Source organism: Salvelinus sp. IW2-2015, linkage group LG20 (genome assembly GCF_002910315.2).
Source record: "Salvelinus sp. IW2-2015 linkage group LG20, ASM291031v2, whole genome shotgun sequence".
Lineage (NCBI taxonomy): Eukaryota > Metazoa > Chordata > Actinopteri > Salmoniformes > Salmonidae > Salvelinus > Salvelinus sp. IW2-2015.
In genome coordinates, this window is record NC_036860.1 from 47,874,063 (window position 1) to 47,945,972 (window position 71,910).

At 42.2% G+C, this 71,910-nt stretch overlaps 3 protein-coding genes across 6 annotated transcripts; all 3 read left to right on the forward strand.

Moving 5' to 3' along the window:
* Positions 1-3,748: 3,748 nt before the first annotated feature.
* LOC111981113 (sestrin-3) lies at positions 3,749-17,596 on the forward strand. Of its 2 annotated transcripts, XM_024012262.2 has the most exons (10): positions 3,749-4,050; positions 10,436-10,501; positions 10,783-10,983; positions 12,973-13,155; positions 13,304-13,537; positions 13,646-13,793; positions 13,890-14,008; positions 14,100-14,290; positions 14,475-14,619; positions 15,366-17,596. In XM_024012262.2, exons 1-10 carry the CDS (start codon positions 3,973-3,975, stop codon positions 15,450-15,452), a joined length of 1,452 nt encoding a protein of 483 aa, XP_023868030.1. In that variant the 5' UTR covers positions 3,749-3,972; the 3' UTR covers positions 15,453-17,596. The 2 variants fall into 2 exon arrangements, with proteins under 2 accessions (XP_023868030.1, XP_023868031.1); XM_024012263.2 differs by lacking the exon at positions 14,475-14,619 and having other exon boundaries at positions 3,750-4,050; positions 15,366-15,459.
* A 5,728-nt stretch (positions 17,597-23,324) lies between these two features.
* Positions 23,325-27,375, forward strand: cwc15 (CWC15 spliceosome associated protein homolog). The gene is made up of 7 exons (XM_024013306.2): positions 23,325-23,433; positions 24,040-24,181; positions 24,350-24,462; positions 24,677-24,768; positions 24,876-24,986; positions 26,702-26,844; positions 26,929-27,375. Exons 2-7 carry the CDS (start codon positions 24,051-24,053, stop codon positions 27,056-27,058), a joined length of 720 nt encoding a protein of 239 aa, XP_023869074.1. The 5' UTR covers positions 23,325-23,433; positions 24,040-24,050; the 3' UTR covers positions 27,059-27,375.
* Positions 27,376-47,442: 20,067 nt separating this feature from the next.
* On the forward strand, positions 47,443-68,623 carry LOC111980249 (UDP-glucuronosyltransferase-like). Of its 3 annotated transcripts, none has more exons than XM_024010938.2 (6): positions 47,443-48,193; positions 51,595-51,762; positions 56,079-56,210; positions 62,467-62,554; positions 62,732-62,951; positions 64,847-68,623. In XM_024010938.2, exons 1-6 carry the CDS (start codon positions 47,501-47,503, stop codon positions 65,130-65,132), a joined length of 1,587 nt encoding a protein of 528 aa, XP_023866706.1. In that variant the 5' UTR covers positions 47,443-47,500; the 3' UTR covers positions 65,133-68,623. The 3 variants fall into 3 exon arrangements, with proteins under 3 accessions (XP_023866706.1, XP_023866705.1, XP_023866704.1); XM_024010937.2 differs by lacking the exon at positions 51,595-51,762 and adding an exon at positions 48,569-48,761 and having other exon boundaries at positions 47,443-48,177; XM_024010936.2 differs by lacking the exon at positions 47,443-48,193 and having other exon boundaries at positions 50,732-51,762.
* Positions 68,624-71,910: the final 3,287 nt, after the last annotated feature.

A 71,910-nucleotide genomic window follows, 5' to 3' on the forward strand; every position in this document is an offset into this window, starting at 1 on the left:
AAGGAGACCTGGAGAGCCGTCCAGGAATCCCTTAAACGGGCCGGTGGGCGACAGAAGGTGAGCGCTGACCACCACCGTAGTGAGGCCCCCGTGTTCGCACCGGGGGACAGGGTCTGGCTCTCGACCCGAAACCTGCCTCTCCGCCTGCCCTGCCGGAAGCTGGGTCCGCGGTTTGTGGGGCCATTTAAAGTCCTGAGGAGAATAAACAAGGTGTGTTATAGGTTACAGCTCCCCTCTTACTATCGTATTAACCCCTCGTTTCATGTGTCTCTCCTCAGGCCGGTGGTAGCTGGTCCACTACAGGACGTTGAGGTGCGGCACTGTCCCGTCTCTATGATACCAAGGAGCGGCCGCACCTCAACATAGCATTACAAACAGTAAATAATAATCTAAATGTCACTCTTCTTAGAAAAAGGACGACGGCGACAACAACAATAGTAGGGATTAAAAGTTGTTGTTGTTGAATGACCTTTGATCAAGACGTTGAATGACCTTTGATACATACTTGATGGAGCACATTTCAGTTTCATGGCTAATGATTAGTAATTGTTTTTTTATAGGGAGATTTAAAGAATTTTACTTTACAAATATAAGTGGGAAAGCCAAACTCAAAGCCTAATGCAGAGGGATAATGAGTAGAAGAGCACCTAAGCCAGAGTCACCTGGTATCGCCTGCTGAGACTCCCTGGCAATGAGGTGGAGGAGATTGTCCCTAACTACCTTTTGACCTGTCACCTTTTTAATCAGTTAAGTAAAAAACAATGTAGATTGTTCCAAAAGAGATAATTCCAAAAGAGAATGTAAGGGAGAAACTGATTGCATCAGTGGCACTCATTATAAGATTACCAGTGTTGGGGAGTAGTTTACTACGTATAGTTCAACTAGAAATTATTCTACAGTTTGCAGTAGCTTGGTTTAAATCTACATCGTGTTTTCAGTAGTTAATTACTTTTTTGCTAAAATAAAATAAAATATGGGTGAAGTAGTGTCATGAGAATTATGTTCTCAATGTTCATAACCCAATTCAATTAACTACTCAGTCTGCAACCCAGGATTTGTAAGATACTGGTTGAATGAAACAGATGGAGGCCCCAGCTATGATAGTCAAAATGTTTATTCACGGGCGCGCAAGTTCGTTGTACAAAACCATTCATTTTATACTAGCTCCTTACGCACATACTTTTGCATACAAACAGAATCCATATGCACATACATTTGCACACAAACAGTAGGTATCCTACGCACATACTGTCCCACTACCCAGCCGACAAAGATTAGGGACCATGAGAAGCACTCCCTGTCCTTTCCCAAATTTCTCAGTGGCCCCTAGCCAAGGTCACCACCGAATCTTGCTCAGACAGTCTGTGTTTAAGACACCATAGAGACATATTGTTTTACCCTAATTCTGACTAAAACTACACACATCATTTATTATAATTTTACTGACTAACACTACACACATCATTAATTATAATTTTATGATTCTGATCAATTTCACTGTCCTTTATATGGTTTCAGGGTGGAATATTCTAATCATTCATTTAAACATATAAATTCCATCCACATGTAGGCAAGAATGTCCTTTATTTTCAGGCATCKGACCTGCCTAATTCTCCATTGAAACATTGTTTTTGTGTTTAATAGCATAAATTACACATTATGTTATTGCATTTTGTATTCTATGACATTTCAGATTTAGATATGAGAATTTCACGAAGTAGTCAAAGTAGCTTTCGTTAAGTAAACAGTTTTTCTTAAAGGTAGCTTTAGTGTAGCTTAACTTTTTCCAGTGTGTAGGAATTTGTAGCTTGGTAAACTATATTTTCAGAGTAGCTTTCCCAACACCCATATTTAGGGGTTCACAGCGAGGCTGTCAAACCTATTTTTATTCTTAGATTTTTTTAAATCTTGACATGGTCAAATAACTCAAGTATAGATTGGTTACTTTTTTCTAATTTGGCACACAGAAACTAGAGGCCTTGAGTAACTTGGTAAAAACAAAATGGCACGATTTGCCTATAGGTGGGTCAGTTATAAGTGGTCTCACTTAAACCCTCCACCACTATCACTAGCAGGCCCGCTAGTTTCTCGAAMCTCCGCTACAGCTAGCTTCATAGTTGTGTGCASAGTTCYCATATGCCGGTGTCGGTTGTGCGTAGAACCGGCTTTATATGAGATTTTGTTTTGGCAAATTCTACACTGTGCTCTAACATTGTCTACATTCTTAAAATGCATCCACATGCTACTGTGCATCCGACTCATTTTCCAGCTGTTGTTTTCACAGCTGTCCTTCCTCTCTCTCCTCGCTGCTAAGTGTGTGACTGTGAGTGAGTTGCCTCGGCCCTCCCTCACGCATCTTTGGTTCATTGGTTGACACTGCGTGTCTGATTGACAGGAACAACAGGTGAGGCTGTTAGTCTGAGCAGACAGTCTGAACGAATGTGTGTGCACTTGAGCATTTAGGCCTATATATTATTTATTTTTTTGTTCTTTGAATCAGTTAATTCTATTCATTTAAATCTTTTGATTATTCATATCTTAATGTTTTAATATTTTTATAAATAGATTCGGCTCTTCTGATATGCGAGCCGGCTCCCAACGTTCACCACAAGAGTGGCTCTTAGAGCCGACTCGTTCGCGAACGACCCATCACTACCACTCTTGGCTGCACCCCTACACAGTCATGTAAAATCCATAGATTAGGGCCTAAGTTATTTATTTCAATTGACTGATTTCCTTATATGAACTGTAACGCAATAAAATCTTCCAAATTGTTGCATTTTGCGTTTATATTTTTGTTTAGCATAGTTCACTACTCCCCAGCCCTGGGTGAGAGACTTGAAAGGCAGAAGAGAGAGGAGGTGAAAGATGATGAGACATGTCTTTGCATGTCTGTGGGGCTGGATAAGTCAAGATTTCTGCTGAGTGGTTTTGTTACCACTGATGCTCTCTTTGTTTGCTGACTCAATGTTGTACTTGTATGCAATATTTTTTGCTTCCTCAACTAAAAATGCATTTCAAATTAAAGAGAATTTACAGCATACCCGCAGAAAGTAGGGTGACTCACGTCAGACTTACCAGTACTACCATGGCCACATATACAAAAAACAAAGGCAGGATCCTTCCTTTATGTCTGTATTTATAGTTTTTAGTATAAAGATGAAAATAATGGTTTTATTCTTGAAGATCTACCTGGCTGTAGGCCTGTGTTGCTTTGCTCTGCAAATTACTGAGCCTTCGTTTTTCATCTTGTTTGTTTACACACACACACACACACACACACACACACACACACACACACACACACACACACACACACACACACACACACACACAACACACACCACACAACACAACACACACACACACACACATACATACACACACACACCCACACCTACGTAAAACTTTATTGCCTATTACTAAAACAAACCTTGTAGACCAGAGTATGTTGTACCCTGGTTCTATCCATGCTCTTCTATCCAAATGAAATTACTTATGACAAACACATTGTAATTTATCTATACAGGGTAACACAAAGAAAAGTCATCAAAGTTGATTATTTTGCTGAAGGTTGTTTTTTCCTTTATTTGGTAAGGATTCAAGTTGCTTTTTAGTTGTCTTGGGTCTAATAAAAGGATGCGGGTTGTGGAAAGTTATCGCTTTAATAGCTAACTAAAGACAGCAGGCGCATGTTGTTTCGCAAACACACCCCTCTAGCTGTTGTGCGTCGCTATTGGCTCGCACATCCGGCAGAGCAAAGTCAGAAGTTTGCTCACGGAACTGCCTGGCTTTGTGTGGTGAGTGAGACTGGGGAAGACAGAGCCTCCGTATACCTCTCTCGAAAAACGGCTTCGTGATCTAACAACTCTTCGGTCTCCCCAACCCACCACTACCACACCTGCAAGAGAGTGACATAGGCCTACAGTTATTTAAAGTACAGTTTATACGACGGTTACAGTGGCGGCCAGCATGAGCTTCAGTGCGGACTCCACCTCCCCCAACCCATTTCACATGTGTAACATCTGTCAAAAGGTGATAAGGAAAAAGGTATGGTGTTTTCAGATTAATTTCTCCAAATGTTATTTTTACTAGTCGAGCAATAGCATTTTTTTTCAAGGTGATTAGTCATTCCTTCCAATTTAGATAAAAAAATCATTGCACCCTATTAAGTTTTCAATTAGAATCTGCAGGAGTACAGTAAGTAGCCTATAGGCTCTAGAAGGCTTTGATTAGATCTACTGAATCAGACAGCAAACACATTTCTTTTGGGTCTGATCCTTCCCTTACTGATATTTTTGTATTACATTCTGTATTTCAACATCATCTATATAATTGCTTCAGGATCTAAATTGCTTTAGATTTAGGCCTATTTTAAATCATCTCAAATCTAATAATTTAGTCATTGATCATGGGCTTTTTTTGCAGTCCAAGAACAACATGAAAGTTAATAACAGATTTGATGACAGTCAGGCTGTTTTTCCATTCAGACAACAATCTGCAAAGATTGTTCCATTTGCATTGATTTAATTCTCAGGATGGTCATCAATCAGTATGATAGCAATAGAGTTGGGGGGGAATTGATAAGAGTCTCACTCACTGCATGTAAATGTTAGACTCATTAGAAATGTATCTGCATTTCGCACACAGATGGCACATATCCATTACATAATTAATGTACTCAAAAACATTTAGCAGAACAAATAGAGACTGCCTTTGATATTAGTTTAGCATTGTGATCATATTTCCACTGCATCACTTCCCTTTTCTCTGCAGATTCACTGTGAAGTACCATTTGTATTTACATTTAGTGGTAATATTTGTATAGGCATGTGAGTGTATAGATTTGGGCAACTATACCATTAACCTATATACTAAAATGATTGTAATCTTTCATAGAGTACTTAAAAAACAATTATTATTGACTTCAAGTGTAATATTCATTTCAAGTACATTTCTAAAAATGTTTTGGTATATTTCTAGTTAATCCCTACTTTTATCTAAATCCACCTCTTAATTCCTACTTCTTTCTAAATCTCTACTTCGGTCTAAATCCACAGAAAAACAACATTCTGTTGAAGAACTTCAAAAGCAGCTCTCAGTCAATGAATGCATCAATACTCTGTCCTGTCCCTGTTGCCACAGTTATCGGTTTAACAACAAAACATGAGGACATACAGATTACAATGCCTAGAGACAGCTTTGTCTGTATGCACAACAGAGTCAGCCCTTTCATGACAAACATCACTGACAGAAAAAAAAAAACTTTAATGTCTGCCTTCTACATTTACCAATAGATACTGGTAAATAATCTATGCCTCAATCAGATATACATATACTGGTAAAGGCAGAAACTATACATATTTTATTTTGTAGGTTAAAACCCAAAAGGTTTCATACAGGTTGTTCTCAACAGACAACCTATTGGTTGGAAATTAGAGTTTACTGAGAGATAAAACTTACACTTGACATTTTACTTAATTTATCTTTAATTATGATTAAGATTCTTGTTTTTGATTACTTTATTACTTATTTAACAAATACTTATCCCACAATTACAACTGTCTATTTGTTTTTTGTGTGATGGAGACAGACGGGTCCAGGCTCTTTTTTAGATCTGCACAGGCCAGGATATATAGGAGCACTTGAGCCACATCTCTCTGTATCATCTCAGGTAGTTGCATCAGCCACGCTGCCCCAGCAACAGACACACATCACACACAAAGGGCCAGAGGGCAGAGAGAATAGGAGAATAGAGGGGGATAGGGAGAAAGAGGGAGGGATTACTACCAGGTTGCACCTGTCTGCAGCACACMGCATTTCTGTCTGTCTGTGTGTGTCACCGGTGGCGGTGGGAGACACAGGGCTTCAACCCAATTAGCTAAATTCACGGGAAATTGCCTGTCTGTTGACAGAAGGCACATTCAAAGGTCTGTTATGTAATAAGACATATGCCACTGGAACAGAGAGGGGTCTCTCTGACTCGTTCTCCTCCACCCACATATGTATTGAGCATACACTGTCGTTAGCTTGTGTGACATCATTTTACAGTTCTTGTTTACAATGTCCTTCATAAATAGTATACCCTTCATGTACATTTAAAAAAAWATATATWTWTTTTTTCTCTATCGGTATATTGGACTTTAGCTATATTATTTGCTGTAATATTATATCTGCCTTTTCTGGAGGATGAAATTGAAATTGTAGCCAACTCTGTATGACTTCATTTAAAAAGGAGGATACTTTAAACAGGCATCCATTGTCAATCCACTGAAAATGTAAGGTTTTAGTCTGCAAAAAGGCAAAGATACCACTCTTAAAACATAGGATAGGCCTCTCTTAGTAGCTTACTAGAAATCCTATTTGGATTTACAGTAGATACAATTTTGGTACAATGGAGGCTTTAAGAGAGGTTTAATGTCTTAATATTTAATAGTTTTAATGCTCATGTTCGTTATATAAATATGCTCGTTTAACTTTATCTGGTTTGTCATTCCAAATAAAGTGAGAAAAAAAACGTCTTGCATTGTTTGAAAAAAGGATTCTCCTGGAGTCGGTAGAACATGACTAAATATGTCAACTGTGATATCACTAGAGAAACTGGTACATTTTCCAATTATCAAACAATTGATTCACATTCAAAATCCTGTGTTCCCTAAACCTAATCCCTAAATCTAAAATAGTATTTTTTCTTGAGGGGTTAGGGTTAGTCATGTCCCCAATTTGTTTTACTATCCTTCTGAACAAAAATATAAAATGCAACATGCAACAATTTCAAAGATTTTACTGAGTTACAGTTCCTATAAGGAAATAAGTCAATTGAAATAAATGCATTAGGCCATAATCTATGGAATTCACATGACTGGGAATACAGATATCCACCTGTTGGTCACAGATACCTTTAAAAAAAAAAGTTAGAGGGCCTCCCAAGTGGCGCAGTAGTCTAGAGATCCTGGTTCGAGTCCAGGCCCTGTCCTAGCGACTCCTGTGGTGGGCCAGGCGCAGTGCACACTGACACGGTCACCCGGTGTACAGTGTTTCCTCCGACACATTGGTGCGGCTGGCTTCCGGGTTAAACGGGCATTGTGTCAAGAAGCAAGAAGCTGGGTTGTGTTTCAGAGGACGCACGGCACGACCTTCACCTCTCTCTCTCTCTCTCTCTCTCGAGTCCGTACGGGAGTTGCAGTTGGATACCAATTGGATACCACAAAATTGTGGAGAAAAAATAAATAAAATGTATAAAATAAATATATATAAGTTAGCGTTGTGGATCAGAAAATCCATCAGTATCTAGTGTGACCACCATTTGCATCTCCTTCACAGAGTTGATCAGGCTGATGATTCTGGGCTGTGGAATGTTGTCTCACTCCTCTTCAATGGCTGTGCGAAGTTGCTGGATATTGGTGKAAACTGGAACATGCAATCCAGAGCATCCCAAACACGCTCAATGGGTGACATGTCTCTTGAGCATGGAAAAACTGGGACATTTTCAGTTTCCAGGAATTGTGTATAGATGTGTATAGATGGCACAYCAATGGGCCTCAGGATCTCGTCACTGTATCTCTGTGCAATCAGTTGCCATCGCTAAAATGCAACTGTGTTAGTTGTCCGTAGCGTATGCCTGCCCATACCATAACCCCACCACCACCATGGGGCACTCTGTTCACAACGCTGACCTCAGCAAACCACTCTCCCACATGACGCCAGTTGAAGCCGTGATTCATCTGTGAAGATCACACTTCTCCAGTGTACCAGTGACCATCGAAGGTGAACATTTGCTCACTGAAGTCGGTTACGACGTCAAACTCTTGTCAGGTCAAGACCCTGGTGAGAAGGGTGAGCACGCGGGGCTAAGATGGTTTCTGACAGTTTGTGCAGAAATTCTTCGGTTGTGCAAACCCAGAGTTTCATCAGCTGTCTGGGTGGCTGGTCTCAGACGATCCCGCAGGTGAAGAAGCCAGATGTGGAAGTCCTGGGCTGGCGTGGTTACACGTGGGGTCTGCGGTTGTGGTGCTAGTTGGACGTGTGTACGAAACTAATTTGTCTGCAGTTGTGGGGCTAGTGTACGAAACTAATTTGTTCACAAAATTTGAGAGAAATACACTTTTTGTGCATATGGACAATTTCTGGGATCTTTTATTTCAGCTCATGAAACATGGCACCAACACTTTACATGTTGCGTTTCTATTTTTGTTCAGTGTAGTATTTAAAAGTATTTTTACTTAGTTACTTTACACCACTGCCTCTGGGAAGAGATCTCTTTAACCTCCCTCTCTCCTCAGAGCTCTCAGTACATTAAGTTCAATAGATGTACAGGTGTGACATACACAACCTAACATAAATCCACACTTTAACATGCCAGACTCAAACGCACACGCATGCACACACACACACGATGTGAACCATAAAGCTGCCGTTCTTTCCTCTGCCCAGGACTTGATCCCAATGTTCCATGGCTAATGTGTGTGCACACAGGCTGTTTGCTTATCTCAAAAGGTTACAAGAGGAGGGGGTTACTTTACCTCTGAGCAAACGGATTGATGCACAAAGGCCTGGCTGTTACATTTTAGTCACTTWGCAGACATTCTTATCCAGAGCGACTTACAGGAGCAATTAGGGTTAGATGCCTTGTTCAAGGGCACATCGTTAGATCTTTCACTTAGTCGGCTCAGCGATTTGAGCCAGTGTACTTTCGGTTACTGGCTCAATGCTCTTACCCGCTGGGTTTACCTGCTCTCCATTTACATATCAAATCTCACTTCTATAAAGTGCATTCGGAAAGTATTCAGACCATTTCCCTTTTTCCACATTTTGTTACATTACAGCCTAATTCTAAAATTGCTTCAATTAAATGTTTTTCTCAGCAATCTACACGCAATAGCCCATAATGACAAAGCGAAAACAGGTTAGACATTTTTGCACATTTACAAAATAACAATAAATACCTTATTTACATAAGCATTCAGATCCTTTGACATGAGACTTGAAATTGAGCTCAGGTGCATCCTGTTTCCATTGATCATCCTTGATGTTTCTCCAACTTGATTGGATTCCACCTGTAGTAATTTCTATTGATTGGACATGATTTGGAATATATAAGGTCCCACAGTTGACAGTGCATGTCAGAGCAAAAACAAAGCCATGAGGTCGAAGGAATTGTCCTAGCTCAGAAACAGGATTGTGTCGAGGCACAAATCTGGGGAAGAGTACCAAAACATTTCTGCAGCATTTAAGGTCCCCAAGAACAGTGGCCTCCATCATTCTTAAATGGAAGAAGTTTGGAACCATCAAGACTCTTCCTGGGGCCAAAACTGAGCAATCGGGGAAGAAGGGCCTTGGTCAGGGACGTGACCAAGAAGCCGATGGTCACTCTGACAGCGCTTCAGAGTTCCTCTGTGGAGATGGGAGAACCTTCCAGAAGGACAACCATCTCTGCAGCACTCCACCAATTAGGTATTTATGGTAGAATGGCCAGACAAAAGGCACATGATGGCTTGCTTGGAGTTTGCCAAAAAGCACCTAAAGGACTCCCARGAGAAACAAGATTCTCTCGTCTGATGAAACCAAGATTGAACTCTTTGGCGTCACGTCTGGAGGAAACCTGGCACCATCCCTACAGTGAAGCATGGTGCTGGCAGCATCATGCTGTAGGGATGTTTTTCATTCAGCGGCAGGAACTGGGAGACTAGTCAGGATCGAGGGAAAGAAGTACAGAGATCCTTGATGACAACCTGCTCCAGAGCGCTCAGGACCTCAGATTGGGGCGAAGGTTCACCTTCCAACAGGACAATGGCCCTAAGCACACAGCCAAGACAACGCGGTAGTGGTTTCGGGACAAGTCTCAATGTCCTTGAGTGGCCCAGCCAGAGCACGGATTTGAACCCGATCGAACATATCTGGAGAGACCTGAAAATAMCTGTGCAGRGACGSTCCCCAMCCAACCTGACAGAGCTTGAGAGGATCTGCAGAGAAGAATGSGAGAAACTCCCCAAATACAGGTGTGCCAAGCTTGTAGCATCCTATCCAAGAAGACTTGAGGTTGTAATCGCTGCCAAAGATGCTTCAACAAACTACTGAGTAAAGGGTCTGAATACTTTTGTCAATGCAATATTTCAGTTTTGTTATTTTGAATTAATTTGCAAAAATTTCTAAACCCATTTTTTCTTTGTCATTATGGGGTATTGTGTGTAGATTGAAGGGGGGAAAAACAATTGTATCAATTTTAGAATATGGGCTAATGTAACAATGTGGAAAAAGTCAAGGGGTCTGAATACTTTCCCGAATTTCACTTAATTTTTTTTTTCTTCTTTGTTTCCCAACATGGCTGAGTTCATTTAGGTTGTGCTTAAAGTGGGGTTGTACATCTAAGTTCCTTGTGTACTATGGTTCCTTAGCTAACCCAGTTTCCTTATCTACCGCTCTTGTCTCATCTCAGGAAAAAGGAGTCAGAGTGCCGCGACCCTTCTCCAGTGGACCCAGTGCCTTCATTCCAAAGGAAGAGGTGAGAAAATGCTTTCGTTCTGTCTTGAAGCTAAATTTCCCCCTGTCCTGCTTACACTCTCGTTTTCTGTCACCTTTGTTTAATCTCTAGACCTTTTTCCCCTTTGTCTTTCTTTCCACCTTTATCTTCTCCTAGCCTCGAATTTAGGTGTAAACCATATTTTAGATTACAGCAGCAGCATTTTTACTGTAACACGATTTCAATACACACTGCCTAACTGAAACCTCTCTCTTCCCTGTCCTGCCGGACCCCTTCCCCCTATCCCTCCTTCCTGGTTCCAGATTGTGGAGGCGTCCCAAGTGGACCCCCTCACAGAGCAGCTCCTAGCCGAGGCCTACTCTCCGTCGGGCCATGTGGACCACCTGACCCAGGTGATGGGACTGCACCCCCACTACCTGGAGTCCTTCCTGCACAGCCAGTTCTACCTGCTGAGGATGGACGGCCCCTTGCCTCTCCACTGCCGACACTTCATCGCCATCATGGTAAACACTGGAGTAGGATGAACAAGAGATTATCATTGGGTGTGTCTAAAATTGCATCATAGTTCCCTATATAGAGCACTACTTTTGACCAGAGCCCTGGGAACTCGTCAAAAGAAGTGTACTGTATATAGTGTGCCATTTCAGACGCAGCCATTGTTCCCTGCAATGGTTGAGGTTAGTATATAGGTAAGGTAAGCTGATCCTACAGGCAACTTCTACCTGAAGCTGCATGATACAGGATAGGTCAAAGGTCAAGCTAAGCCGAGGGGGATGTCTCCTGCATAGACACGTCCTCTCTCCCTGCTCAGGAGACCTACCTAACACATCTTCTACTGATTTTATATCATCTCCATATTCACCCATTTCCCTAACATCCAATGGCTGTCCCGACGTGACGGATTATATTTTTCTTTATGGTGTTTAAACTTTCGTCTCAGTGCTGAGATTCCCCGGAGGGAGGGAGGGAGGGAGGGAGAGGGAGAGGTGTGCGCGCGCTTAGGCACTCAACACCTCCATCTGTGGAGCTTTGTTATGCAGCCATCTCAGAGGGTCCTCCCAGCCCACCTCCAACTCACCCAGTTCCTGATGTGGCCCACAACTAGGCCAAAGTCTGCCCCCTCACTCTTAACGACACAGCATGTTATGTCAGGAGGAACAGCTGAATGCAATGCATTGTTAAAGAACCATGTGGAAACAATCAATGTGCAGTTTAAAATAAGTCATGCTTAGAATTGACAGTATATAACATGCATATAAAATATTAATTTAGTATAGATCATGCATATACAGGCAATATGTATGCTTTATATTAGTCTGCCATGCTAGCTACATGGTGAATGCCAACTGAAACAGGACTGTTAAATACAGTACTACCCAGAATATTTATTTTATTTTTATTTCACCTTTATTTTACCAGGTAGGCTAGTTGAGAGCAAGTTCTCATTTACAACTGCGACCTGGCCAAGATAAAGCAAAGCAGTTTGACACATACAACAACAGAGTTACACATGGAATAAACAAACATACAGTAGAAAAAGTCAATATACAGTGTGTGCAAATGAGGTAAGATAAGGGGGAGGTAAGGCAATAAATAGGCCATGGTGGCGAAGCAATTACAATATACCAATTAAACACTGGAGTGATAGATGTGCAGAAGATGAATGTGCAAGTAGAGATACTGGGGTGCAAAGGAGCAAGATAAATAAATAAATACAGTATGGGGATGAGGTAGTTGGATGGGCTATTTAGAGATGGGCTATGTGCAGTGATCTGTGAGCTGCTCTGACAGCTGGTGCTTAAAGCTAGTGAGGGAGATATGAGTCTCCAGCTTCAATGATATTTGCAATTCGTTCCAGTCATTGGCAGCAGAGAACTGGAAGGAAAAGCAGCCAAAGGAGGAATTGGCTTTGGGGATGACCAGTGAGATATACCTCCTTGAGCGCGTGCTACGGGTGGGTGTTGTTATGGTGACCAGTGAGCTGAGATAAGGCGGAGCTTTACCTAGCAAAGACTTGTAGATGACCTGGAGCCAGTGGGTTTGGCGACGAGTACGAAGCGAGGGCCAGCCAACGAGAGCGTACAAGTCGCAGTGGTGGGTAGTATATGGGGCTTTGGGGACAAAACGGATGGCACTGTGATAGACTGCATCCAATTTGTTGAGTAGAGTGTTGGAGGCTATTTTGTAAATGACATCGCCGAAGTCAAGGATAGTCAGGATAGTCAGTTTTACGAGGGTATGTTTAGCAGCATGAGTGAAGGATGCTTTGTTGCGAAATAGGAAGCCGATTCTCAATTTAATTTTAGATTGGACATGCTTAATGTGAGTCTGGAAGGAGAGTTTACAGTCTAGCCAGACACCTATAGTATATAGAACAAGAATATAAATAGTTTAGACAGTGAAAACAATATAGTATATGCAGTAAGGGAAGAGTTTTCCCAGTAGGCTATAAATAATAGAAATATGAAAGCCTCCCCTCTTTCTCTCTCCAGGCTGCAGCGCGTCATCAGTGTTCCTTCCTGGTGTCTCTGCATGTGCGTGAGTTCTACAGGATGGGGGTGTGTCTGGACTGGCTGAAGGGCCTGCAGTACGTCCCTCAGAGACTGAGGAACCTCAACGAGATCAACAAGCTCCTAGCACACAGACCGTGGCTCATCACCAAGGAGCACATTCAGGTTAGAATACAGACATGCATAAAACATACACATATTCAAGTACATTATCCACATATGCACATACTGTATCTATTCAAAAACACGACTTTTATCCACATACGCACACAAAGTAACTCGCACCAAACCTTTTTCTTCCCCTCTACTTTAGAACTTGGTGAAGACAGGGGAGCACAGTTGGTCTTTGGCAGAGCTGGTCCATGCTGTGGTCATATTGGCCCATTTCCATGCCCTGGCCAGCTTTGTGTTTGGCAGTGGCATCAACCCCCAGGTTGACACACAAAACACCAACGGCTTCCAGGCCGTCTACATCAGCAACTACTGTACATGTGACCTGGCCAGCGACCATCACCTGGACCGAGATCTCAGCAGTACCAGCCCTGAGGTGAGATTTAATTATGTGTGTTTGTAGGGATTGTGTTGGAAATGTATCTAAGTATGTGTAACTCTATTGTCATAATAATAGAGTTCTGGTTTGTTGTGTGTGTTTCAGACCACAGACTCGGTCAGTGAGTTGGAGGCGCTGATGGACAGAATGAAGAGGCTGCAGGAGGAGAGAGAGGAGGATGAGGCCTCGCAGGAGGAGATGGCCACACGCTTCGAGAAGGAGAAGAAAGAGAGCCTACTGGTGGGCTCTGGAGGTACTGCAACCACACCTGTTCCTGTTGTCTCTTTCTCACTGAGTAAAGGGATTATGTGATTACTGATTATGATCCATCTCCATTATGACTCTGCAGATTTGGAGGATGAGGTGATGCCCACATCCAAAGTGTCTCAGTTTGTGGAAGATGCCACCTTCGGGTACCAGGACTTTGCTCGACGCGGGGAAGACAATCCACCAACTTTTAGAGCACAGGTGGGTGATAATGGAAAACCTTAATTCCACTGTCATGCCTGAACAACTTCACTCGCTTTCTCGCGTTCTCTCTGTCTCTCTCTGTCTGTAGGACTACTCGTGGGAGGACCATGGTTTCTCTCTGGTCAACAGGCTGTATTCAGACATCGGGCTGCTGCTGGATGACAAGTTCCGGACAGCGTGTGACCTGACCTACTACAACATGGCCAGTCACGAGGACGTGGACACCACCATGCTCCGACGTGCACTCTTCAACTACGTGCACTGCATGTATGGCATCAGGTAAGGCATCAGTGCCCTCTCTGTCACATACATTTGTCATTCACTATCAAGTGTGGACACTTAGCATTAATCAAGTTAGTGTGATAATGATAATATTTAAATGAGTGAGTAAGTGTTTATTGAAGCCCTGAAGTAGTCCATAGCAGACCGTAAAGTGATGCTCCAGGCTTGATGTCCTGTGCAGATATGATGACTATGACTATGGGGAGGTGAATCAGCTATTGGAACGCAGTCTGAAGGTCTATATAAAGACCGTAACATGTTATCCAGAGAGGACCACTCGTCGCATGTACGACAGCTACTGGAGGCAGTTCCGCCACTCCGAGAAGGTTAGAAAACTGCAGATGCTCGTGTTTGTCAGAGTGTATAATTGTATGGTGTTTATGTACGTGTGTATCCTTTGAAAAACAACGCTTTGCTTTACACTGTCAACAGCCACAAAAAGGATCTTGTGAATCCTGATATGTCTTTGTAACTAGGCCAGAGTTCAGTGGCAGGGCTGGTCATGCTGTTAGATTGTGTTTCTGCAGGAGGCTTTGGCTCATGAGTACACTAGGACTATTGAGCAGAGCTGGAGGAAATGAAGCTCTTGGCCGCAGGAACATGCTGTTATTGTGTTTTGAGTTGTTCTGCYGAGAGGCCCCCTGTTGGCATCTGACTGGGCTGAAAGAGATAAAAGACGAGCTCGAGTTATTATTAGAACCAGCAGCGTGGAAGTGGGTCATTGTCTTGTTTTTAATGCTCAGGTCAAGACAACCTGGAACAAATGTCTCATCCCTGACGTAATGAGGACAGCAGCATTCACTTTAGTTAGTAATTATGTCTGTACAAGCATATTTTCCTTCAGACCCCATTAAAACGTTTCTCAACAGAATCTCACTTGGTTTACATATCTGACTCAGTGAGATGTCTTTTGTCTCTTATAGCCTTGTGCTACATTCTGCAAATGCATATCCATTTTACAGCTCAATGGCTGTCCATACTGCAGTTCATACCATTCCAGTTATATAAAGTAACTGCACTGTGTTATAGTATGTATGGTATGCTAATCCTCTGGCCACCATGCCCATTCTAGGTCCATGTGAACCTACTCCTAATGGAGGCCAGGATGCAGGCAGAACTGCTATATGCCCTGCGCGCCATCACACGCTACATGACCTGACCAACCACAGCGGGCCATCTGTCTCCACCTGACCAATAGAAACCCCAGTCCACGTCCGCCCAACACCGCTACTGGCCTTACCCCTCTCCACAGCCCCAGGAATGCAGCCTCTGGGAACCAGGAAACTGTCTCACTACCAGGCACATGTCTCTAACACTGGCCTCTTACTGTATGGTTGGATGGGGACTTTGACCTATTTTTTTTTTAGCTTAATGCCCTTTTAAAAGAGGAAGTATGTGAAAATGAAGGAAATCCTACTGTGAGTGTGTAAAAATTGTGAAAACGGGTGCACGTTTGACTTCTCATCCTTTTTTGCCAAAATTGTATTGCCAGTTTGGCTTTAGTGACATAGTAAAGGGGTTGGAGTTCATGACAAACTTAAAAAATATATAGATTTATCCAAGCAACCTCAAAGTACTGCACTGTGCTCTAAGGAAGATACTGAATAGCCGGAAACGGTGTTGCACAACGTAGAATATACCTCAATGTAATGCCTTGATTTGGTACAGTCCCACCAATATCAGGTGCAAGATTAAAATGTTATCTGATTGAGAGAGCAAGCCCTTTTGTGGCACTATTTTAAAACGTGCAATATTTTTACATTTTTTGCAATTTAAAAAGGTAGACTCAGCTAAATGACGTTGCCATGAGCAGCAACGCAGATATTGAGATGAGTGAGATGCAAGACTTCACTCTAACAGTCCCACACAGTATCTTCGCATGTGTATGAGTTCGCTTCACACTTACAGCGTGGTAGCCACGAGACCAAAACAGAAGTTGAACCTCTCGCTTCATCACTCTTAGTTGTTGCAGAAATTGACCCACTATGCTGTTTACTTTATGCATCTGTCATATCGCTGAGTTTACCTTTAAAAGGCTGTGACAGAATAATTATGCTTTTCAGTATATTTATAGCTTTGTCAATAAATCTGACTAATTAAAATATTTCTAGAGAACTATTTATCTGCAATGTTTGTCCTAATACAGAATATAAATCACAGCAGGTAGCGCACAAGATTTTGTGGCAACATTATCAGCAATTTTAGGACTTCTCTCATCCTGCTCTGTGCCTAATGTTTCTCACTGGGTCTGTAAGACATTAAGATTGCATACTTGTCTATTTCTACCAAAGATGCCGTGTACAGATGTTAGATCCATGAGACATTTTCAAAACATTTTTATATTCCATTAGGAAGTACATTTTTAGAACTACGTAATGCTGGGAATGTGCTCTTTGTTTTTGTTTTGTTTTATAATTACTGAAGTATCACCACATGAGTGTATTCCTAATCCTAAAATCTGCACTGTTAACTTTCTCACCAGCATTTATTTGATGCTTATTTCTTCACCAGTGTAGGGTTGAAAAAATCCTGGTGTTTTTGTGAATGATTGTTGCTCTTTGCACATCTGTATCTGCAAATGTAGGAACTGCTGATGGCAGTGTCAATCATTTTTGCAGATATTTACTGTAGGAAAAAAAAAACTCCCAGTTGGAAATATGCAAGAAATGTCAGTATTTCCTTAAATCCTCTCCCTCTCAAATCTTTCTTGCATTTAATTTCTCAGATGTGAAATGTGTCATATTGTAGCACCCCCCCACGTATAGGTTTAATTACAATGTTTAATCAATGCCACTGTGAACTCAGATGACATTCACCAAAGTACAGTTTACTTTTTGCCAACCTACCTTTTAAAAGGGATCTTTTTTTCATTAGTACACATAATCATGATGATGCTGTATTAACAGTGGACTAAAGAAAAAAATACCCAAATAGTTTGAGTGGATTTTCCCTTTAAGTTTAGAGTTTTCCATATTTTATTTTAATAAATATCTTGTGTTAACAATACCAATTAGACTATGTATCATCTGCATTATAACTGATGATGGAAGCTGAGTTGTCCAAACTTTACAAAATGATAATCTACTGGTCTGAGAGTTAAAGCTGCACTYCTCTCTTTCCCAGATTGTGCTTCAGGATTGTTGTAATAGTTTTGGGAGGTCGTGCCTTCATCAAAGCCACATTCAGTCATTCCCCCCCCCCCCACCCCCCCAAAAAGCTAAAAGGACAACAGTGCAACTGAAACTGTACCTCACACAGTGCCTGTAAGGGCATTTTCAAAACAATAAAGAAGTTACAAATACATCTATGTGTTCTGTTTATTTGATATATCAACATGCATACTGGTAACTTGATGTATGATACTGGTATGTGTGTATCTGTAGCATTAGTCAACATTTTAATAACTCATTATAGATAGCCTAATTTTCATGCCACAGTTTTTCTATTTAGAAAAATGTCTCCCACAAATACACATACTGTAAAATCGGGTTTCAAAATTGCTGTTTGACCTAAGAGGTTCAACTGCTAGACATGATAATGCCACAGAACAATGAGCCAGATATTTCATTGGATGTATAAGTGTGAAGCATCTGCTTGGCGTTTCCACTCACTGCCAAATATGGTAATGAGAGGAAGACCAATGACCGGCAGATGGAGAAGTTGGATTTTGGCTAACATTACGCAAATTTTCTCATGAATTAAACGTTTGATCTCAATACTGTTTTCTGTTCCCAAAACTAGAATATGTTACGAACAGAGTGGACTAAGTCATGTAGATTTTACCCTTTGCCAAATAAAAAAATACTGTTTAGAAGGAGGCGAATTGAGTTCTTGCACACACGCATGTCACAGAGTAGGCTTTGGATGTCAATTAAGGCAGCAGAGGGGTTGGGTTAAATACGAATGACACATTTCAGTTGAATGCATTCAGGTGTACAACTGACTAGGTATCCCCCTTTCCCTTCCCTTTCCCTAACGGAAATATGCAAATATGTGCTAGAACGCGCCTATAGGATCTCGTTAGTGCGTGCTTGGCTCTGCCCTCTCCTTGACTAAAATACAGTAGAATAGAATTCAAAATATACATATGCGATGAGTAAAGCTGTATGTGAACATGATTTTAACATTATTAAAGTGACTGGTCTTCCCCGATTAAAGTGGCCAGTGGTTCCAAGTCTATGTACAGTGGGGAGAACAAGTATTTGATACACTGCCGATTTTGCAGGTTTTACTACTTATAAAGCATGTAGAGGTCTGTCATTTTTATCATAGGTACACTTCAACTGTGAGAGACGGAATCTAAAACAAAAATCCAGAAAATGAACATTGTATGATTTTAAGTAATTAATTTGCATTTTATTGCATGATATAAGTATTTGATACATCAGAAAAGCAGAACTTAATATATGGTACAGAAACCTTTGTTTGCAATTACAGAGATCATATACGTTTCCTGTAGTTCTTGACCAGGTTTGCACACACTGCAGCAGGGATTTTGGCCCACTCCTCCATACAGACCTTCTCCAGATCCTTCAGGTTTCGGGGCTGTCGCTGGGCAATACGGACTTTCAGCTCCCTCCAAAGATTTTCTATTGGGTTCAGGCTCTGGAGACTGGCTAGGCCACTCCAGGACCTTGAGATGCTTCTTACGGAGCCACTCCTTGGTTGCCCTGGCTGTGTGTTTCGGGTCGTTGTCATGCTGGAAACCCAGCCACGACCCATCTTCAATGCTCTTACTGAGGGAAGGAGGTTGTTGGCCAAGATCTCGCGATACATGGCCCCATCCATCCTCCCCTCAATACGGTGCAGTCGTCCTGTCCCCTTTGCAGAAAACATCCCCAAAGAATGATGTTTCCACCTCCATGCGTCACGTTGCGATGGTGTTCTTGGGGTTGTACTCATCCTTCTTCTTCCTCCAAACACAGCGAGTGGAGTTTAGACCGAAAACTCTATTTTGGTCTCATCAGACCACATGACCTTCTCCCATTCCTCCTCTGGATCATCCAGTTGGTCATTGGCAAACTTCAGACGGGCCTGGACATGCGCTGGCTTGAGCAGGGGGACCTTGCGTGCGCTGCAGGATTTTAACCATGACAGCGTAGTGTGTTACTAATGGTTTTTCTTGAGACTGTGGTCCCAGCTCTCTTCAGGTCATTGACCAGGTCCTGCCATGTAGTTCTAGGCTGATCCCTCACCTTCCTCATGATCATTGATGCCCCACGAGGTGAGATCTTTGCATGGAGCCCCAGACCGAGGATGATTGACCGTCATCTTGAACTTCTTCCATTTTCTAATAATTGCGCCAACAGTTGTTGCCTTCTCACCAAGCTGCTTGCCTATTGTCCTGTAGCCCATCCCAGCCTTGTGCAGGTCTACAATTTTATCCCTGATGTCCTTACACAGCTCCCTGGTCTTGGCCATTGTGGAGAGGTTGGAGTCTGTTTGATTGAGTGTGTGGACAGGTGTCTTTTATACAGGTAACGAGTTCAAACAGGTGCAGTTAATACAGGTAATGAGTGGAGAACAGGAGGGCTTCTTAAAGAAAAACTAACAGGTCTGTGAGAGCCGGAATTCTTACTGGTTGGTAGGTGATCAAATACTTATGTCATGCAATAAAATGCCAAATGTAATTACTTAAAAATCATACAATGTGATTTTCTGGATTTTTGTTTTAGATTCCGTCTCTCACAGTTGAAGTGTACCTATGATAAAAAATTACAGTCCTCTACATGCTTTGTAAGTAGTAAAACCTGCAAAATCGGCAGTGTATCAAATACTTGTTCTCCCCACTGTATATAGGGCAGCAGCCTCTAAGGTGCAGGGTTGCGTAACTGGGTGGAACCCAGCTAGTGATGGCTATTTAACAGTCTGATGACCTTGAGATAGATGCCGTTTTTCAGTCTCTCGGTCCCAGCTTTGATGCACCTGAACTGACCTCGCCTTCTGGATGATAGCGGGGTGAATAGGCCGTGGCTCGGGTGGTTGATGTCCTTGATGGAGGAACTTGAAGCTTTCCACCTTCTCCACTGCTGTCCCGTCAATGTGGATACGGGCGTGCTCCCTCTGCTGTTTCCTGAAGTCCACGATCAGCTCCTTTGTTTTATTGACATTGAGTGAGAGGTTATTTTCCTGGCACCACTCTACCAGGGCCCTCACCTCCTCCCTGTGTAGACTGTCTTGTAATCAGGCCTACTACTGTTGTGTCATCTGCAAACTTGATGATTGAGTTGGAGGCGTGCGTGGCCACGCAGTCATGGGTGAACAGGAAGTACAGGAGGGGGCTGAGCACGCACCCTTGTGGGGCCCTGTGTTGAGGATCATCGAAGTAGAGGTGTTGTTTCCTACCTTCACCCCCTGGTGGCGGCACGTCAGGAAGTCCAGGACCCAGTTACACAGAGAAGCGTTCAGACCAAGGGCCCCGAGCTTAATGATGAGCTTGGAGGGTACTATGGTGTTGAATGCTGAGCTATAGTCAATGAACAGCATTCTTACATAGGTATTCCTCTTGTCCAGATGGGATAGGGCAGTGTGATGGCGATTGCATCATCTGTGGATCTATTGGGGCGGTAAGCAAATTGAAGTGGGTCTAGGGTGTCAGGTAAGGTAGAGGTGATATGATCCTTAACTAGCCTCTCAAAGCACTTTATGATGACAGAAGTAAGTGCTACGGGGCGATAGTAATTTAGTGCAGTTACCTTTGCTTTCTTGGGTACAGGAACAATGGTGGACATCTTGAAGCAAGTGGGGACAGCAGACTGGGATAGGGAGAGATTGAATAGGTCCGTAAACACTCCAGCCAGCTGGTCTGTGCATACTCTGAGGACGCGGCTAGGAATGCTGTCTGGGCCGGCAGCCTTGCGAGGGTTAACACGCTTAAATGTCTTACGTCATCACCGGAGAAGGAGAGTCCACAGCCCTTGGTAGCGGGCTGTGTCGGTGGCACTGTGTTATCCTCAAAGCGGGCAAAGAACGTGTTTAGCTTGCCTGGAAGCAAGACATTGATGTTCGCAATGTGGGTGGTTTTCCCTTTGTAGTCCGTGATTGTCTGTAGACCCTGCCACATACATCTCATGTCTGAGCCGTTGAATTGCGACTCCGCTGTGTCTCTGTACTGATGTTTTGCCTGTTTGATTTTCTTATGGAGGGAATAACTACACTGTTTGTATTCGGCCATATTCCTAGTCACCTTGCCATGGTTAAATACGGTGGTTCGCGTTTTCAGTTTTACACGAATGCTGCCATCTATCCACAGCTTCTGGTTTGGGTAGGTTTTAATAGTCACAGTGGTTACAACATCTCCTATACACTTCCTGATAAACTTAGTCACCGTATCTGTGTATTCGTCTATGTTATTCTCAGAGGCTACCTGGAACATATCCCAGTCCGCGTGATCAAAACAATCTTGAAGCATGGATTCCGATTGGTCAGACCAGCTTTGAATAGACCTTAGCACAGGTACTTCCTGTTTGAGTTTCTGCCTATAGGAAGGGGGGAGCAAAATGGAGTCGTGATAAGATTTGCCGAAGGGAGGGCCTTGAAGGCATTTCGAAAAGTTTAGTAGCAGTGGTCCAATGTTTTCCCAGCGTGAGTACTACAGTCAATGTGTTGGTAGAACTTCGGTAGCATTTTCCCAAAATTTGCTTCGTTAAAATCCCCAGCTACAATAAATGTGGCCTCAGGATATGTGGTTTCCAGTTTGCATAAAGTCCAGTGTAGTTCTTTGAGGGCCATCGTGGTATCGGCTTCCCTTTGGTGGTAATACGGTCGGCATTAGATTGTGAGGTATTCTAGGTATGGTGAACAAAAGGACTTGAGTTTCTGTATGTTATCACACCATAAGTAGTAAATCATGAAACATATACCCCCGACTTTCTGCTTCCCGGAGAGGCCTTTATTCCTGTCTGCACGATGTACTGAGAACCCAGACGGCTGTATGAACGGGGACAGTATATCCTGAGAGAGCCATGTTTCCGTGAAACAGAGTATGTTACAATCCCTGATGTCTCTCTAGAAGGAGATCCTCGCCCTGAGCTCGTCTACTTTATTATCCAGACTGAACATTAGCGAGTAATATACTCGGAAGTGGTGGATGGTGTGCACTTTTCCTGAGTCGAACTAGAAATCCACTCCGAATACCTCTTCTCCACTACGCTGTGTTTTGGAGCAGCCTCTGGAATAAGTTAAATTGCCCTGAGGGCTACGAACAAAGGATTCAATTCGGGAAAGTCGTATTCCTGGTCGTAATGCTGGTGAGTTACCGCTGCTCTGATTTCCAAAAGTTCTTCCCGGCTGTATGTAGTTACACAAAACATTTTCTGGGCTAATAATGTAAGAATAACACACCAAAAAACAAAATACTGCAAAGTTGCTTAGGAGCTAGAAGCAGAGCTGCCATATCTGTCAGCGCCATCTTCCTATTTTAAGTGTTTCTAAAATCCCCTATGGGAAAAATGAATGGTGGAAAAACGATTGGAACCATTTCTCTGTTTGACCGCTAGGTTTTGTGGGTATTATGACTCATACTGTGGTACTCTATACTGGCAGCCATCTCATTCAGATTGCACCTCAGTTAAAAAATGCAGTTAAAAACGTTCAAAACAAATGGGACCTCAGAAATCTCTGACTTCCGACTTCAGTGCATTCAAGATAACTGGGGAACTCAAAAAAATATATTTAAAAAAAACTCAGACTGGGAAAAATCGTTTTGAATGGTCATCCAACTCGGGAATTCGAAGTTGGAAACTCAGGCATCTTTCTACAGCTCCAACTTTCCGAATTGAAGATCACTGACATCATGATTCGACCTCGTTTTTTGTTTCCAGTTTCTTGAAAGTACAAAAAGCAGCARACGGACCGTTTGTAGAAAGGTAAAAGTGCATCTGGGAGACGTCACACACCCAAGAAGGCTCACCAATCAACCGACGTAAGTCATTAATGTTAATGCCTTTGGCTCCGGCTATCCTACGAAAGAAAATTTCGCATACGGCGTAACGTCACGTTTCAACCCGTCCAGTTGGTGGCGGCAATACACCTTTTTTTGGGTTGTAGTCCGCCATAAAACCCACAGAAGAAGAAGGACGGCGTGACGTCACTATTTACATCTACAGGGCCTTTCTCTTCCTCATAGTGTGAGGAAAAAGGTACATTTCCTCGAAATTATTCCATATTAGCTTGCTAGCTAGTTGATTTTATTTAAAAATAATAATAATATAGTTATATTATTTTTGTAAACTTGTAGCTGTGGTTACTGTATGACTTATTTTTCTCGCTGAAAAGATAGTAAAGCTAACGTTAGCTGGCAGCCAGCTTGCTAGCTAACAACCCCGGTACACATAACTTACTACTTAGCGTAGACGAGTGTGTTGGTGTTTGCACAGCAATAATCAATACCAAGTTTGTACTAAATTCCACGCAATGCGGAAATCGTTATTAAATTTGCTTTACTAACTAGCTGTATCGGTTGGTTAGCTAGCCATATAACTAGCTAGCCTAGATGTCTGTGTTGATTAAGTACAGTACTACTAGCTAGCTACCGTTTCTCGCCAGCTACTCTTTATCTCAGACGTCCACCGTTTGATTGTTTCATCATGGCGAGTTAGCTAACTAAATACGTATTGAGTTATGTTAACGTGACATAAAAAGACGTTGTCAAGTGATTTGATGTGTTAATGGATGATTAGTTATGTATGTGTTGCCATTTATGTTCTCGCTAGCTAGTTATATTTCCTTGGGTTTTCTATTTTTAGAGCTAACAAAAATGACAACAGCCGCTAGACCAACGTTTGAGCCAGCGAGAGGAGGGAGAGGGAAGGGAGAGGGCGATCTCAGTGCCTTGTCCAAACAGTACTCAAGCCGAGATCTGCCTGGTCACACAAAGATCAAATACAGGTGAGTGACACAAGTAACAAAACCTATTCTTGTTGTGTTTTGACATCTTGGCATCAGTCTTTCCCCATACCATATGGCTTAGTGCTGCACTGCACCAGTAGTTGGGAACAGGTCCCTTTGGTTGACGGTAAAGTGATGTCTCACTGTGTCCCTGTCTCATCCCCTCAGACAGCCCACCCAGGATGCCCCCGAGGAGGTGCGTGCCCGTGACTTCCGCAGAGAGCTGGAGGAGAGGGAGCGTGTTGCTGTCCGGGAGAAGACCAGAGAGAGGGGACCTAGAGGTGGGTATCCAGGCATACACATAAACTCAGACCTGAGGTAAAGATTGAACTGAATGTAAAATATTGTCTGCTGTGTGTAAAGAAGATCAAGAGAATTTAGCATCTGACATACCATTATGCCCAAAGGTTATTTTTTGTTGACATGAGTCATCTGCAGGGGCTTTCATCTCAAACAAGTATCATTGAAATTGTGGTTTCTCGTTTTAATTTTCAGAACACACCACATCTTCATCCTCGTCCTCAAAGAGGCCCAGACTAGATCAGATCCCTGCTGCCAACCTTGATGCAGACGACCCCCTCACTGACGTAGGTGCCACATGTTCATCCACCTGTCACATTAAAGTCTGTGCTTTAAAAAAATAAAATGTAAGCTCAGCCTCTAACCTTTTATTGTTTTATGTTTTTGGGTGTAGGATGATGAGGAAGATGATGACTCTGAGGACAGTGATGATGATGACACTGCAGCTCTGCTGGCTGAACTGGAGAAGATCAAGAAGGAGCGGGCTGAGGAGCAGGAACGCAAGGTAAGGCCGCCAACGCAGAGATACGAGTCGCTACAAGATAATCAATAGCTGCACGGTCACAGTCGTGCCAGTTGAATCCAGCCAAGTGCAAATGGCTTTCTCCGGTATTGCTGAGTAGTAGAAGAGAATAGGGCTCAATTGACCTGCTAAATTAATGGGTTGTTTTGTTTGAAAAGTATGTGGACACCTGCTAGCCGGACATCTCATTCCAAAAACATGGGCATTAATATGGAGTTGGTCCACCCCTTTGCCGCCTCCACTCTTCTGGGAAGGTTTTCCACGAGATGTTGGGACATTGCTGCGGGGACTTGCTTCCATTCAGGCACAAGAGCATTAGTGAGGTCGGGCAGTGATGTTGAGTGATTAGGCCTGGCTCTAAGTCGGCGTTCCAAATCATCCCAAAGGTGTTCAATGGAGTTGAGGTCAGGGCTCTGTGCAGGTAGTCAAGTTCTTCCACACCGATCTCGACAAACTATTTCTGTATGGACCTCGCTTTGTGCATCGGGGCATTGTCATGCTGAAACAGGAAAGGGCCTTCTCAAAACTGTTGCCACAAAGTTGGAAGCACAGAATAGTCTAGAATGACATTGTATGCTGTAGCGTTAAGATTTCCCTTCCCTGGAACTAAGGGGCCTAGCCCGAACCATAAAAAAAAAATAGCTCCAGACCATTATTCCTCCTCCACCAAATTTTACAGTTGGCACTATGCATTTTGGCAGGTAGCGTTCTCCTGGCATCTGCCAAACCCAGATTTGGCCGTTGGACTTCGATGGTGAAGCGTGATTCATCACTGCAGAGAACGCATTTCCACTGCTCCAGAGTCCAATGGCAGCGAGCTTAACACCACTCCAGTCGACACTTGGCATTGCGCATGGTGTTCCTAAGATTGTGTGTGGCTGCTCAGCCATGGAAACCCATTTCATGAAGCTCCCGACGAATAGTTATTGTGCTGATGTTGCTTCCAGAGGCAGTTTGGAACTCGGTAGTGAGTGTTGCAACAGAGGACAGACTATTTTTATGTGCTACACGCTTTAGCACTCACTGGTCCCGTTCTGTGGGCTTGTGTGGCCTACCACTTCACGGCTGAGCTGTTGTTGCTCCTAGACGTTTTCACTTCACAATAACAGCACTTAGTTGACCAGGGCAGAAATTTGACAGACTGACTTGTTTGATGGTGCCACGTTGAAAGTCACTGAGCTCTTCAGTAAGGTTGTTCTACCGCCAATGTTTGTCTATGGCGATTGCATGGCTGTGCTCGATTTTATACACCTGTCAGCAACGGGTGTGGCTGAAATAGCCGAATACACTAATTTGAAGGGGTGTCCATATTCTTTCGTCATTGTAGTGTATAATCCTGGTCAGACATTTTCTGACTTGGATATATACATATTGATTCAACTGTCAAACCCCATCAGAACCCAAAATATAAGATTGGAGTAAATCCCTCAAAACATGCATGAAACTAATGTTGATATATTGGCTGGTGAGTCCTTGCATCTATAGCTCTGTCTGAATTTCAGAGTGGTTACATTTGTTTCAACTCAGGACTGGCCCTTTATACATGTCTACTGTTTTTGTTGATTTTTGAGATGCTTGCAAGCAACTATTTGAACCTTTTATCAAGGCCAATCAGAAAGTGGCTAAAGTATTGATCTTAGCAACAATGAGAGCTTTGCACCTGGTCCTCTCTGTACACGTTTCGTGTCCTGTACCAGGAGCGGGAGCAGAAAGCTGAGGAGGAGAGGATCCGCATGGAGAACATCCTGAGTGGGAATCCTCTGCTCAACCTGGCAGGACAGCAGCAGCAGCAGCAGCAACAGATAGTCCCCACCCCGACTGCCTTCAGCGTCAAGAGGAGGTAAACACACACAAACACAACTGCCTGGGGCATGGCTGTGGATGACAGTTGTTTTATATCCTCTCTTGTCTCTTTCTCTCTAAGGTGGGACGATGATGTAGTGTTCAAGAACTGTGCAAAGGGAGTGGATGAGGCACGCAGGGAGAAACGCTTTGTCAACGACACTCTGCGCTCCGAGTTCCACAAGAAATTCATGGAGAAATATGTAAAGTAGAACTTACAACTCTGCTTTGAAGGTGTTTAATTTCACTCGGCTCTGCTCTGTTTCCAGTTCAACACTGACTGATAGGGATTTGTCTGAAAACATTGAATGAACCTGAAGAATGGAGGGACCCCCACACACCGACCGAATCCTCTGTATATAAATGAATCTAATGCTTGACATAAACAGATTAACTAATTTTGTTTAGTGTTAACAGCATTTTCTACCCTTGAAAGAAATGGTTGCAATTGCGACATCGGCAACTTTTTGTTATTTTGCTTTTAGCCTTTTTTTTAAGCGATGTTAATAAAAACAATAAATAAAACCTGTCTGTGAGAGGGCTTTTATTGTTTTGTCATTGCTTTTAGTTTTGTGCCCAGGAGTTATAATTCTGCAATGGCAAGCTCCACAGCATGCCTTTTCTCTCCTTTAATGTTTTGGGGGCTTATTTTGTGGTCATTGAAAGGCTAAGTGGCATATTACCTTCATGACTCATGCCTTTTAATTGAGATGAGGTTAAACCTTTCTGCAGAGGATGTTTATTTTAACTGAAGTGAATTGTTGGTTATACTTACTGTCAGCTGCAACCCACCCTGACTGACTGCCTCTACATCAAGAGGAGGTACACACACCGGTGAATGAGTCCACTGAATTAGAGGGGAGATTCAGTAACTCTTTAATGGACAATGGAAGTTAAGTAAAACTAATGCAATGTCCAAAAGCCGAAACACTGGTTTTACTTATGTTTTAACTTCCATTGTCCTCCAATAGTTGCTGAATCTCCCCTTTTATTTTAGTTTGCTCTTCAGTTCATGCACCTTGGTTGGAGAGCGAGGTTGCGGCAGTGCTCCCTTTGCTGAATGAGTCCAGCCATATTCTTCATAACGCATCACACTACTCTGTGGTAGAGAAATGTGGAAAGATGAATAAGTATTTCTATTTTGTCTGCTTTGATGAGCTAAGCTGTTCCCACTGAATGTCTTCTTTCGTTTGAATTTAAGCTTGCCAGGTGTTATTTTCCTCGTGGTGATAAAGGCAAACATTTAGCTCTGCAGATGTGCTTGACATTAATTTTGAGATGGTGTGATTGTATGTTAGTGTTGCAATAGACACATTCTTCACTTTAATTATGATGACATACATTTTCCTTTCAGCAAATTAAGTCCTCAGCCAGCAGTGCATCTCCAGGGAACTCTGTTCTGGGTGGTTTTCTTGACCTTATTCCATGTGGTTCCTGCCTTCTTCATTTCCTCCTCACTTCAATGGTAGGTAGGTCATTTGACACCTCCTGTCTCAGCCTCCAGTATTTATGCTGCAATAGTTTGTGTTGGGGGTCCTAGGGTCAGTCTGTTATATCTGGAGCATTTATCCTGTCTTATCTGGTGTCCTGTGTGAATTTAGGTATTATCTCTCTCTCGCGGAGGATCTGAGCCCTAGGACCATGCCTCAGGACTACCTGGCCTGATGACTCCTTGCTGTCCCCAGTCCATCTGGTCGTACTGCTGCTCCAGTTTCAACTGTTCTGCCTGCGGCTATGGAACCCTGACCTGTTCACCGGACGGGCTCCCTCTCCCAGACCTACTTTTTTCAACTCTCTAGAGACAGCAGGCGTGGTAGAGATGCTATGAAAAGCCAACTGACATTTACTCCTGAGGTGCTGACCTGTTGCACCCTCTACAACCACTGTGATTATTATTATTCGACCCTGCTGGTCATCTATGAACGTTTGAACATCTTGGCCATGTTCTGTTATAATCTCCACCCGGCACAGCCAGAAGAGGAATGGCCACCCCTCATAGCCTGGTTACTCTATAGGTTTCTTCCTAGGTTCTGGCCTTTCTAGGGAGTTTTTCCTAGCCCCTGTGCTTCTACACCTGCATTGCTTGCTGTTTGGGGTTTTAGGCTGGGTTTCTGTACAGCACTTTGTGACATCAGCTGATGTAAGAAGGGCTTCATAAATACATTTGATTGTTCAACCTTTCATACCAAAGTTAAGAATAGTACGCCTCGTGGGGAAACGTAGGAAAACGATTAACTGGCTGAATGTAACCCATGTTTTTGTTTGTTCAATCATGTTCAGTTCTACAATCTTACTTTGCTGACCTTGTAAACAATGTTTTTAGCCATTCTCAGAGGAAAACGGAAATAAAATAAGAATGCACTTGTTCATTCAGTTTGTTCCCTAACCATGCACTTTGGTTGAATGTATTGCCAGTATGCTTTTTCCTTGTCAGAATACAAAAAGGTACATGCCATTGGAAGACCTTCCACAGACAATGTTTGACTGGCGGTCTTTGTGATTGCAATACCGCAGTCCTCAGATGTACAGAAGTCATTATATTATCGGCTGTTCTCTTTCACTCAAAGGCTGAACAGTAATCATAAAGGGCCCCATTCTGACTTAGGAGAGACATAAATTCCTACGCACTTCTCAGTACATTTATCTAAAGCCATCCCTTTAAAGATGGTGTATCTTTAATTAGAAATTTGTCTACAGACTAGAATACATTGAGAGAAGAGGTTCAGAAAATAGGGATCAATGAAAGTCATCTAAATATATGCATATTCGTCTCTGTTTCAACACCAACTGGTAGATTTAAAAATACTCTGATCTTGTTAATGATTTAGGCACATTTTAGGGTTGTATGAATCATTAAAAAGCAAACTGGTTTGGAGAGCCTCTACGCATGAAATATATTGATGAATAAAAAATGGTGGTTTGAGTCATTCAGAAAATGTTTATGTTTAACCCAAGGTAATGTATATACAATTATAATAGGGAGAATAGTGTACAATAGCAGGCTATACCCTCATTTATTGCCTGCACTAGCCATGGAACTATCTAATGACATAGCCAAGTGTCGGGTTCAAACTGTTCGGTCTTGGTCTGTGCTCTGCTCTGCTCCATAACAATTTCATTCAATATTACGAATGATCCCCGCAACAACCACATGTCCGTGATGGAGTTCACAAAGGAAGCAAAAGAAGGTAAACTAAACAATGGAATGGAATGATAATGTAGGCTATACCAACTGAAGGGAACTAACAGTAAATTGAATATGTGTTATTAGGCCTACTGAGGGTCGAGACTGATTGTGGTATGGAATGATAATGTAGGCTATACCAACTGAAGGGAACTAACAGTAAATTGAATATGTGTTATTAGGCCTACTGAGGGTCGAGACTGATTGTGGTATGGAATGATAATGTAGGCTATACCAACTGAAGGGAACTAACAGTAAATTGAATATGTGTTATTAGGCCTACTAAGGGTCGAGACTGATTGTGGTACTTAAAAAGTTGGGGTAGCCTGTAATTACAACATTTGAGAGTGCCCATCCCTGCCAGTTAAAAGGCTGTAAAATGTTTATTCTGCATAATGGCACAGCACTTCATAAACTTTACTGTGGGAAAGTTGATATGCTTCAGTTTGCTGCCATATGACTGGTTTCACATGTCTCCAGCGATAAGGTAAAATATATCTAAAACAAGTGCCATTTATATTTACAATTCCCTTATCCAAACAGAATACTAATTTACCTAGCTCTTATCAATAGTGTTGCAAATTACAGTGCATGGACAATGGTGTTATTTCTATCGGAAAAAATAAAGTCAATTATTTTTCCACTTGGTAGTTCGCTGGACCTTATTCATGGTTTCGTCATGTGTAAAGTTGGTGGAATTATTAGGGAATTAAGTAAAGGTCAGAAAACTGCATATCTGTAGGCACACCTTCATTTATTCCATCTCCACCCAAAATGAATGGCAGGTGATTAGCACCCTATTCTCATGCTTAAGTTCAAGGTCAGAATACARATAGAAAGAGAAGTGCATAAAAAGGGAATAACGTTCCATTTACACACGCTTAACTCAGGTTGGAATCAGGGCCATAGCAATTTGCTGCTTAAAAAAAAATGACTGTATGAGATGAGCAAGCTGGAATAGCAAGAGGCTGAGCTGAGCTGAATAAGGGTTATTCACACTCCCATTCACAGCATCTACTGGACCATTGATCCCTCTTTGATCTCACTTTGTTCAAAGTGCCTATATATTTCAGATCTTGTTAAAAGAATGATATGGTTCAGCCTGTCAACTAGCAGCATTTAGACTGACTAAATAAGGATGTAATTGAAGGGTTACTCAGCYTCAGCAACCATCTAATTCTCTGACATTCTACTTGGCACTGTCAAAATTAAGCCAGGAAATTAGGATAGGTTTCTCAAATTGACATTTTTGTTTTGATGAAACAAAAGCTAAGAAAGACAATCACCACTACGTAAACTTTATTTGCAAAGAATCCAATTCTAGGTAGGAGCAATGTAAAAAATATATATAATGTTCTATTAAAATGTTCAATTTGCTGGAAGTTATGAGTTTTTCCTACCAAGGTCATTGCTAAGGTCCACTCATTAAAGAGCCAGTCTTTTCCAGACATTCCATTTATCTGTAAGCTAAGTGCTTCAGTATTATAAAAGGAAAGAGATTCCATGCTTTGGATTGAAACCCTCCACTGGCCAGACTAAAGGTGAAATCTCTCCAACTCAGTATCCTGTACCCTCTATGACCACAGTACCCTAATGTAGCAGCTACTATTCAAACACATTATGGCACATCACACAAAAAACAAGAAAGAGAGACTGAAAGCCAGCTTCTATCTAACATCATCACATCCACAACAAGGACATCAGCCAACTGAACCACGGCCTGAAGGTGGAGACAGTACAGGTGCAACAAAGCTGGGACCGAGAAACTGAAAGCCAGCTTCTATCTTCAGGCAATCAGACTGTTGACTATTCACTACTAGCCAGCCTCCGCCCAGTACCCTGCCCTGAGATTGTGTCACTGTTACTAGCCGGCTACCACCCGGTACACCACCCTGCATCTTATAGACGGCTGCCCTTGTACACAGTCATTAAACACTGGTCACTTGAATAACGTTTACATACCGTTTTACCCACTTCATATGTATATACCGTATTATAGGCAAGGTTCTTCCTATATACTGTCCATAATGTCAATACACACCATCATATGTCTCATATCTATATTGCCACATCACCATATTGTGATGCCCATGTTCCAGTCCCATGGAGTTAAAAATATCATTTATCATGGCATTAAACAAGATGGGACTGGTTGTGTGTGTGGTCCCATTTTCCATTTCACAAAAAGTGAGGGGTAACCGTGAGGGAGCTGTCCCAATATAAACCTGTATCAACCGTCCAAATAATACAACTCAAGATCCAATTATATAATCTCCCACAGATCCCTTAAGGGTACAGTAGTCCTTCTGGCTACAATTTGTCGTAGGCCTTTCCAGGGCTCTTTTGTGTGCCTGGCTTTGCATACAACAATCTCCGCTCAATCTCAGCTCTGAATAGTTATTGTTTTTATGCAGATTTTTTTTATATTAGCATGAAAATCTGTCACCAATTGGATGGAAACCTAGCCATGGTTGACATGGTTGTTGCATTCATCCATTTTCAGTCTTGTGTACTTCAACAAGTCACATTATGCTGGCTTGCAAAGTGATATGTACACTGAACAAGATATAAACAACATTTAAAGTGCTGGTCCCATGTTTCATGAGCTGAAATAAAAGATCCCAGAAATGTTCCATACCCACAAACATTCTATTTCTCTCAAATTGTGTGCAGAAATTTGTTTACATCCTCATTTTTCATTTGCCAAGATAATCCATCCACCTGACATGTGAGGCATATCAAGAAACTGATTAAACAGCATGATCATTACACAGGTGCACCTTGTGCTGGGGACAATAAATAGCCACTAAAATGTGCAGTTGTCGTCACACAATAGAATGCCACAAATGTCTCAAGTTGAGGGAGCGTGCAATTGGCATGTATTGGCAGCTGACTGAAAGAATGTCCACAAGAGCCGTTGCCAGAACATTTTATGTTCATTTCTCTACCATAAGCTGCCTCCAACATCATTTTAGAGAATTTGTCAGTAGATGCAACTGGCCTCACAACCGCAGACCACATGTATGGCGTCGTGTGGGCGAGCGGTTTGCTGATGTCAACGTTGTGAACAGAGTGCACCATGGTGGCGGTGTGGTTATAGTATGCGCAGGCATAAGATATGGACAACGAACACAATTGTATTATATTGATGGCAATTTGAATGCACAGAGATACCGTGACAAGATCCTGAGGCCCATTGTCGTGCCATTCGTCCACCACCATCACCTCATGTTTCAGAATGATAATGCATGGCCCATGTCGCAAGGATCTGAACACAATTCCTGGAGCTGAAAATGTCCCAGTTCTTCCATTGCCTGTATACTCACCAGACATGTCACCCATTGAGCAGGTTTGGGATGCTCTGTATTAACATGTACGACAGCGTTTTTAAGTTCCTGCCAATACCCAACAACTTTGCACAGCCATTGAGGAAGAGTGGGACAACATTCCACAGGCCACAATAAACAGCCTGATCAACTCTATGCGAAGGAGATGTGTCACGCTGCATTTGGCAAATGGTGGTCACACCAGGTACGGACTTGTTTTCTGATCCACACCCCTACTTACATTTTTTTTTTTTTAAGGTATACAGATGCATATTCGTATTCCCATTTCATGTGAAATACATAGACTGTGGCCTAATGAGTTTATTTCAATTGACTGATTTCCATATATAAACTGTAACTCAGTAAAATCTTTGAAATTGTTGTATGTTGCATTTATATTTTTGTTCAGTCTATTTATGAAAGTGCAGCTGCCTCTACTCTTAAACACCTTGATGCCGTTTTTCATAGCGCCTTGAGTTTTATCACAGAAAATAGTATTATTACTCTTCACTGCATTCTTTACCAAAAGGTTGGCTGGACCTCTTTGAAGTGACATCGATCACATCCTTACACTCTTTTTGTTTACAAGCCCTGCTCCACAAACTTCCGACTTACCTAACATCACTGTTAAGATTTACAATGACATGTTATCCAACCTGTTCACAGGGTTGGTTAACTCTGGAGACTCCTTTGGTGTCTAGAGAGTTAGGTCGGTTTCCTTGCGCCTTGTGTGTGGAATGATCTACAATGAACTTAAAAAATATGAATTGGTACTTCTAGGGCATTTCAGATGGCTGTAAGGGGACCTTTTTATTGAAGAATATGTCTGTTTTTTATGATTGCGTTTAGCTTTATCTGTATTGTTGTGTATAATAAAGTGTATTTTAATGTGTATATGAATCTGTAGTTTCATGTGTTTCTTCTATTTGGATGTGTATTGTGGTGCTATACAGGGCTCACCAGGAAAAAATATACTTGTCTCAGCATTGACTCCCTGTAAATGTAAAAAAAATAGAAATATTAAAGTGTGTCATTGTACCATCCCACCACTAGAGGGCATAGTAAGCTTTGTGTCTAAATCGAATCCAATTTTATTGGTAACATGGTTAGCAGATGTTATTGCGAGTGTAGCGAAATGCTTGTGCTTCTAGTTCCGACAGTGCAGTAACATCTAACAGTAATCTAACAAATCCACAACAACTACCTAATACACACAAATCTAAGTAAAGGGATGGAATAAGAATATATACATATGGATGAGCGATGACCGAGCAGCATAGGCAAGATGCAATAGATGGTATAAAATACAGTATATACATATGAGATGAGTAATGCAAGATATGTAAACATTATTAAAGTGGCATTATTAAAGTGACTAGTGATCCATTTATTAAAGTGGCCAATGATTTCAAATCTGTATGTAGGAAGCAGCCTCTGTGTTAGTGATGGCTGTTTAACAGTCTGATGGCCTTGAGATAGAAGCTGTTTTTCAGTCTCTCGGTCCCAGCTTTGATGCATCTGTACTGACCTTGCCTTCTGGATGGTAGCAAGGTGAACAGGCAGTGGCTTGGGTGGTTGTTGTCCTTGATGATCTTTTTGGCCTTTCTGTGACATCGGGTGCTTTAGGTGTCCTGGAGGGCAGGTAGTTTGCCCCCGGTGATGCGTTGTGCAGACCGCACCACTCTCTGGAAATCCTTGCGGTTGTGGGAGGTGCAGTTGCCATACCAGGCGGTGATACAGCCCGACAGGATTTTCTCAATTGTGCATCTGTAAAAGTTTGTGAGGGTTTTAGGTGACAATACACATTTCTTCAGCCTCCTGAGCCCTCACGTCCTCCCTGTAGGCGGTCTCGTCGTTGTTGGTAATCAAGCCTACTATTGTTGTGTCGTCTGCAAACTGCATGGCCACGCAGTCATGGGTGAACAGGGAGTACAGGAGGGGGCTGAATACGCACCCTTGTGGGGCCCCAGTGTTGAGGATCAGAAAAGTGGAGGTGTTGTTTCCTACCTTCACCACCTGGGGGCGGCTTGTCAGGAAGTCCAGGACCCAATTGCACAGGGTGGGGTTGAGACCCAGGGCCTCAAGCTTAATGATGAGCTTGGGGGGTACTATGGTGTTGAATGCTGAGCTGTAGTCAATGAACAGCATTCATTCTTACATAGGAATACCTCATCCAGATGGGATAGGGCAGTGTGCAGTGTGATGGCGATTACATCGTCTGTGGACCTTTTGGGGCGGTAAGCAAATTGAAGTGGGTTTTGGGTAAGGTAGAGGTAATATGTTCTTTGACTAGTCTCTCAAAGCACTTCATAATGACAGCAGTGAGTGCTACGGGGCAATAGTCATTTAGTTCAGTTACATTTGCCTTCTTGGGTACAGGAACAATGGCGGCCATATTGAAGCATTTGGGGACAGCAGGCTGGGATAGGGAGAGATTGAATATGTCCGTAAACACACCAGCCAGCTGATCTGCGCATGCTCTGAGGACGCGGCTAGGGATGCCGTCTGGGCCGGCAGCCTTGCGAGGGTTAACATGTTTAAATGTCTTATTCACGTCGGCCACGGAGAAGGAGGGCCCGCTGTCCTTGGTAGTGGGCTTCATCGGTGGCACTGTATTATCCTCAAAACGGGCAAAGAAGGTGTTTAGTTTGTCTGGAAGAGTGACGTCGGTGGTTTTCTTTTTGTAGTCCGTGGATGCCTGTAGACCCTGCCACAGCCGTTGAATTGTGATTCCACTTTGTCCCTATACCGACATTTCGCTTGTTTGATTGCCTTGCGGAGGGAATAACTACACAGTTCCTGGTTAGGATAGGTTTTAATAGTCACAGTAGGTACAACATCTCCAATGCACTTCCTTATAAACTCACTCACCGAATCAGCGTATAAATCGATATTATTCTCGGAGGCTGCCCGGAACATTTGCCAGTCCTCGTGATCAAAACAATCTTGAAGCGTGGATTCCGATTGGTCAGACCAGCGTTGAATAGTTCTTGTCACGGGTACATCCTGTTTGAATTTCTGCCTGTAGGACGGGAAAAGAAAATGGAGTCGTCCTCAGATTTGCCAAAGGGAGGGCGGGGGATGAAAGATAAAAGGAGAAGAGTGGTTCAATAAAGTTACTTAAGTTAACATAATTATCGGAAATTGAATGAGGGAAAGCGATAGAAAACGACAGATCCCTGTTAATATGTTTGGGACATGGCTTTCAGATCAAGGCTGAAATGAACCCACATTTAAAATCTGCAATTCTCTCATTCTTTTCTGTGAGGATATTTCTCTCTGGAATCACTGGAATTAAAAGGGAATTTACCCCTCCACATCTAGTCTACCAATAGTGGAACAGTCTGAGTGATTGTATCATTATGTACCAAACTGTTTTGGAGATTGAGCTTTCTTTTTCACACTGAAATATTGTCAAGTCATCATGGCCAGACCTTGGTTTACACAGCAGCTCCCATTCATTCAAACTGCTTCACTTCTGAACCAGAGGGCTCTGCTCTGGGCTGGGTGCAGAGTCACTGGCAAAAACATCAGACTCACTCTGTTATCTGACATTAGTCAAAGTAATGGAAAGCTGGTTAATCACTCTGTACAATAGAGCATGGCATTTAGAACTTCAGGATTGTTGGTTCAATTCCCAGCGCCACCCAAATGTAAAATTAATGCATACATGACTAAGTTGTTTTGGAGAAAAATGTCTGATAAAATGGCATATATTATGTATTTGTTATATTATCAGTGGGCTGGGCAGAGGTAGGGTTCTGATCAGGTAGATTAATCACCAATCAGCTTGCTAGAACTTTCACTAATTACTTTATTACTAATAACAGATAACAGTCTGCTGTTACTGCCAGCCTGATAGATCTGAATATAAATGTGTTTATTGCCACACAACCAAAGGTTTGTGATATTAGTTTTGGGTACAGAGATGGTCTGTCTGAAACATTCCACTGTGCACACCACGGCAGTTCAACGTGGACATTTTAATATTTGGTTGAGATGTTGATCAATGAGATTTCAACCTAGCCAGCCAGAAGTTTGTTGAATTCCCAATGTGTTATCACTACACTTTCAACCATTTAAAAGCAAAACAAAATTAAAATGGGAAAACAATGTCAGATATTTTGTATTTATACAAACAACTTAATGTGTTATCACTGTGCTTTATCAAATAGCATAACCAAATGACCTGGATTGTAGTTGAGGTTTCATTGAGATTCTGCGCAGATTATTATAGCAATGGTGAAAATATCCATAGACCTGCGACCTTTGCATGCTTCCTTGAACATGCCCGATTTCTATGATTAAATAAGACATTTGTAGTTACAGTAACCTCAATGTGTCCATGGATGTGTTACTCATTTTAAGGTTGAATAAATACTGTTACATTAGTTCAGGGACAGTGGAGGCTGCTGAGGGGAGGACGGCTCATAATAATGTCTGGAACAGAGCGAATGGAATGGCATCAAACACATGGAAACCATGTGTTTGATGTATTTGATACCATTCCTCCTATTCTGCTCCAGCCATTACCACGAGCCCATTCTCCCCAATTAAGGTGCCACCAACATCCTGTGTTCAGGGATCATCAACTAGATTCAGCTACGGGCCAATTCTTTCTTGAGTGGATGGTTGAGGGGCCAGAACATAATTACAAATAATTTGTAGACTGCAAGAAGCTCAAACAGATATAATATTTGACTAAAACAATAATTTCAAACCTTGCTTATATCACGTGTCTCTTTTACGTATGGGAATACTTGGGAACAGATTTCCKAAATAAAAATTTKTTGGAGCAGATTTCCTGGTGTTTTTACAGTCTTACAGGCCAAAGAATGTCTACATCTCATGTCTACATCTCAACCAAAAAGAATAGGACTAAATCAAATCACACATTATTTAAAGTTTGACTTGATGTAGTGTGATGGAACATTTCATGTTGGTGCTTTTCTACCCATACATTTGTGTTCTAGGTTTGTGCTTTTCTAATAACTGTTTTCTGTGTTCATGCAAGTGACTGATTGAATGAATCCTCTCTATCAGTATCTGCAATTGGCTTTCAGATAGCACTCCAATAATGCAATATCTTAGTCATTTGAAGTAGTAAGACAGAGGGATTGAGCATTGGGACTGATATTAAATTAGAGGCCATTCCCTCTTCAAGGCCTGGTCCACTGCTCTCGTGTTTAAGTCATCTGTTGTTTGGGTTAGAGATAAGCTTCCTGTGGAACAATAGATAGCCGCCAGTACACACTGTACTCAAACTGGCTGTAAGGGACATAGTGGGGGAATTTTGGATGGAGGTATGAACAATTGAATAAGATGTTTTTGACAATTTATTACACAATTCTATAGTTTGGGTAGCACCAGTGATTTAATTAGGTAATGCCATCTAAAACAATAATCTGTTTTCATTACGTGGAACTGTGTCCAGAATTGAAGTAGATCCAAGTAAATGTTTTTAATACCGAATGTTGAGCAGATAAGACAGCACCAACGTTTTGAAAGGTCCCAGCAGATGTTCGCGCCCAGGCTCTGTCGCAGCCGGCCGCAACCGGGAGATCCGTGGGGCGACGCACAATTGGCATAGCGTCGTCCGGGTTAGGGAGGGTTTGGCCGGTAGGGAGGGTTTGGCCGGTAGGGATATCCTTGTCTCAGCATGTAAAAAAAAAATGTAATAAAATGTATGCACTCTACTGTAAGTCGCTCTGGATAAGAGCGTCTGCTCTTGGCCGGTAGGGATATCCTTGTCTCAGTATGTAAAAATMTAAAAAAATGTATGCACTCTACTGTAAGTCGCTCTGGATAAGAGCGTCTGCTAAATGATTAAAATGTAAAATGTAAAATGTTAAACAGGTTTTTTATATTTTCGACTAAGTTTATGTCCCTGGGACAGTTTGTACAGAATTGTATGTCAATGCAACAGGTCAAAATGACAATGATTACAAGAGAGGGGCTCTGGGATTGTGTACTTTAGAAGGTGCATATTCAGCTTGACGGTACATTGTATCATGTGTCTGAAGTATAATTCTGTATACGACTGATGGAATGTCCGCTACCAAGTTTAATTTGTATCTCTCCCTTTGAAAGGCTTCCTAAGGCAAGTGCTTTAGGAGAGCAGTTAAATGTACCCGAATCCAGCTGTCAAGGGAGCTCCCAAATTAAGTAAAGATTGGCCATTTTGTTTGTTTTTACCCAACAATTTTTTACCACAAACACAATTATTTCCTTATGGAGTTATCAAGAGTTGTAATTCTAATTTGATATTCTAATTTGTTTATTTTAGATTTTTTGGACACATGAATCCCGATGTGAGTCGTGTGTACAAAGGGGGAATTACCGGTCCTATGGAGCCCTGGCCCTTTGGTAGATATGCAAATTGTTTTTGTTCACATGTCTGCCTATAAAAGGAATAAATATATCTTGGTAATGGTTGACAATTACTCCAAATTATTTAAGTTTTCCCCACCTCAAGTGATGTGCATTGCTGTTGCTGCTTTCTTTTCTTTTCTTTTTTCTTTTTGTCTTGTTTCAATAACAAATCTCACTAGATTGGGTCTGCTGGATGGTCTGGATTTCTCCCTAAGGATTAGCCCTCTAACTCCCTGACCCTGTAACTCTGCAGCGTGATCGCAAAAATGACATTTGGAGAAGAAAAAATGGTTTTAACTGTGTTGTTATTCTCTTTGAAAATTGTTTTAGATATCTGTATTAAGAATATTGGTAGTAGTAATAATTTGTCATACAGTAAATAATTTGTCTGGATTTCCTGAATCAGGTCGTAATAATTTGTCAAACAGTAAATACATTTGGATTTCCTGAATCAGAAATACCCTAACCTAAAATGTTGTTCTGGTCTGTCCTCTCTCGGGGTTATGGTGAAGGTGACCACAGATGGTTTTTAGATGCATGGAAGAGATAATTTGACCAAGAACAGTGTGAACCTCAACTCCCCCCTAACCGTCTGAAGCAATGGCGACAATGGTGTTCAGTTTAGTCCTTCTACCATGAGACCTGAGTCCGAGCCAGCAACCTGTACACAGCATCCAGTCGAAGCTATCAACTGCCTTTTCTCTCAGGAGTGCGACATGAGTCCACGTGGAGTGAGCATGGAGAGAGATCCCGTCCAAACTTGCTGGTGTACTGGTAGGAAAACGAACAAGACATAATGGACTCTAAAGGACAGGTGAGAGACATTATCAAGGGCCATCCACTTTGAACATGTGCCATTGGGAGGATGAACTGAAACACTATCTGAAGAAGAACATGAAGAAACGCCAGAAGGATGATTGCCGGAAGGGAGGGGGTTGGTCAACCGTGCCCGTAATTGATTTAGGCTTATCCAAAATTGTTTATTTGGGGTATCAGGTTGATTGTGGAGGTCTGCACACTGTGAAATATATAATCATTTAGACTGAGAATGCATTGCGATATCAATCTGTCATTACCACAAGTGATGAGAAAAGTTTATGCTAGAAATATAAGATCAATATACTGTATGTAAATGTACATTCTGCCAGTATCGGTGTGTGCTCAGTTGTGCACCAGGGCCTCCCACTCCTCTTTCTATTCTGCTTAGAGCCAGTTTGCACTGTTCTGTGAAGGGAGTAGTGCACAGCATTGCACAAGATCTTCAGTTTCTTGGCAGTTTCTCGCTTGGAATATCCTTCATTTCACAGAACAAGAATAGACTGACGAGTTTCAGAAGAAAGTACTTTGCTTCTGGCCATTTTGAGCCTGTAATCGAACCTACAAATGCTGATGCTCCAGATACTCAACTAGTCTTAAGAAGGACAGTTTTATTGCTTCTTTAATTAGAACAACAGTTTCAGCTGTGCTAACATAATTGCGAAAGGGTTTTCTAATGATAAATTAGCCTTTTAAAATGATAGACTTGGATTAGCTAACACAACGTGCCATTGGAACACAGGAGTGATGGTTGCTGATAATGGGCCTCTGTACGCCTATGTAGATATTTCATAAAACAATCAGTCATTTCCAGCTACAAAAGTCATTTAGAACATTAACAATGTCTACACTGTATTTCTTTTTATCAATTTGATGTTATTTTAATGGACAAAAAATGTGCTTTTCTTTCAAAAACAAGGACATTTATAAGTGAGTCCAAACCTTTGAACAGTAGTGAGCCTGGGATTTTAGTATGGGAACTGGTGGAAAGATATATATATATATATATATGAATTTGTAGAAATAAGTAAATAAATAGTTGGAACATTTGTGAGAAAGAAATAGTAACAATAGTTAAAATCGGAGTGTATTAGGGTGTGGAGATTTAAACACCCTGGATACCGTCGGGAGAGGTTTAAACCCAGAATTAGTAGATTAGTGCTCAGCTGCAAAAAGACTGGGCTCGTGAAAACATTGATAGAATATGTACGTCTGCTTTGATGGCAGGTTTGAAACCTGTTATCAAAACGGCAAATGCGGGGATATTGGATGAAATAGAGTAGGATGCTTTGAGAGTGGAATATAACTCTGCTCACTGCGCAGTCGTGTGAGGGGTTAATACAGCCAATGTGAATGTCACTGACAGTGGTTTCAATGGCCAAGTTAAGACAAACGTAGCGAAAAAACATCAAAGCTTAGGGAGATAGATCCCTGTCTTAGATGTGGGGCTGTGGGTCATTGGAAGAATGAGTGTAGTGGTAATGGAGCCTACTACACCCTGTGCATTCGGAGGGAATGTAGCAATGCAAGGGTTGCATCTTTGACAAAAGAACAGACGCAAACACTGTTAAAGGCAGCGGGACAGGAACAAATAGCGGTGCATGGCCTCGGTTCAATCAATAGTGGTTCATAGAGATTACGTTATATGTGAAGGGAGACGTCTCACACAACCTTTTAATAGATGCCTGGGATCTATTTACCATATCTTTCAACATAGGTCCAGTAACAATACACAGAATGAAGTGGAGACGACTTTGGGGTTGGAAAATCCTTGCGAGAATCAAAGACAATGGAGTCTAAAAGGTAACAAGTTAGAATCGGAACAGAAAAATACTCCTTGTAAACTCAGAAAACCTTGGGGGGTTTCTAATCTCGTGAGATATTTTATTTCGTCTTACTCTGAAATAGATTTATAGAATTGACAAAAGTGTGGATGGGTCACTGGAAATTAGATAAGAGTTAATATTGGGAGAAGGTCACGAGAAATTAGAGTTGGGGTTGCCAAACCTAAAATTACCTTTTTAAAATGTTGTAGTGCAGTGGTCATGGAAAATCATGGAGAAGAGAGACCAGTCATTACGGGAGTGAATCGTTGGAGATAAATGTTGCCGTGTCTAAGGGTAGTACATGCTAAATTAAGTCCATATAAACAATGGAGTGGATTAAAACAAAAGATTAATGATTGGAGGGAGGACAGTGGATTTATCATTGAGTTTGGTTTGTAATTAAAACGTACGAGTTGCTGATTAAGATGTAGCATAGTGAATGCCAACGAAGTGTACACTTTCTCTTCCAGGAGAGGAGGGGTGTCATTTTCTTTCTCTTTGGAAGGATTAGGCCTGTAAATGAGCTCCCAGATAAGTAAGGCCTGGCCGTGTGTGTTTTCGCCATACGGTTTAACACACACACCAGCATGCAAACACAATTTACTGATAATGAATATGGGTTAGTGGTGTTAATATCGTGGGATTTATTGTCAGTGTCTTAAATTTACATGGTTTCTGAAGGAAAGGGAAAGAAAGGGAAAGGAAATACTTAATGGTGGTGAATGACCTTTGTCCAGACTTTCTGGTGAGGCCTGATCAATCTTACTAGAAACAATGGACTTTTTAAAGTATAGTCTATTTTACCTTTACCTTATGGGATACAATCATTTCCTTATGGACTTATCAAGAGTTGTAATTCTAATTGGATGTTAATAACCTAAGTTTTTCATCTTTGATTTAACAGGCAGTTATGTCGGTTAGTGTTTCTGTATTTGTTTTGATATATATTTCACCAGATTGGGGATGCTGTATTGTTGGGATTTCTCCCGAGAGGTTAGTGATGTAACTCCCTGACCCTGTATCTGCTGTGAGCTAGACACTATGATTAGGGAGTATAGAACAATTTGAAAAATGGTTTCAACAGTGTGTGGTTATGCTCTTTGGCATTAACGTTATAGGGAATTGGGAAAGCGGAATTGAATGTGACTGGGGGAGGCGCATACATTAAGTGGGTAATAGAGTCTCTGGGAAAAGGTACCACTTTGTATATTGTTACAGGAGATAGCTCGTAGGAGAGGACAGCTAACTGCACAATATAGAATACAGAGACTAATATAAAGTAAATTAAATGTCACACAGACCCAGATCATGGTGATAGTGGCAGAGATAGTATACTATTGTCAACTTTCAATGAGGGGTTTGTCAAAGAAGGTAGAACGATTAAAAGGAAAGCCACAAATTCCTGTATACAGCAGGTCACATCAACGGAAGGGAAGTTTGCAGTAATAATATCATCACATCTCCTGAAGAGTGATTAAGGAACATATGACTCAGAGTTTGTTAGGTTGGATACGATTCCAACGCCACCACAGGACTCATGCCACATGAAGGGGTAAGTGGGAGACCGATGGGAGTACCGGGTGCTGTTATTCACGTCACAAATGAGTGATTTGGCCATACTGGGAGAGTCTATGTTGTCATATTGTCAGGAAATGACCCATGCGTTACAGTGTGTATCTTCCCAGGTGAAAGAGACCCACCGTAGACTCCCTCAGGATTGGAAAGCACACTCACTAGAGCCGGGAGACTACGTGTGCTTGAAGGTTCATCAACTGGGTACTTTTCAGCCCAGGTGGACCAGACCCCACACTGTCCTACTAGTGACTGACACAGCAGTGAAGGTGTCGGGAAGGAAGGCCTGGATCCACGTGTCCCAGGTGAAAGCTGCACCAACACCTACTGACTTGGGAGAGGCCGAGCAAGATGGAGAGGCTAGAGCAAGTTTTGATATAGGTGATGATGGAAAAGAAGGAGTGTAGATCACTCTGTAAAAGGGCAATAATGTGGGGCCTAGGGACATTTTAGTTGAGGTAGTGTTTTTTGCGGCTGCTATAAATCCCTACCACTCCGAGGGGAGAAGATCAAATAACACTTTATATAGAGTGGATAGCTCGATACGAAGACACTCGGGTTCATTGGGAGAGGGTAACATCCAAAGTTGCTGAAGCCGTGAGCGTAACTAATCATAAGGGCATGGTGATATGGGTGGCTCCATTTGATAAGGGGATGGTTCTCTTACAAACAGGAATTTGGAAAGAACACAATGGACAGATAGTTTGAGGAATGAAACTAGATTCTCGTCCCTCCCTCAACTTGGCATTGTGTGCGATAGTAACTGCTGTTCTTTTAACTGGAGTCTAACTTCCAAGTTAGTGTGGGCAGAGGACAAAACTTCTGAGAGTTCTACGACACAGGACGTCAAGCTAGGTGAAGCTACAGAWACGAAAGAGAGGGAATTACAGTATATCGGAGCAAGAGGTTTTACATACCTGTCACTCCGTATTACCCAACACCAACAGGAATTAAATGGTCAAGGAAGATTTTAGATAGTGAGAGACCAAGGATCTGGGGAGAAATATCTTGTTGGGGCAATCAGACCGTGGACAATATTATCCGAAGAGAGTATAATGACCAAATAGTCCTTGTCGTTAATAGGCATGAGGAAAGCGAGGGATATGAGCAGATGAAGGCTTATTTACAGGCTCGGTTAGGCCCTAATTTAGTTCATGAGACAAATATACACCAATGTCTGTGGCAGAGTGGTGGAAGTACAGGACATTCCTATGGTGTGTTGGTGTCGGATGTGGGGGTAACCCATGTAAGCCCACTCCAGGGTATCTCGAAAACCAAGGCCATAGTCTTTACTGGGACAGGAAATAGAGCAATAATTGTGACAGAAGCGGAGGGATGCCTCGCCTATAAATTAAGAAAATGGGTGATAGACTCATTAGAGAATGATACCACTCCACTGTGTAGAGTTATACAGGGAATAGTGCGTAGTGTGGGAAAGACAGTTGTCTGTGCTGAGTGGGAGGACTACTATGAGGATAAGCTCAACATGGAGGACTCTAGCAGGGTGATCATAACCGTTGCTGAAATAGTTTTACAATTTCAGACTTTAATAGCCACATATAATCCATTGACATACATCCCAGAGAACTGGGACCAAGACACGGTAACAGAAATTTGTAGAGGGATTGCGGAAAAACAATTAGGGTTTTCACAGGGGGGTGGGTATGCTGTGGGATGAGAGATGTGATCCAGATCTGAGTAATGGTAATTATTACTCGCCAGTCCCTACTGTAGCACAACATAAGGAGGCAATAGATAAGCTGGTCAGGAAAAGGTTAGGAGAGGACTGGGGAAAAGGCAGAGAATATCACAAACTCAATCATAGATCTAACGGCAAAGCCAGTGATGAAAGTTACTGACAGTGACAGAGTTAAAGCTGTAACAATACTTACTGCTGTTACATTGGGAGTAATAACAAAATACACTTAAGGTTGTGGAAGGTGCTGTAGGAACAGCATGGTATTGGACTATTGATCAAATAAGGTGGATGTTGGAATATGCGGCATGGGCAGTGTTGGCAGTTACGGGTGTAGCTCTGATGGCATTGTTAGGTTTCCATATAGTAAAGCTTTGTTGTTGAAACGCATCTATAGTGCGGATTTTCCACAAGAGGAGGTGAAATTGATTCAGGCTACGGCTTGCATCTTTAGGGCAGCTTTAGGAGGTGAATGCAGTGAGGAGGACGTGGCTGAAAAACATCTCTTGTGACCCTGTAGCCCTTGATGGAAGACTGAGGAAAAGCATAATGGGGATATTTAGAGCCCTACTTTTTGTGGACCTTAGCAGAAATGCATATCAGTGGGTATAGGGTTCAGGGGTAGCAAGAGATTTTGTCAGTTGGGTCCCTCAAGCTGTGGTCAGAGATTTAGTTTATACATGTATCTACATAGATGCTTATGATAATCAGTAGAATTTAGGATTGTTTTAACTCAGTGTTTTTTTGTTTTGTGTCTTCTAGTCTTTTCTATATCTATCAAGTCTGTTTCGATCACACTCTCCGGTCTAGAGAAAACCAAAAGAATTAAGTCTACAGCTGGCAGTTGAATGATTGTTTAGTGATATTAAACAATAAGAAGTGTTTATGGTTTAATAGGGGGGACTGATGGATTCTGTCAAAATGTAACATGTTTCAAGTTAAACTGTAGTTTGTTTGTATCCTGTTTAGTGAATGACTACGCTGAGTTTAGGCCATGAAACTGTGTGTGTGCTCATTTAGAAAGATTAACCTAATCAGATAAGAGGAAATTGCCAGGATCAGAGAGCAGGGTCAGGCCCAGAACAGAAGATGGACGGGGTGTGATTCTGACATCTGGCTAAACAAAGAGAGGACCATGGACATTCCACAGGGGAAAGGAGGGAAACTCATTGGGGTCATAAAATGTATGGCTGGGGAGGTGACACCTACAAAGAGGGAAGAGTATAAGATGTTTTGTGAACTTTCTAAATATTTGCCCTCAGCTGACTGTATTAAACACTTGAAACTTCAAGCTTTTGGTCTCAATTCCTTATTGCAAAGAGGTTGCAATAGCATTTTTTCTTTCAACATTACTTTAAAAAAAATCCATTGTATTTTCCACTTTGATTCCACGTCACAATATGTTGACAAATTCCTTTGAAACACTTGATTCAACCAGTTTCTGCCCAGTTGGATGTTGCCTTTTCTCTCACATACAGCATGACTATAGGTCGAGTAGTGCAGCATGCTATTGCACAGAATGAGTATGACGTTGCATCTTGGTGCAGACAGATCCCTCTTCAAACACTGCATCAGCTCCCATTTGACAGCATGACACCCGGTTGTAGTGAACACATTTCTGAATGCACAGCTCATTGTTGTTTGGCACTATGGCCAATGAAATGAACAACTGTCAAACAACTTTTTGCTTGTTTAGTGGTGAAGTCTTGATTTCAGCCGGTTGAATCAGGCCAGCCCCTGATAAGGACACACCCTTTTCTATTTAAACACTTGGTTCTCTGCTAGGAAGCACAGTTCTGTTACTCTAACTGTGTATACTGTTCTGTCTATCCTACAGTGTGACTGTACTGTACTGCTGTGTTATGGCTGGAGGAGGGGTATGGTTGAGGGGAGCAGCAGCAGGCCTGGTCCTCTCTCTGTGTCTGGTGGTGTCCTGCCGGGCCGGTAAACTCCTGGTGATCCCAGCCGACGGCAGCCATTGGACGGGCATGAAACCATTGGTGGAGGAGCTGGGTCGCCGCGGAAACCAGGTGGTGGTGGTGATTCCAGAGGTAAGTGGCTCTCTGGGTCCATCGGAACACACCATCACACTGACCTACCCCGTGCCCTACACCCGTGCCCAGCTCCAGACCATTCAGAGGGCCAACCTGGACACCATCATGGCCTCCGACACCTCCAACGACATCAGCAGGATGTGGAGCTACTACCAGACCCTGACGGTTCTCAGGAACTACACCCGTAACAATTGTGACAGCCTGCTATCCAACCAGGACATGATGCAGACTCTGAGGGAGCAGGGGTTTGATGGCATACTGACTGATCCCTTTGAGCCATTGGGCGTGATTGTAGGAGCACTCCTCTCCCTGCCTGCCATCTACATTCAGAATGGCCTGCCTTGTGGAACGGATCTTGAGGCCTCCCAGTGCCCCAGCCCCCCCTCCTACACTCCTGGACGCTTTACTCACTTCACTGATCACATGACCCTGAGGCAGAGGAGCGTCAACTTCCTTTGGGCGTTGCTCCGCCCCCTGGCCTGCAGGTACTTGTACTCTAATGTCAACCCTAACCCTAAAACAGGGGTACTCAAATAGCATTTCAGAAGGTCTGGTCAGACAAATTTCCTAGGTGGCAAAGGTCCGGATGGATATTGGCATTTATCAGTGAAGTAACAAACCCGCTCCTCGCAACCCATGCGATCCCAAACTGTTCACACCCCTCTTGTTGGCAGATAACAAATTGCTAGTTTCCTGCAATTCTACACATTATGCCATGGATTGAAGGAAAAAAATCCAGACCGAATTCCCTTCACTAAACTGTATATATTTTTTGTTAGGACCCACGGTCCGTTTTGACCCCGTTTTGGGTCTAGATCCAGTCCGCGGTCCGCCTATTGAGTATGGCTGCCCTGACCTCAAACCCTTGTCCTGCAGGTACCTGTACTCTGATGTCAACGTCCTCGCCTCAGAGATCCTGGGGAGAGAGACCACCATCCCAGAGCTGATGAAGAAGGCATCACTGTGGCTGGAGCGCAACGACTTTACCTTCGAGTTCCCCAGGCCTCTGATGCCTAATATGGTGATGATCGGCGGACTGAACTTTGAGGAGCCAAATGAACTGCCAGAGGTAGCTATAAGCTAAAGACATTTTACATTTGTCATTTATCCAGAGCGACTTCTTATTCAGTGCATGTAACCAAGGGCTCTATTCGATCCGTATCGCAGAAGTTCAGCGCGATTGTAATGTTCCCGCATTCCCTGTAAATGCTGCATATGTCGGCACAATCGGAAATGACCTTTCAATTTCAATCGAGCTGAACTTCCGAGGTAAGGATTGAATCGAGCCCTAAGGTCAATAAGACAATAGTCTGAACTGATTATTTTTTGTCACTATAAAAAAGGCCAGTTAATATAATGCTGTCTAGGACTATTGCAGAGGGTGACAGATTGTGTCCTAAATGGCACCCTATTCCCTACAGGGCTCTGCTCAAAAGTAGTGCACTATATAGGGAATAGGGTGCCATTTGGGACATATTCACAGTCTATTGATCAGATGAGCCATACTTCTAGCCCTCTTCGCTTCTTCTCAATCATCTATTTCTGTTTGTGTACACACATTAGGAAAAAAAAAACAGACAGAGGCCCAACCTTTAGAACCGTTCAGAATAGAATCTCCAGCCTGGCCTCAGGGCATGGACAGATGTGTGTTCTGAATTAGACTGTTGGTTAATTGCATGTTCTGTGTGGTCTCTCTTTACTCTGTTGAAGAACCATCATCTCAGTGAAAACAGATGGCCATTGGCTGTATTGACTGTTGTATTGTCCCTGGGGTCTGGCTGTATTCCTCAGCTAGTTGTTTACACTGTAGAGCCCTGATACTCCAGATACACAAACAAACATGGTAACAACAAACAGTAAACTGTCTGATCATATCCAGAATGATGGGCACTGAAAGTAATTTTTATATTTAGCTTCCGTCATTAGAAACCATCATAGTGAGTTAGTTGATCACCTCAACAGTTCCTGTTCAGGGAGTAAATAGAACGTGGTGTAGAGAGGCTCAGTCTGTGGGTGGGACTGTACTCAGGATAACAGTGTTATTATTGATTACAGTCCTTCACATTTAAAATAGTTGATTAGCAATGTATACTGTATTGTATTGTAGTATGTACTGTAATTCAAATATTGTTGATTGCGTAACACTCAGCATTCTTTCAATGCTGATGTATTTTTTTTGATGTTCAAGGAAACCAATCTTTGATTCTTCATTAACATAGGAGCACAAATGTAATGTATTTGTGTCACTGTGATAAAGGTGGTTTGTCAATAGTAATATTAGCTTTAACCGTAGGTGAAATACCGCTCTATATATCATATGTTAGATGTTATCTCCCACGGACTGGACGTGTGAGTGTTTGTTTKCCAAGACAGCTGCCTTCGCACGCCACTGGTCTTTTTGAGTGTGTGTATGTGTGTTTGAGAAAGTGTGTGAAAGTATGTGAAAAGTATGTCAGTGTTTTGGGTGGGAGGAGAAAGGGGAGGAGCTGAAGTTAACGATCTAGATTCCTCACGAAACATGAGGTAATACTCTGAGCTTTAGGATTAGAATACCACCATGACTCCTCCCATGGTAAGGGTTAACTTTGAATTACATGCTCTGTAATGACCTTTCACACTACTTTTTTTTCATTATCATACTGCTCAATGGGAAATTAATAAATCGTTTATTTTGTAGAACTAAGAAAACACTTCAAACAAGAAAACAGCCAATTTAAATTAGCCATGTTTACTTTTCTTGTTTCAGTACTTGTTAAAAAAAATCTTAACTGATCATAAGTATCTCTGGTACAGTTTTGCTTTAAAAACTATTGCATTATAAGTCACTAGCTAGCTAATCTCAGCACCTAGAACCAACTCAGCTAACCCACTGTTAAGGTTGTCACAAGAGATTACTGGCGAGCCAATCTTGTACCTCTCTCAGTTGATCTTAAGGAATCATGAACCATTCAGCCTACAGATAAACTTTAGCCCACAGGAAGGACTGACTGGTCTTATATAACAGCCTGCCCGCAGAGGCAGACCGAGAATGAGCAGGGAGACACTCACCAACCCACCCACCCACAGTTTACTCTGAGGTCCAGCCCCCTCTCAGTAGCACTCAGTGCCAGATCTCAGGGAGGTAGTGTCATTCTCACAACAGCTCGCATTACTGAGCTGAAAGGCAGAGAGGCATGGGTTGGGGGGAGAATGTTCCTGTGCTGGGGCTGAGGACGGGGCTGAAGATGGGGCAGTGTCTACTGTCCCTGCTGTACTGCCTGGCCCTGTGTCCGGGGACCGTCCAGGGGGACAAGGTCTTGGTGATGCCTGTAGATGGGAGCCACTGGCTGAGCATGAAGCTGCTAGTGAAGGAGCTGGCGGCCAGGGGCCATGAGATGGTGGTGCTGGTCCCTGAGACATCCATCCTCATCCAGGGCTCTGACTACTACAGGACTGAGACTTTTAGGGTCCCTTACAGCAAGGCCCAGCTGGACGAGAGCGTCAACAAACTGAAGGACGGCGTGTTTCTCAAGATGCCGGAGGTAATGGATATATTTGTGAACGTGCAGCGGCTGGTTGACTTCACCACCATGCAGGTGAAAGGCTGTGAGGGTCTGCTGTATGATGAATCCCTGATGCAGCGCCTCAGAGGAGAAGGGTTCCAGCTGATGTTGACGGATCCCTTCCTACCCTGTGGATCCATCATTGCTGACTCCTTCAACATCCCAGCAGTGTACTTCCTGAGGGGGATCCCCTGTGGGCTGGATGACAGGGCTGCCCAGTGCCCTACTCCCCCCTCCTATGTACCACGCTTCCACTCAGGCAACACTGACCACATGGACTTCCTAGGGAGGTTGAAGAACATGATGATGTACAGTCTGGAGAGCTACCTGTGTACCTTAATGTTTGTCAGCTTTGACAAGCTGACCAGTAGGTATCTGGAGAAGGACATGACATACAGGGAGCTGCTGGGTCACGGTGCTATTTGGTTGCTGAGGTATGACTACTCCTTTGAATATCCCAAACCCAGGATGCCCAACATGGTCAACATAGGAGGCATCAACTGTGGTAAAAGAGCTCCACTGCCACCGGTGAGTCTCTTGTAAAAATGTTTTAAAACAAACAACTGTGCAGAAACTTCCACTGTGCGGAGTTGTGCACCGTATATGTTGTATGGATCCAGGTCCAGAAACCTTAAAGGAAAACTCCACCCAAAAACTATTTTGGTATTTGTTTCATTAGTCCATTGTTGATATAGTCCCAAATTTCTTTGCATGTAAGCAATCACATTTTCAAGATATATAACTTTCATAATACAGAAATACAGCCGGTATGCGCGTTTTGCATCATATGACGTTAAATGCCTCAGACCAGCTGTATTTCTGTATTTTGAAAGTTATACATCTTGAAAACCTGATTGCTGACATGCAAATCATTTTTGGGACTATATCAACAAGAAATAACTAAGTACAGTTTTAGGGTAGAATTTTCCTTTAAGGGATAGATTCACTGCAGTGGCAGTTGGACCACAGCAATGATTCCTCTGGATAAAATACAGCAAACTTTCAACTTGTTTACATATTTCAAGATATCAAATTCTTATTTGGGACATCCCTTTTCAAGATCTTTATGTTCTAACGTGTTCTCTGAATCACTTTTTTTGTTCTTAAAGAGACAGTCAGTGTTGGGTGTTGTCAGACACTCAATTAGAGACCGGCTGTAACCTGATCTGTGTTTCCTCCATGAGGACTGACTCGACATAGCTCAATGTTTATCTACCATGTTCAGCTCCTCCTCACGTTATACAACATGCATTCCAACCTAATTTGCCTTGAAATCTGTTAACCGATCTAGAAACATAGTGTAGACTAGAGAACCAGCTACTTTCCTGTCAATTCTAAGTATCATGCGTTGGGGAGAGTGGAGTAAGTTGAGCCACCCTTTTCCTCCCAAARACACATACAAAATTAAGCATTTTACCAAATATTTAGGAAAGAGGTCATCATTTAATGAATCTGAAGGAAGAAACCACATGGAAAAAGTGGTCAAAAAAAATGAATTTTCCCCAAGCCAATTGAATTTATTGTGTTAGAGGTTTCATGATGCCTGTATCTAAACCAAAGTAGATTATTTTAAGATTGTTCTATACATCAGTTGGGGTCTCTATAATATTCAATGTGAGGAGCTTATAGACCTAGCATGAAAGTACATCCTTGTAACTTGGGGTAAGTTGAGCCAATGGTTGAGCCAATGGCAGGTTGAACAAATTGATGTGTTTTCTTCCCAGGCATAATGCAAGGCATTATTGCTGGGATAAGAGGTAACAGGGCCTGGCCTATGTTAAAAGTGGTCAAAAAAGTGCAAAGTGTTTGTTAGGTGTTAAGCCTGTATTAATAGATGCTTAAAATGATTAAAAGACAAAAAAGRGTTTGTGATTGCAATGTTGTGTTTGGGAAAGGTAGTGATAATATTTCATTCAGTACAGAAATTTGTGGGCAACTTAACTTACCCTGTCCTGCGGTTCAACTTACCCCATACCCGGGGTAAGTTGTGCCAAGAGACCACCTTTTTTGGACAAGCTATGTTTTCAAATTTGTAATGTTTACATTAATTCTGATTATTTCCCGATATACACAACATAGTTAGAAAGAATAGTTAGAAAGAATAGTATATTTCCCTTGACAGAGTGATGCTGAATCTGAGAAATGGCTCAACTTACCCCACTCTCTCCTATTGATAATGGATTTTTTTATTTAACCTTTATTTAACTATAGAAATAATGCCAAACATAAGTTATCCTGACAATGTTTTAAGGCGTAAAAGAATCAACGCACCAATAGAAATTCTGCGTAATTACACTTTCAAATTGAGTTTCTGAAAACAGTTCTAGTTTAATTGAGATGTGTTTTTCTAACCCAATCATTGAGCTTGGAGAAGGCAAAAACGACAAAGCAGATGTGCAGGGAAAGCATTGGTGTGGTTCTTCATATTTTGTAGAAAGAAGTATTGCTCAACATTAGTGTTGGGAGAGTATTCCTCGCTCTTCTCTAAACATTCTGGTTGTATCCCAAATGGCACCATTTTCCCGATATAGTGCACAACTTTTGACCGGGTCCATATTCTCTAATCAAAAGTAGTGCACCATATAGGGAATGGGGTGCCATGTGGGACACTGGCTCTGTGCAGCCAGTGAAACCTGAGCCAGGAATAGCAGTTCTTTCCTCCTGGACTGTGGCCATTATAATCTAACAGAGGAACTGAGGGGCCCTATTGTGTTCTTCCAACCCTACAAGCCTCAGGAAGGGAAACAACTCTGCAGGGATATTTCTGTAGGGTTGGGGGTTGGGGTTTAGTATGCCTTTATCTTGTATGACTACAGGGTGTGCTTTCAAAGCATGGCCTCCTTTCATAACCTCACTCTTCTTCAGCCAATGTTTTACTAACCAGACCAACTACTGTTGTAACACTGATGTATGGAAGTTAAGACATATTGTCCAATGTCAACTATATAATTTAGTCCCCTACATGTTTTATTTTGTCCAATGTGAAATGTTGATGGCTACTATGAGCGAACGTTTCAGAGTAAGAGTACACACCAGTTGCTGTAAGTTTTCTGCCTGTGTACATACAATTCCATTGCATAGTGTGAAGATATTTCAAAGGATCTACTAGCATAACTATGATATGTGGTTGTACTTTCCCACTAAACTTAGTGGCAAGAAAAAGTATGTGAACCCTTTGGAATTACCTGGATTTCTGCATAAATTGGACATCAAATTTGATCTGATCTTCATCTAAGTCACAACAATAGACAAACAGTCTGCTTAAAATAATAAACAATTATACGTTTTCATGTCTTTATTGAACACACCATGTAAACATTCACAGTGTAGGGTGGAAAAAGTATGTGAACCCTTGGATTTAATAACTAGTTGACCCTCCTTTGGCAGCAATAAACTCAACCAAATGTTTTCTGTAGTTGCGGATCAGACCTGCACAACGGTCAGGCGGAATTTTGGACCATTCATCTTTACAAAAATGTTTCAGTTCAGCAATATTCTTAGYATGTCTGGTGTGAACCGCCCTCGAGGTCATGCCACAGCATTTTAAAATCGGGTTGAGGTCAGGACTCTGTCTGGGCCACTCCAGAAGGTGTATTTTCTTCTGTTCAAGCCATTCTGTGGTTGATTTACTTCTGTCTTTTGGGTTCTTGTCCTGTTGCATCACCCAACTTCTATTGAGCTTCAATTGGCGGACAGATAGCCTTACATTCTCCTGCAAAATGTCTTGATAAACTTGGGAATTCATTTTTCCGTCGATGATAGCAAGCTGTCCAGGCCCTGACGAAGCAAAACAGCCCCAAACCATGATGCTCCCTCCACCATACTTTACAGTTGGGATGAGGTTTATGTGCTGTGACTTTTTTTCTCCACACATAGTGTTGTGTGTTCCTTCTAAACAACCCAACTTTAGTTTAATCTGTCAACAGAATATTTTGCCAGAAGCGCTGTGGAACATCCAGGTGCTCTTTTGCGAACTTAAGACATGCAGCAATGTTTTTTTTGGACAGCAGTGGCTTCTTCTGTGGTGTCCTCCCATGAACAGCATTCTTGTTTAGTGTTTTACATATCGTAAACTCGTCAACAGAGATGTTAGCATGTTCCAGAGATTTCTGTTAGTCTTTAGCTGACACTCAACGAATCTTCTTAACCTCATTGAGCATTCTGTGCTGTGCTCTTGCAGTCATCTTTGCAGGACGGCCACTCCTAGGGAGAGTAGCTACAGTGCTGAACTTTCTCCATTTATAGACAATTTGTCTTACCGTGGACTGATGAACATCAAGGATTTTAGAGATACTTTTGTCACCCTTTCCAGCTTTATGCAAGTCAACAATTCTTAATCTTAGGTCTTCTGAGATATTTTGTTCGAGGCATGGTTCACATCAGGCAATGCTTCTGGTGAATAGCAAACTCAAATTTTGTCAGTGTTTTTTATAGGGCAGCTTTATCCAACATTTCCAATCTCGTCTCATTGATTGGACTCCATGTTATCTGACTCCAATTAGCTTTTGGAAAATTAGCCTAGGGGATAACATAGTTTTTCCAACCTACACTGTGAATGTTTAAATTATGTATTCAATATCGACAATAAAAATACAATAATTTGTGTGTTATTAGTTTAAGCACATTGTGTTTGTCTATTGTTGTGACTAAGCTGAAGATCAGATCAAATTTTATGACTAATTTATGCAGAAATCCAGGTAATTCTAAAGGGTTCACATAGTTTTTCTTGCCACTGTAGCTGAATGCAATGACTAAGTCACTGGATAAGCGCATCTGCTAGATGACTAAAATGTTAAATGTAAAATGTCCTTGTTAACTAACCATTCCCCCCCGTGCCTCTTCAGGACCTGCAGGAGTTTGTGGATGAGTCAGGAGAGGATGGCTTCGTGGTCTTCACCCTGGGCTCTTTGGTCTCCCAGATGCCAGAGGAGAGAGCCAAGCAGTTCTTTGATGCCTTCAGCAGGATCCCTCAGAGGGTAAGGACACCGCAAATACATCCCAAATGGTACCCTATTTTCTACATAGTGCACGACTTTTGACCAGAACTGGCCAAAAGTAGTCCACTGTCGTTCTACAGAAGTGGTGTAAATTGGGGGTCTCCCAAACTTTCAGCACACATCTTCCAACATACAGTCAGGTAGACATATATACTACTGACACAATCTGTATTGCATATTTGAAATATTTGCCTGAATTCCTTTCCACCCCACTAAATGTGTCACTACTGAAACATACTGAACATTTTGCAATAAAGGGAGAACCATGCACAGTAGTGATCATTTTGATTAACCTTCTATTAGATTAATTTTAATGATTTTATTTGCATAACAAAATAGTAAAAAACATGATTTTTAACCTGATTTTAAAAACCTTTAAATCGAATGTATTGCTTTCTGTGAAATGTTCAATGTTGATTGAATTACTTATGCATCTAATTAATTGTTGTTAGATGTTTAAAATATCACTTATATATATATATACCCATATATATACCCATCTTTATTTTGGCAAAACAAACTGCCGTTTCAGTCTTAAGTGTCAATCATAGAGATGAAAGAGAACACTAGATGGAAATAACTTGTTCTGTTGTAGACATTTCCATCGAGGGCTTCCGCCATTTAAAGGGGAACTGCCTCCTAGAACCAACTTCCCTGGTTATAAATGGCCTATGGGGCATCGATAGGAATCAGAAACATTCATTATAGTGTCAAAATTTACTACAATGTGTAAAGAGGATAATTTTGGTCATAAAGTGAGTCTCGTCCAAAACGAGATTTGGAAGTCAGTGCGTCACAACGGGTATGGATGGGTTGGGTATAGATTACTTACATGCCCATTTTTGCCAATGATGTCCAATTGCCCAGAGACAGCAAGGTGTGGTCCGCCCCCAGCTGCCATGTGTTGTGGACATATCATGTCCGCAACGCATGCACACTTGCAAACTTCTAATGCATTCAACAATATTGCAAGGAATGGATTACATACGACAAGATGACTGTGACGTGTGTGGTGAGTAGCTAGCTAGCTATGATACTGTGATGTAACTAGCTAAATACATATCCTCTCCCTTATGTGTAATGTCATAGAGAAATATTTGCATAGTTGCACCTGACAGTACAATTTGATGGGATGTGTAACAGTCGGCTAGCTATCGATAAGGTTTCAATTTGAACTGGCTAGTTAAGCTCCCTATTAGCTAATTCATTTAAATTAGGATAAAGATATAACTAACCTGGATTTGCAAGTTATGTAGCTAGCATCTTTTTTGAGAACAGGAATGTTATTTGGGTTTTCTCTTGATAACTGGCCCAGGCGGCATTCTGCCTTTACTGTAATGGAACTCGGAGTTATGATCAATGGCTAGGTTAGTTAGCTAGCATTCGGGGGCTTCGTCTGCTACTAGTGCTAAAACAACATGCCTGTTCTCATAGAAGTATATTGTGCATTTTCTAGGGCAAGAATAAATGGATGATATTTGTCTAGCCTGAGTACCAGTCTTTTTAGCGAACATACTACAAATACGTGTCAGCAAGCATTCAGCAATGTAACGTTACACACCTGGTTGCATGGGAACGACGTCAACATCACTGGCCTGAATCTATTCTGTACTTAGTCACTCTATTTGTATAATTACTTCCAAACTAGAGAAACGTAATTTTTCATCGCTGTATGTTTATTGAGTGATAATATTTTAATTCAATTCACAGGCTACTTACAAAACCTGGTGGATTTGTTGTTCAGCAGTGTTATGGGAACCCCCTTACCATATCAGGAGCAGAAGGCCAGAGGCATTAGGAGGATTTATTGTACATGAAACTGTTACACTTGAAAGTTATCAAAACACTTTGTTTAGAATATCTGTAGTGCCTTCATAAAGTATTCATACCCCTTGATTTATTTCACATTTTGTTTTACAGCCTGAATTCAAAATATTTTTTTTCTTAGCTATCTACACACAATACCCCATAATGACAGTGAAAACAAGTTTTAGAAATGTTAGCTAATTTATTAAAAGTTAAAGACAGAAATATCTAATCTAAGTATTCACACCCCTGAGTCAATACATTTCAGAATCACCTTTGGCAGGGATTACAGTCTTTTGGGGTAAGTCTCTAAGAGCTTTGCATACATGGATTGTTCAATATTTGCCCATTGTTCTTTTCAAAATTCTTCAAGCTCTGTCAAATTGGTTGTTAAATCATTGCTAGTCTTGCCGAGCAGATTGTAGTCAAAAATATAACTCGACCACTCAGGAACATTTTATTTGCTTTATTAGGATCCCCATTAGCTTGCGCCATGGCAACAGCTAGTCTTACTGGGGTCCAACATATAATGAAAGACATTACAGACAAAATACTTGACATACATTTAAAACATTGACATTTAGTGTGTGTGTGCACGCATTTATCAGTTACACATACATGTCAGTACAAACACACAACAAGTAGGTCACATGGGGGAGAGGCCTTGTGCCGTGAGGTGTTGCTTTATTAGTGTTTTGAAACCAGGTTTGCTGTTCACTTGCGCTGTATAAGATGGAAGGGCGTTCAGAGCACTCATGGCTCTGTATAATACTGTACGTTTCCTTGAAATTGTTCTGGACCTGGGGACTGAAAAGACCCCTGGTGGCATGTCTGGTGCGATAAGTGTTTGTCAGTGCTGTGTGTAAGTTGGACATTCCAAATTGTTTGCATAGTCAACACGTTTCTTATAAAAAACAAGTGACGCAGTCAGTCTTCCCTCAACTCTTAGCCAAGACAGACTGGCATGCATAGTACTAATATTAGCCCTCTGATTACATTGAAGAGCAAGATGTGCCGCTCTGCTCTGGGCCAGCTGCAGCTTCATTAGGTCTTTCTTCTCAGCATTTGACTATATGACTGGACAATAATCAAGATAAGATAAAACTAGAGCCTGCAGGACTTGCTTTGTGGATTGTGGTGTCAAAAAAAGCAGAGCATCTCTTTATTACGGACAGACCTCTCCCCATATTTACAGCCATTGAATCTATATGTTTTCACCATGACAGTTTATAATCTAAGATGACACCAAGTCATTTAGTCTCAACTTGTTCAGCAGCCACATTCATTACTAGATTCAGCTGAGGTCTAGAACTTTGGGAATGATTTCTACTAGAGGTGGCCCGATTTATGATTTTTCAACACCGATACCGATTATTGGAGGACAAAAAAAGCCYATACCGATTAATCGGCCGATTTATAAAAATAAAAGAATAAATGTTTTATATATATACACTGCTCAAAAAAATAAAGGGAACACTTAAACAACACAATGTAACTCCAAGTCAATCACACTTCTGTGAAATGCAAACTGTCCACTTGGAAGCAACACTGATTGACAATAAATTTCACATGCTGTTGTGCAAATGGAATAGACAAAAGGTGGAAATTATAGGCAATTAGCAATATAAAGGAGTGGTTCTGCAGGTAGTGACCACAGACCACTTCTCAGTTCCTATGCTTCCTGGCTGATGTTTTGGTCACTTTTGAATGCTGGCGGTGCTCTCACTCTAGTGGTAGCATGAGACGGAGTCTACAACCCACACAAGTGGCTCAGGTAGTGCAGCTCATCCAGGATGGCACATCAATGCGAGCTGTGCAAGAAGGTTTCTGTGTCTGTCAGCGTAGTGTCCAGAGCATGGAGGCGCTACAGGAGACATGCCAGTACATCAGGAGACGTGGAGGAGGCCGTAGGAGGGCAACAACCCAGCAGCAGGACCGCTACCTCCGCCTTTGTGCAAGGAGGAGCACTGCCAGAGCCCTGCAAAATGACCTCCAGCAGGCCACAAATGTGTCTGCTCAAACAGTCAGAAACAGACTCCATGAGGGTGGTATGAGGGCCCGACGTCCACAGGTGGGGGTTGTGAGAAGTGGTCTTTGGTCACACCCTGCAGAATCATCCTTTATTGGGGGTGTCTTGCTAATTGCCTATAATTCACCTTTTTCTATTCCATTTGCACAACAGCATGTGAAATTTATTGTCAATCAGTGTTGCTTCCTAAGTGGACAGTTTGATTTCACAGAAGTGTGATTGACTTGGAGTTACATTGTGTTGTTTAAGTGTTCCCTTTATTTTTTTGAGCATTGTATATAAAGCGAGGCACCCTGCAGTGTTTGTCATTATACCCTGATGAAGACAGCTTATCTGTCGAAACGTTGGACATTACATTTTTGCATCTGTGCTCCTAGAGTGTGCGGCTCTCCTTTTTATTTTTTAGGCAGCGTTTCTCAGCCAGTCGAAATCATGAATCAGCTGGCATTTTTATGGATATATACAAAGAAATGTAAATTGAAAAATGTTAAACGAAGTGCAGCTAGTTTGGTGTCTTTCCAGCTTCAGTTTGAAGTGATTGTGTTAGCTGTGTTGTTGGCTAGCTCCTCTAAACAACAGTGTACTGACGGGTGAGCACATTTTCTATGCCAGGTGAAATCGTGCCTCATTAGCTCATTGTTATGGATGTATCCAAATAAATGTCACTAGAAAACAGCTTAAACAAATGTAAATGCCGCTACTTTGTTATTTTGGTTGCACTGTTTGACGTGACTGTAAGATAGCCGTAGTTGGCTGGCTAGCAAGCAAGGGATAAGAACGTTGCCAGCCAGCATGGCAATAGAACATTTAGAATGAACGACTGGGTCGCGTCCATGGATACAGAACAAAAAGACAACTACTGGGTCGCATCTCTGGCAACCGAACCGATATAACCCTAGATGTGTGTCCGGACTATATCTCGTGGACGGATGAAATATTATGAATGAATTCATCAAAATGTTAATGAAAATGTTGGTAACCCGTTGTATAAAAATGATGATGCACTCAACAGGTTGTATTTAAGTGAATGCATCGAAGCCGGTGTTGAGGATATATTGGTATGGTTATATCGTGCCAATATATCCTCCAAACACCGGCTTCGAGGGCATTARCACTTAAATAGAACATCTTAAGTTCTATTATTACATTGAAAGATACTGATCTAATTATTAGTTAACATCTTTCTCTGAAAGAATTAATGTGCCACAATCCTACAAATATCACTAGGTAGACACTTTAAAACATTAGTGGTGTGAAAAGCACCAGAAATGGACGGCTTTCCCATAGAATTATATTTACAATTTTGGGACAAAGTAAAGCCCTTTTTACACAAATGACAACACATGTCACTCAATTCAGTGCTTCCTAGTTTCATGTATCAAACAATTATTTCAGTTATATTACTATCAGGAAAATCTGGAGAGTCCCCTGCTAATTACAGAACCATACATTGAATAAACTGACAAAATAACAAAGCTCATAAGCAATACAGTGACAAAAGTCTTACCAGACTTGATACATAATCAAACAGGGTTTATTAAAAATAAACACTAACAAACACATACAAGAACATGTTCCAGCTGAAATACATGTATTACAAATTTTATATACATGTCATAAAGCAAAAATATATATAAATACATTATCTGATAAAATTGCTTTAGAAAGGGGCACAAGAGAGGGATGTCTTCTCTTTCTCTCCCAATTCTGTTTGCTCTGGCAATTGAACAGCTTGCTTAAATAATTAGACAGGACCCAAACGTAACAGGTCTCGTATAGGTTGACATGAATATAAACTGAATTTATTTGCAGATAATCTTCTGATATACCTGACCAATATTGAAAACTCAATGCTCCCCTTGCTAAAATATTTTTTTCAGACTACTAAAATCTCTGGATATAAAATGAACGTGGAAAGAAAACACAATGGCAATAAAAATAAACTCATGATCTACAACAATCATTTAAGTGGACCAGAAAAAGAAAAAAAATACATAGGATGCTTAATAATTGACAAAATAAATATAACTGTATCCCATTAACAATATGAAAGCAGATGTCATTAAATGAAACAATGTTCCCATAAATCCACCAAAAATCCACCTTGTTGACAAAATGACAGTGGCACAGATTACTGTTTGATTTGAGAATGGCACTCCTCCCTGCCCGATGACGTGATGGTCCTTTGCCTGGCCCTGCATCTCAGCATAATCAAATCCACACAATGATCATAAGAGCAGCTCCTCACCACTTTGACAGCTCGAACGCAGTTACCAGTGATTTTACACCCCAGACACTGCCAAAACAACAGATATGCAGGTGTCGTCTGTTGCCGGTTAACACTTGATCTCATTGAATCTAAGCCTTGATTAGCTAAATAAACTGTTCTCTCTGTTTCAGGTTGTGTGGAGGTACACAGGGGTGGTGCCTGAGAATGCTCCAGCCAACGTCAGAGTGATGAAGTGGCTTCCTCAGAATGATTTGCTGGGTTGGTTTAATCTCTAATCAGTTATAGTGTTATATATTTATAATAAATCATTTAGGGAAAGTTACAGAAGGGCACTATTCTCAGTGCAAGATAAATACTTAATCTTCTCCTTTATTTTGATGTCAACACCCTCGTGGTGAATGTTCTGTGTTCATAAGATTTTATGTCCGGTTCTAGGCCACCCAAAGGTCAAGGCCTTCATCACCCACGGAGGAACCCACGGTATTTACGAGGGGATCTGTAACGGCGTTCCCATGGTGATGCTGCCATTGTTTGGTGACCAGGGTGACAACGTACACCGCATGGCAGTGAGGGGAGTAGGGGAGGTGCTCAGTGTGTTCGACGTCACCTCAGACAAACTGGTGGAGGCACTCAACAAGGTCATCAATGACAAGAGGTCAGACATCATGCTAACATAATACTAGGATGTAATAATGTTACAAGGACATCATGTTATAGGTAATTCCATGGTAACGGAATTACGCTTTGACTCCGATTTTTCACTTTAAAATGTATGCCAAACGATAACCATCGATTTTAAAAGTTTAACAAACCATACAGCTCTATGCACACGGATTACTTTGAACAATTTACACAAAAAATTACACAAAAGCACATTTACTGGAAGAACTTTGCAGATGCAATGTTTGGTAACATAATTACGGTAAAATCTCCCTCTAGTGTGTTCTACTGTACTCTGTGATGTCCAAACTTGTAAAACATAGAAGTCCATGATTGGTTCAGATTTGGTCAGGCCAGGGCAGACTGACCAAATTTCAACTACTTTTCAAAGTCCAGTAAGAGCCGGGAGAGGTGACATTAATTGGAGAGAAGAGATGGTGCGGCGTTGTCCAGACTATTTTCACAGTGTTGCTTTAACCATCAGACGACAGAAAGAAAACATTTGAGCTGAACAAAGTATGCCAGTGAAAGGGAGGACAGTAGCAGGTGACCCAACTGTGGTTTGTGACTACCATGATTTTGCATGGTAGCCAATTCGAGATTTTTTCTGTAATTCCGTTACCGATTTGGAAACAGAATTACGAGTTTTAATCACTTAATTATTAATAAAAAGTTGATACCACTAAAAACACTAACTAATTGGTAAGTCTACCTTTATTGTTACTTCAATGAATTCATTATCCTCTCTCAGGAGGTTTTCTGTAAAGGAATTAAGGCACAAGGCAATGTTTCTTAAACGTACAGAAGACAAATAATTTCTCAAATGAAATCATCAAATCAAATGTATTTATATAGCCTTTCTTACATCAGCTGATGTCACAAAGTGCTGTACAGAAACCCAGCCTAAAACCCCAAAAAGCAAGCAATGCAGGTGTAGAAGCACGGTGGCTAGGAAAAACTCCCTCGAAAGGCCAAAACATAGGAAGAAACCTAGGGAGGAACCAGGCTATGAGGGGTGGCCAGTTCTCTTCTGGCTGTGCCGGGTGGAGATTACAACAGAACATGGCCAAGATGTTCAAATGTTCATAAATTACCAGCATGGTCAAATAATAGTAATCACAGTGAACAGGTCAGGGTTCCATAGCCGCAGGCAGAACAGTTGAAACTGGAGCAGCAGCACGGCCAGGTGGACTGGGGACAACAAGGAGTCATCATGCCAGGTAGTCCTGAGGCATGGTCCTAGGGCTCAGGTCCTCCGAGAGAGAGAAAGAAAGAGAGCATACTTAAATTCACACAGGACACCGGATAAGACAGGAGAAATACTCCAGATATAACAGACTGACCCTAACTCCCCAACCCACTCAAATAAGTGTTGATATTGGCAGGGTTCTTTAATTCAACATTGTGTTTTGATGTATTTCTAGTACCTTTTAAGACTTTCTGGTAGATGATGTCTAAGACCCCTTTTCCATCTGTTTGACCAGAAATAAGTGTTTGCTTATTCCTAATTATTTGGATGGAAAATGGTTGAAAAATGTATATATGCCTTGATAACAAACAAAATTACGCTTAGCTTTCATTTGATATGCTCCTATGAACTTCACATGTTGGTGGTCATGTGTCCTTTTATATGGAAATGTCTTTATATAATAATAATAGGAGATACTGTAAACTCAAGATGCAGTGCAAACAGTACAGAGACCAAATCCTAACTTCAAATCCACACACATACAAATATATGGTCAGCAATCCATTATTGGAGGTGACAGTCGGAGTTCCTCGTTAGAGGAACCTACTTCCTTCACTGGTACAGTATTAGCAGCCGTGAGTTGTCTATGAGGAGATGGCAACCTTGATGCATTCCTCATGTTCTCTATCCTTCCTCCTCAGTTACAAGGAGAAGATGCTAAAGCTGTCAACGGTGCATAAGGACCGTCCCATTGAGCCGCTGGACCTAGCCGTGTTCTGGACAGAGTTCGTGATGCGCCACGGAGGAGCCGACCACCTGAGACCCGCTGCTCACGACCTGAACTGGATCCAGTACCACAGTCTGGACGTGTTTGCTCTGCTACTTACTATAGTTCTCACTGTTGTCATGGTCACCGTTAAATGCTGCAAAGTCTGCTTCCGCAAGTGCTGTGGAATGATTTGGACAATGAAGATGAAGAGTGAGTGAATGTCCTTCCTGTGGCTTAGGCTGGGATTCAATCCGAGGCTGGTTGTAGTGCGCTGTCAACAATAATGTGCCTTTTACAGGCAATGTTTCCACGTTTGCTGTGATCGCATTCACATTACACGCTGCAGATGTCAGCTCAATCAACTCAAATTACCTTCAAATGTTAAGCGTGCTATAACGCTATGGATTGAATCTACAAATACATTTTAATAAAAAGTTTTGTCCCTTTTCATTGCCGTTGGAGTGAGAGGAAATAACTTTCCAATGAGCACTTGAACACAGCAAAATAGAGAACTACATTACCCATGAGATGAGAAACCGGAAATAACCAGTAGGCTATAGTAAATTAAAATATCATACCACTTTTTGTTACCGTTAGATCTCTGCAGGAGACTTGCTAACTGTACATTTACGTAGTTTAGCCAACACTTATCCAGTGCGACTTACATTTTTCATACTGGTGCCCCGTGGGAAACAAACCCACAATCCTGGCGTTGCAAGCACCAGCCAACAGTTTTGATTGTTAGAAGGTTTATGATTCTACCAGGATGCATCAGGAGGATAAAGATGACAACTCCCCCCGAGTAGTTTATTAGCTTGACTGACTTCACGAGCTGTGGTAGCGACCAAACTTTCTGATTGATTTTATCAAGTAGTGTAGTAGAGTTGTTAACCATTGAAAGAAGTTGTCACAGTTCTAGTCAGCTTAAGGGGCGGCTGTCCTGTAAGCACCAATGCAATAGCAGCTGGGTCTGGTCTACTTAGTTCATTGACCGTATATGAAACAGAAAAAAAGAGGAAGTGGGATGTCTCACTTCCTCTTCTGCTATTGATCCTGCCACAAAATAAAAAACTGTTACAAAACCCATAACTAGCCTACGGATATTGTTGCACTTGGTTTGCTCGCCCAGACCTTGTTCTGGGTGTAGCAGGAATATCCATGATTACTTTTGGTGTTGGTGGTTCTGGCAATGCGGTGTGTCATTTTGGGGTATTGTGTGTAGATTGACAAGGATTTTTTTTAATTTAATACATTTTAGAATAAGTCTGTAACATAACAAAATGTGGAAAAAGTCAAGGGGTCTGAATACTTTCGAAATTCACTGTATTACGCTAAGCGTGAAGACACTTGAATCTTCACCTGCATAGCGTTGTTGTTCTCGGGTCCATTCATAAGGATGAGGTGATGTCTGTTCCTGCGGACAGACCCGTGGGAAACTTCCACCATGTAGGATTGTGGTGCTGCCTCAGCACTGTTCCTGTGACTTTTGAGTCAGTCACACACACCTGTTTTCCAGGTGGGAGTCTGCTGAGATTGCTAACTCTGTGACGCTTGTTGAAGTGTTATTGTTCCGCACTCCTCCTCTCCTTTTCCTTTGAGCTGACCGTAGCTGTGTTTAAGAGTGATGGGTCTAGCAGCGATGGGAGTGTTGGCACTGTGGTATGAAGCTGTCAAGCTGAAGCCATTCTAGAGTGGAGTTGACTGATAGGCCAGCAAAGCAAGTGCGGTCTGCCTCTCCGTTGCTTTGCGGGAACTTTGGACTACTGGTGACATCGCAAAATCCATACTCTTCAGCAGAGGGGTCTTCCGGAGAACGGAAAGGGGTCTTCCGGAGAACTGAGGCCAATTGTCCGTAACCAGGACCTCAGGTACCCCATGGCAGGCGAAGATGGACTTCAGATGAACTATGACTTCCGCAGACTTTGTTAGTGACAGGTTTGCGATTTCAACATACCTTGAGAGGTAGGTGGTGATTTTCAGAGTGAACAAGTCTGTTCCCAGTCTTTGACAGGGTCTCTCAGGAAGTTGTGATGGTATGAGTGGGTGTGGATATCAGCTCCTCCTTCAGCTCTTTGAAAGCTCTGACTTGGTCGGCCCCCCAGTACCAGTGGTTTTTCTTTGAGAGTAGGTCTCTGAGAGGTTTGTCATTTTCTGCTAACTGGGGGATGAACTTTCCCAGTTGGTTCACCATTCCTCAAACTCTGCAGCTCGCTGATGTTGGATGGCTTCGCCTTCTCCTTGGCAGCCTCTCTTTGCCGGGTCGGGCTGTCCTCCTTTGTCCGAGATGTGACTCAGGAACTTCACTTCCTCCTTTGACAGGTCACATTAGTCCATGTTCAGAGTTCAACCGGCTTTTTCCATCTTCTGAAATGCGGCATGAAGTCTTGTATCATGTTCCTCCTGTGTTTGCCCCAAGACCAACACATCGTCCATGTGACAGACCACACCTTCCAGGCCTTCAGTGACCTCTTTCACCATTCTGTTCTGGAAGTGTTCAGGTGCTGAAGCGATGCCAAAAGGCAGACGGTTGAAGTAGTAATGTCCGAAAGGTGTGATGAAGGTTGTTAGCTTAACTGACTCCTCGGCTAGCGGGATCTGCGAGAAGCCCATGTTCGCGTCGAACTCACTGAAGATCTTCGCCCCGGCTAGTGAGCCATGGGTCTGTTCGACAGTGGGAAGTATGTATTCTTCTCTACACACTGACTCATTGAGACTGGTGAAATTGACACATATCCGCACGTCCCCGTTCTTCTTAAGGACAACCACCATGCCGGCGCACTAGTCCGTGGGCTCCTTTACTCAAGTGACAATCTTGAACCCTTGAACATGCTCTATCTTGACTTGTGGCAGCAATGTCAGAGGAATCCGTCGTGGAGTGAGTAGGGCTCTGCGCCAGGTTTCAGCTTGATGGTATATGGTTGTTCTACTGTGCCAAGACCACTGCACAGCTTAGGATAGCGTTCTTTCAGTGTCTGTAAATCAATGCTGTTGAGTCGAGCAACTAGCTAAAGCTTTGTGATCGCTGGTCTGCCTAGTAAAGCTGTGTGTAGATCTCTGATGACATACACCTCCTCCAGTGTCTCCTTTTCTCCCTTTCCTAGATCCACACTTGTGTCACGCCGATCACGTCCAGCGGCACTCTTCCTGGTCCTAGCAGAGGTTTTGTTGGTTTTTGTAGAGCTGGCTTGCTGGTTCCTGCAAAAATGTGATTGAACACATTGTCTGGGATAACAGTCACATCGGCACCAGTGTCTATTTAGAAATTCACATTTCTAAATGTGATCCCAGACAATGTGTTCATGAGCCGTAAACAACATTTATTCTCGTTTACGGCTCATGATGACATACAAACATGTTGGTAATGTCCATTTTTCCCACAGGAGTGACACACTACTTCATTAGCTGTACACTGTGCTCTTGGATGTGCACTTTGACTGCCTTTTCTCATTAGCATTAGCATTTTCATGGCTAGCTTTCTCACGCTGGAATTTCAGTTTCCACTCGCTGCCTTTCCACCTCGCAGGCAACCTTGCTGCTTTTTCACTTCTTCAATTTGCCTTGCCATCTCTAATTAGTTCATTGTGCAACAGTCCATAGTTGCAATACTCAGCTATGCCATAGAAGAAAAGATTCCACTGTTTAATTTTCATGTTAAAGCGTGCTCTCATAGATCACGTTCTTTTTTACAATAAAGAATCCATGAAATCTGTCTCTTATTTGTCATACTGTTTTTGCTCGAGTTCATTTAGGTTTAGACCCCTCAAAARGTAATCTGCTTCGTCGCCCATACAGTACGAGAGTATTTATCTGGTTCTCCTCGGTAGATGTGTGAAGATTACTCACATTACGAAAGTGCTCAAACCTCCTAATCCATTTGGTCCATTCGGTCCATTCTTGAGGTTTATAAAAATCGAACCGCTTCGGCGGCTGTATGCTAAATGTAACACTTGGACCTGTATGCGCTTGTATCTGTGCCCCTCCTGCTACACCTTGCACGGGTGGCTAGCCTCTTCCAGGCACTGCTCCTGGTGGCTGCTGCACTTCTCCCGCGACGTCTTCCATGCTGATTAGCCTCCTCGATTTTCTTCCCCAAACTTTTCAACCCGGTACTGTAAGCTAAACTCTGTTAGCAAATCCACTCATTCTAGTCCACTTCTGACACCATGTCATGTAATCAAACTTTTCTGTACGTGAGTAAAATAACTACTAACGGTCTGTCTTTACGAAGGCACATTTATTGCTAACTTGACGTTGCTTCACATTACAAGGCACATGAGAGAGAGATGCTTTCCTCTTGGACCCCTACATTCCCACAGGCCCTCATTAGCATATGGCCAATCAGGATGCAATATGCAAATAACACTACAGACAGTGGCGGATGTTTTAACTTTTTTTTTGTAAATATGTGAACATATTTGTTGTGTATTGTTTCTTGTTCTAGATCAACCAACCTGCGCTTCGCTTAGCCTAATACAGTGCATTTGGAAAGTACTTAGACCCCTTGACTTTTTCCACATTTTAATGTTACAGCCTTATTCTAAAATGGATTAAATAAATTTTTTCGTCTTCAATCTACACACAATYCCCCGTAATGACAAAGCGAAAAGATGTTTTAGATTTTTTTTGCAAATGTATAAAAAATGTAATACTTTATTTACATAAGTTTTAATACCCTTTGCTATGAGATTCGAAATTGCGCTCAGGTGCATGCATCCTGTTTCCATTGATCATCCTTAAGATGTTTCTACAACCTGATTGGAGTCTACCTGTGGTAAATTCAATTGATTAGACATGATTTGGAAAGGCACCACCTGTCTATATAAGGTTCGACTGTTATCAGTGCATGTCAGAGCAAAAACCAAGACATGAGGTCGAAAGAATTGTCCGTAGAGCTCCGAGAGAGTATTGTGTTGAGGCACAGATCTGGGGAAGGGTACCAAAAAATGTCTGTAACATTGAAGGTCCCCAAGAACACAGTGGCCTCCATCATTCTTAAATGGAAGAAGTTTAGAAGCACCAAGACTCTTCCTAGAGCTGGCAGCCCGGCCAAACTGAGTGTAACAGTTTAGCTTCCGTCCCTCTCCTTGTCCCTTCCTGGGCTCGAACCAGAGACCCTCTGCACACATCAACAACTGACACTCACGAAGCATCGTTACCCTTTGCGCAACAAAGGCCGCGGCTTTTGTGGCGCGATGGTTAACGATGCTTCGTGGGTGTCAGTTGTTGATGTGTGCAGAGGGTCCCTGGTTCGAGCCCGGGACGAATGAAAGCTAAACTGTTACATTGATGCTGTTGACCCGGATCACTGGTTGCTGCGGAAAAGGAGGAGGTCAAAAGGGGGGTGAGTGTAACCGATGTGAAATGGCTAGCTAGTTAGCGGTGGTGCGCGCTAATAGCGTTTCGATCGGGTGACGTCACTCACTCTGAGACCTGAAGTAGTTGTTCCCCTTGCTCTGCAAGGGCCGCAGCTTTTGTGGCGTGATGGGTAACGATGCTTGTGGCTGTTGATGTGTGCAGAGGGTCCATGGTTTGAGCCCAGGTAGGGGCGAGGAGAGGGATGGAAGCTATACTGTTACATGAGCTATCGGGGGAGAATGGCTTTGGTCAGGGAGGTGACCAAGGATCCGATGGTCACTCTGACAGAGCTCCAGAGTTCCTCTGTGGACATGGGAGAACCTTACAGAAGGACAACCATCTCTGCAGCACTCCACCAATCAGGCCTTTATGGTAGAGTGGCCAGACGGAAGCCCCTCCTCAGTAAAAGGCACATGACAGCCCGCTTGGAGTTTACAAAAAGGCACCCAAAGACTCTCAGACCATGAGAAACAAGATTCTCTGATCTGATGAAACGAAGATTGAACTCTTTGGCTTGAACGGCAAGCGTCATGTCTGGTGGAAGCATGGTGGTGGCAGCATCATGCTGAAGGGATGTTTTTCAGTGGCAGGGACTGGGAGGCTAGTCAGGATCGAGTGAAAGATGAACAGAGCAAAGTACAGAGAGATCCTTGATGCGCTATGCTCCAGAGAGATCAGGCCTTCAAACTGGGGGTGAAGGCTCACCTTCCAACAGGACAACGTCCCTAAGCACACAGCCAAGACAATGCAGGAGTGGCTTCAGGACAAGTCTCTCAACCAGACAGAGCATGAGAGGATCTACTGAGAAGAATGAGAGAAACTCCCCAAATACAGGTGTGCCAAGCTTGTAGCGTCATACCTATGAAGATTCGACGCTGTAAGCTCTGCCGAAGGTGCTTCAACAAAGTACTGAGTAAAGAATACTTATGTAAATGTGATATTTCAGTTTTTTATTTGTAATACATTTGCATTGGGTATTGTGTGTAGATTGATGAGGGGAAAAAATGATTTGATCAATTTTAGAATAAGGCTATAAAGTAACAAAATATGGAAAAAGTGAAGGGGTCTGAATACTTTCTGAATGCACTGTATATAGGGAGGTTTACAGTTTAAGTGATTCTGAGGGGAATTGTGGCTGTATGCTGGCAATGTTATGAAGGGAAATGTAACTTGCGTTTGTCTGAACCTAGGGTAGAATCCTGGTGGGGAGGATGTACAGGAGACAGATCTGGATCCACTGGGTGTTGGGGATGAGGTACTGGAGCCCTAACCCCAGTTCTGACAGAAAATCTGGTGAATGACTTGGAACCTCAGGAAGCTGAGGATGGCACTATTGGAGCCTTAACCCCAGTTTTCGCAGGGGAACGCCAGTTTAGGGGAAGGCTGAAGAGAGCCTATCAGGAGATGAGTGAAGGGCTAGGATGGAGTCCGGTGAGCTAGCGGCCCTTTCAGTTAAAATTGCAGAGGTGATGGAAATCTTGAAGGAACTCCTGGRCTATAAGCAAATAAGGGCTATTACTGACCTAGAAACTGAGACTCAGTTGGAGGGAGAAACGGATGTTGAATTGTGGGAGATACTGAATCTTTATGACTAGTCAGGGGAAGGTGTGAGTCAGGTGAGGATGACATTTTGAGTCTGCC

What these genes read in the sequence shown, in the direction of transcription:
- cwc15 (XM_024013306.2), top strand. Translation starts at nt 24,051, where the DNA reads ATGACAACAGCCGCTAGACCAACGTTTGAGCCAGCGAGAGGAGGGAGA. An exon ending in CACACAAAGATCAAATACAG is followed by an intron (nt 24,182 to 24,349) that starts GTGAGTGACACA and finishes TCATCCCCTCAG; the next exon opens with ACAGCCCACCCAGGATGCCC. An exon ending in CTGAGGAGCAGGAACGCAAG is followed by an intron (nt 24,987 to 26,701) that starts GTAAGGCCGCCA and finishes GTCCTGTACCAG; the next exon opens with GAGCGGGAGCAGAAAGCTGA.
- LOC111980249 (XM_024010936.2), top strand. Translation starts at nt 50,866, where the DNA reads ATGGGTTGGGGGGAGAATGTTCCTGTGCTGGGGCTGAGGACGGGGCTG. An exon ending in TCAGCAGGATCCCTCAGAGG is followed by an intron (nt 56,211 to 62,466) that starts GTAAGGACACCG and finishes TCTCTGTTTCAG; the next exon opens with GTTGTGTGGAGGTACACAGG. An exon ending in TCCTCAGAATGATTTGCTGG is followed by an intron (nt 62,555 to 62,731) that starts GTTGGTTTAATC and finishes GTCCGGTTCTAG; the next exon opens with GCCACCCAAAGGTCAAGGCC.
- LOC111981113 (XM_024012262.2), top strand. Translation starts at nt 3,973, where the DNA reads ATGAGCTTCAGTGCGGACTCCACCTCCCCCAACCCATTTCACATGTGT. An exon ending in GACACTTCATCGCCATCATG is followed by an intron (nt 10,984 to 12,972) that starts GTAAACACTGGA and finishes TTCTCTCTCCAG; the next exon opens with GCTGCAGCGCGTCATCAGTG. An exon ending in CACCAACTTTTAGAGCACAG is followed by an intron (nt 14,009 to 14,099) that starts GTGGGTGATAAT and finishes CTCTGTCTGTAG; the next exon opens with GACTACTCGTGGGAGGACCA.